The sequence below is a fragment of the Bombina bombina genome, chromosome 8 (genome assembly GCF_027579735.1).
Source record: "Bombina bombina isolate aBomBom1 chromosome 8, aBomBom1.pri, whole genome shotgun sequence".
Taxonomy (NCBI): Eukaryota; Metazoa; Chordata; class Amphibia; order Anura; family Bombinatoridae; genus Bombina; species Bombina bombina.
In genome coordinates this window covers 209495553-209567641 of record NC_069506.1, presented here as the reverse complement: position 1 = coordinate 209567641, position 72089 = coordinate 209495553, and the positions used below count along the sequence as shown (strand labels likewise).

The 72089-nt window shown below is 36.3% G+C and overlaps 1 protein-coding gene across 1 annotated transcript; it reads left to right on the top strand.

The window, feature by feature from the left end:
* Positions 1 to 20445: 20445 nt before the first annotated feature.
* TOMM40 (translocase of outer mitochondrial membrane 40) lies at positions 20446 to 46790 on the top strand. The gene is made up of 10 exons (XM_053690863.1): positions 20446 to 20569; positions 30565 to 30761; positions 31020 to 31087; positions 31760 to 31852; positions 37342 to 37443; positions 37947 to 38052; positions 38413 to 38535; positions 44108 to 44184; positions 44557 to 44659; positions 44894 to 46790. Exons 2-10 carry the CDS (start codon positions 30572 to 30574, stop codon positions 45031 to 45033), a joined length of 1002 nt encoding a protein of 333 aa, XP_053546838.1. The 5' UTR covers positions 20446 to 20569; positions 30565 to 30571; the 3' UTR covers positions 45034 to 46790.
* The last annotated feature ends 25299 nt before the right edge of the window (positions 46791 to 72089 follow it).

Sequence of the window (72089 nt, the reverse complement as noted above, 5' to 3'; positions counted from 1 at the left end):
TCCCTTTTTTCAGTTACATCCCTTTGTTTATTTCCACCCCCACATTTTATTTTTATTTTGAGGGATATAGAATAGAGATAGTTAGGGTCTAGATAGGTTAGGTAGTTAGTTTTGGGGCTATTTAATTTAGGGTTTAGTTAGGTGAATTAGTGTAGTTAGGTAAGCTAGGGACTTTAGTGCTAGGTTAGAGTTAGGGAGGAAGAAGAAAGGGATGGATAGGCCTAGTGGAGTTGGGAAGAGGGTGGCTAGGGGGAGGGCAGTGGAGAGAGTGGATAGAGGGAGGGGGAGGGGGGAAGTAGGGAGTAGTATGGGCAGGACTAGGGGCCGAGGTTTGGGTGGAGGATTTGTCCTTCCTCAAACCCTGGCAGAGGAGGGAAGGAGAGAGGGTGGAAGAGGAGTGGAGGTGGGAGGAGTGAGGAGGAGTCAGCCTCAATTAGGCACACAAAGAAGAGGGAGAGTGGGGCAGACTGTAGCAAGTGGGGGTGGGGCTGGTGGTAGACTGTCACAGCCTGCAGGGATAGAGGAGGTAGAGACGGCTGGTCCCCAGTCACAGGAGGGAGAGTCTGTGTCTGCTGGCCCTTCAGGTGTGAAGGGCAGGCTTAGAGAGGAGAGGTACTCTGAGGAGGAGAAGGAGGCACTTGTTGAGGCCTACTTGGAGAGGGCACCTCAGCTGGAGAACCCTAACCTGAGGGCAGGTGTCCGGAATAAGCTGTGGGATGAGATTTGAGTGGCAGTCAGCTGCTTAGGACGTAATCGTTCGACTGCCAGCATTAAACACTGCTATCATGACTGCAGGAGGGAAACCAAAGCGAAGCTGGCACAGCAGTCCAAATATGCACGTGGGACAGGTGGTGGTCCTAGCAAGAGAATTCACCTAAAGTCATGGGAGGAGATGCTGGCCAATGTCATCTCAGATGAATCTGTCCTAGGATGTAAGGGGACAATGGACACATCAGTGCCAGCTGAAGAGGTCCATGAAGGTGAATATTAAATATCATATGTAATAAATGTTTTATTTCTAACAAATATATGTTAACATCAGAAATATATATCGGCTTTGTTTTTTAAAATATAAATGTAATCATACACATGCGTAATACAGAATATAGAATGTTCATATATTATATATGTTTAGCAATCAATTGTGTTCAAGCATCAGTGGAAAACATACCTAGGTAGGATTAGTACAAGTAATGTACATGGTTCAAAGTCTAATTTGCACATTAACTTAAAGTGATAGTAAACCCAATGTTTTTATTTCATGATTCAGATAGAGCAGCAATTTTAAGCAACTTTCTAATGTACTACTATTATCAATATTTCTTTGTTCTCTTTGTATCTTTATTTGAAAAAGTAGGAATGTAAGCTATGGAGACTTTGCATTTTTGGTTCAGAACCCTGGCTAGCGCTCGTGATTGGTGGCTACATTTAGCCACCCAATAAGCAACAGCAACCCAGGTTCTGAAACAAAAATTGTCTGGCTCTTAAGCTTTACATTCTTGCTTCTCAAATAAAGATACCAAGAGAAGGAAGAAAATATGATAATAGGAGTAAAATATAAAAAGTTGACTAAATTTGCATGCTCTGTCTGAATCATGAAAGTTTAATTTGTACTTCATTGCCCCTTTAATTGCATCTTAACATAGTTGTAGTGGATATATTCATCCTGATTTCTGGAGTGGCTATCTGCTCAAACAAGCAAGGGTATAGATTTAAATTCTTTCAATCTATATCATATATATGGACTATGTGTAATACAAAGAGTCGCTTGGAGGCACAATCTTTAAATATACACCTCTGGTTAAATATGTTTAAGTTTATACAGAAATAATATATATATATATATATATATATATAAAACTATATCTATATCTATATATTTGATTTTCAAATGTTAGATGTTTCATCAGATTAATTTATAATTACAATTTATTTTTCAGAATCGGAACATGAGTATGAGTCCAGTGATGTTCCGGAATTCAGTGAGGAGGAGGAGGGGGATGTTATTGAAGCTGGATACTCCTACCTCAGCATACTTGAAGGAGATGAGCAAAAGCCACTGGCCTATGAGGTTGAAAATGTTCCTGGCCCATCCCCATATTCATCTGGGAGGACATATCATCAGATGCAGCCTCCACCACCACAGCATTATCAGATGTATCCTCCACCACCACAGCATTATCAGATGCATCCTCCACCACCACAGCATTATCAGATGCATCCTCCACCACCACAGCATTATCAGATGCATCCTCCACCACCACAGCATTATCAGATGCATCCTCCAACACCACAGCATCAGCAGATGCCTCCTTCATCACCACAGCATCAGCAGATGCCTCCTTCATCACCACAGCATCAGCAGATGCCTCCTTCATCACCACAGCATCAGCAGATGCCTCCTTCACCACCACAGCATCAGCAGATGCATCCTCCACCGCAGCATATGTACTATATGCCACCTCAACAACAGATTCAGCACCCTCCCATGGCACAACAAATGCCGCCACCACTACCACCACAACAACAATCACCACCACCCCCCACCAATGTCTGTCCTCAATTGGATATTGAGCCACCCACACAGTCCCCAAGACTGAGTGACGACAACCTCACACAGAGCCAGGAATATGTGCCGGAGACACCTATACAGCCACAAGTGCCCCCCATGGAATCCAATATCCCCGCACAGTCCCAACAGGATGCTCTACTGAGGCTCATTCACAGGGAGCTTAGACTTACTAGGCTCCAGCAGCAGCATGATTTCCGGGGGCTACAGAGCCAGATGCACATACATAATGCCTCACTCGTCCGCCTGGCAGAGGCAGTGGAGAGGCTTGCAGATAGGCCGCAAACTCCCTCCTCACTCGTATCCTCCGTTATCTCCCTGCAGGACCCTGAATCATATGTTTTAGCCTCCCAGTCAGCTGGTGTGCATCGCCCAAGACGCCACACTTCCATCCCAAGTACCTCTCCTCCAAAGGCCAAATCCCGCCGCAAGCATTAATAAGTATTTTTCTTTTTAAATTATTTCCAGATATATACAGGGAGTGCAGAATTATTAGGCAAATGAGTATTTTGACCACATCATCCTCTTTATGCATGTTGTCTTACTCCAAGCTGTATAGGCTCGAAAGCCTACTACCAATTAAGCATATTAGGTGATGTGCATCTCTGTAATGAGAAGGGGTGTGGTCTAATGACATCAACACCCTATATCAGGTGTGCATAATTATTAGGCAACTTCCTTTCCTTTGGCAAAATGGGTCAAAAGAAGGACTTGACAGGCTCAGAAAAGTCAAAAATAGTGAGATATCTTGCAGAGGGATGCAGCACTCTTAAAATTGCAAAGCTTCTGAAGCGTGATCATCGATCAATCAAGCATTTCATTCAAAATAGTCAACAGGGTCGCAAGAAGCATGTGGAAAAACCAAGGCGCAAAATAACTGCCCATGAACTGAGAAAAGTCAAGTGTGCAGCTGCCAAGATGCCACTTGCCACCAGTTTGGCCATATTTCAGAGCTGCAACATCACTGGAGTGCCCAAAAGCACAAGGTGTGCAATACTCAGAGACATGGCCAAGGTAAGAAAGGCTGAAAGACGACCACCACTGAACAAGACACACAAGCTGAAACGTCAAGACTGGGCCAAGAAATATCTCAAGACTGATTTTTCTAAGGTGTTATGGACTGATGAAATGAGAGTGAGTCTTGATGGGCCAGATGGATGGGACCGTGGCTGGATTGGTAAAGGGCAGAGAGCTCCAGTCCGACTCAGACGCCAGCAAGGTGGAGGTGGAGTACTGGTTTGGGCTGGTATCATCAAAGATGAGCTTGTGGGGCCTTTTCGGGTTGAGGATGGAGTCAAGCTCAACTCCCAGTCCTACTGCCAGTTTCTGGAAGACACCTTCTTCAAGCAGTGGTACAGGAAGAAGTCTGCATCCTTCAAGAAAAACATGATTTTCATGCAGGACAATGCTCCATCACACGCGTCCAAGTACTCCACAGCGTGGCTGGCAAGAAAGGGTATAAAAGAAGAAAATCTAATGACATGGCCTCCTTGTTCACCTGATCTGAATCCCAATTGAGAACCTGTGGTCCATCATCAAATGTGAGATTTACAAGGAGGGAAAACAGTACACCTCTCTGAACAGTGTCTGGGAGGCTGTGGTTGCTGCTGCACGCAATGTTGATGGTGAACAGATCAAAACACTGACAGAATCCATGGATGGCAGGCTTTTGAGTGTCCTTGCAAAGAAAGGTGGCTATATTGGTCACTGATTTGTTTTTGTTTTGTTTTTGAATGTCAGAAATGTATATTTGTGAATGTTGAGATGTTATATTGGTTTCACTGGTAAAAATAAATAATTGAAATGGGTATATATTTGTTTTTTGTTAAGTTGCCTAATAATTATGCACAGTAATAGTCACCTGCACACACAGATATCCCCCTAAAATAGCTATAACTAAAAACAAACTAAAAACTACTTCCAAAACTATTCAGCTTTGATATTAATGAGTTTTTTGGGTTCATTGAGAACATGGTTGTTGTTCAATAATAAAATTAATCCTCAAAAATACAACTTGCCTAATAATTCTGCACTCCCTGTAATATCTAATTTTTTGGTATGAAGCACTTTCTTAAGTGTGATTTCCATCTCATAAATATGCATATATTTTTCTAATCAAAATTAGAAAATATATTTCAAAATTGTTTTAATAGCTGTTTATTTTCAAAACCTTAACAGCTTTATTCATTTTTATTTCACATGATGTCAATTAATATGCAGGTGTACATTGTTGATAAATGTATGTGTCCTTTTATTGAGGATATTATGCCGTTTAAGAATACTTGGGGATACGTGTCTGAAATTTATACAGTATATGCTATCTAACATTAGTCAACGTGACATGTGTAAATGTTATGATTTATATTCCACAAGCATATGTTGTTTGCTCCTTCAGATGAAGCTAATAAGGCTTATACAGTTATAGAAGAGTTGAAAAGTAAATACTCCTTCCTGTTGATATGGCCAAACACATTGCATTCATTCTTATAGTCCTATGTGGAATGTAATATCTGAAATATATACCTATCATGACTAATACCTATCATGACTAATGCACTCCTTTTTGTCAAGATTATTATTCAATATTTAGAATAATTAGATAAATGTATCTTTATGATATTTAAGCACTGATGTATACACAACATATATGTGATTGCCATGATATAGAGGTGATTAATACATTTTAATTGACATCATATGAACAGACACAGACTCTCCCTGGGACCAATGCACAATGCACTTTTAAATTGTTTCAATAATTCCATGTTAAAGACAATACTTCATATCTCTTGAAGTATGGAATATTAAGCACTTATGTATTTTGGTTAATAGTCTAAATATTGCAAATGTATTATCTGCTTTAGCAGACATGACATTACATATATTTTATAAATATTAGTACTATGACACATTATAACTTTAATGTGTTATCGTTTTGTATTGAATAAATATGATTTTCACATTGAAAATTACATTTGAATGAGGGTAAATCTGTAATAATAAAACTCATCTTCATGATAAACAACTTATTTCCTTTGAATTATTTTTCTATATGTATTGAGATTATATATAGCATCCCTGGGCAAAGGTTTCATTTTGAATAGGTAGATATTTTATTTATTTTTATAATATTTTACCAGGAAAGATACATTGAGATTTCTATAGTTTTCAAGTATGTCCTGGGTACACAAAACATTGCATTGATACATTGGGTACAATAAAATAAAAAACAATAATACATATGCCCAAAAATTTAACATAGAACAGGTAGGAAATATATAATCAACAATGACAGGTGCATTTTGTTTTGAGATATGTAAAGAGGGATCTCTTAAAGAATATTAGGCATGGGGAAGGTTTGAAAGTGTGCGGGAGGTCGCATAATTGTGGTGCTTGCATATATTTTTATATGTACATACATATTGATATTTCTATGACAACATGGGTGCAAATATTCCTATACATAGGACCAATAAATGTAGCATATATAATGTTATTTGTACATTGAAACACTCATAATTTCTTTTGGATTTGCAATTTCAATGAGAAACAGGCCTCAAAAAAGCTCTTTTTCCTCCTTTACACCTAGTTGAGCTGGGGGTAATATGTCTCAATGTATCGACAGCCTCCGACAGTGTATTAACGGTTAGCGCTTTCATTGGAAACCTGGTATAATTTATCGATTAACGGCTTCTATTACTTTCTATGGGACGCGAAGATCTTTTCGGCAGCCGAAGTCCGGCTGCCGATATTGAGGTATAACGCGCCATTGGAAAGAGTCGATAAACGATATTGCTTTCGACAGCATATTTAACGGTTTGCGATTGCACACAAACTGAATTACAACTCAATGGAAGCGAGGCCTTAGTTGGCTGAGGATGTGTTTAAGCTCTGCAATTTTTTTTTCAAAGTCTGTACTTTTGATTAAAACACCATCAACATAAGATAAGGTCCCCCTTTCCAGTGCATCAGGCATAGCCTTATGCATGAATACAGCAAATTCATGTCCAGAATTTATGTATCCAAAAGGAAGTCTCTGAAATGCATACTGGACCTTTTGGAATGAGAATGCCAGTTTATACTGGTCCTCATGTACCTTTATGGTCCAATATCCCTGTGCACAATCAATGGCAGTGAACATTTTGGATCCCTGCATCTGCGCTAGGCATTGGTCAATATATGGCACAGGCCAGCAAGACATGTATACTCATTTGTTTAGATGTCTTAAGTCAGCACACAAACACCATTGTCCATTGGGCTTAAGAACACCTAGAATAGAATTATTATAAGAGCTGTGCACCTGTCGGATAATACCCCTTTCTTCCAAGTTCCTTATGATTTCTGCAAGAGAATCATATGAGGCTAAAGGAAGCATTGGGATCTGTTTGGATTCTTGCAATGTGCAAATCTGTAGTCCCACAGTCATAAGAGTCCCTAGCAAAAATATCTTTGTACTCCATCAGGAGTTCTCGCAGCAGTTGGCATTCATCATTGCTAGAACAGCCATTAGCTAAAGATATTTGCTCTTCGACTATTTGCTGAAATACTGGAAAGATTTCAGGCTGTCCTATTTCATAGGCTTCTTCCAATCTAGAGGTGAGGTCCCCTTGATTATAATTTACATTGCCCCCATGACTCTGGGTATTGGGGTAATCTTGCTGTTTGATCGGCTGATCGAACACCAAGGAGGCTTCTTCAATTTTACAGATGCCTTCCTCTGAGCTGAAGGGATAAATAGACTGAATAGTAAATAGACCCTCTGGCATAGATGCAAAGGATTTTTCTATTAATTGTTCTTCAGTTAAGTATCCTTCAGGTATTAGCCCAATTATATTATTCTGGAATCCAAAAGTGTAATAACTTGATTCCAGCGCATATCCTGTGGTAGTTCCCTTAGATAAGGTTATATCCTGTGGGGTCATGTTATGTACAATAACATGTATTGGAATAGTTCTAATATTTACCAAAGGAGTGTGGGCCATTGTGACACCCAGATTTTGTATTCTATGGGAGAGGCAAATTAGTGTTTCAGAAGTTTTTAGTTTCTGACCTGTTTTTACCTGTAAGGGTAAAAGAAATTTATCAGCCCCAGCAGGAATTATAACATCGTTAGACACCTGCATATTTACAGCATATGGAAATTTCTGGTTTGATTTCAGGGCTGCATTTTCATCCTGAAATACTTCAGGGTCCCCCTTTAACCTGCTCCAGAGGCAAGAGTTAATCAAATCTATTTGTATGGCATATCTATGTAAGATATCATTGCCAATGTATATTTGATTATGGGGAGTATTTAAAACTAAAAACAGGTGCTTCTCTGTAGCAGAAAATTTTCTGCTACAGAGAATGTCTGGATATTTTGTTGGTTTATAAATAAACATTTAAAAAAAAAAACAAAAAAAAAAAACAAACAAAAACAGGTGCTTCACTGACTTATTACATATAGAGATAGATAATAAGCACTTAGCTGTGATGTTATAGCTTTCAAACCTGTCATCTAGGCTGTTGACACAGTGGTCTTGGGGAGAAAGATATTTAATCACTTTAGGTCAGGTATTTGTGCTAATAAGCCTTCGCTTATATAGCTAGCTTCCTGTTTTAAGTTCAATTTAGCATACTTGGTTTTCCCAAGGTCATGCACTTGTATAGGGATAAATAGGTCCTCTTTAACTCTCTCAATCCCTGCGAGGTATTGAGCGTGGCCTTCCCCCTTAGGGATTCTATGATCCCCCTTGTGGAGAGATATGGTTCATACATTGCCGTCTAAAGAAATATTTGTGATCTTTCCAGGCGAAATTTTAAAAGTATTACCATCAGAGCCACTTAAAGGAGTCTGATCATCTATCTGGAGGATAGTGATTTCAGGTACAGAGTTATTCCTGAAATGAATCTCCACAGCATCTGGTTTCTCTTCCATCACATGACAGTTATGTCGGGTGCAAGATATAGCGGATTGCTCATAATTTATTGGCCGTTTTACTTGTGACCAAATTACATTATTTATGCAATCAATTATGGTGCTTAATTGCTTCAGGAGATCACTACCAATAATTAAACGATCAGTTGGCAGATCCACTATAATGACAGGGTGTCTTATGACCCTGTTCCCCAGTTTGAATTTTAACCATGCCGTACCATAGACTTTTAGAAAGTTACCCCCAACTCCTATTAGAGAACCATCAAATTCTTTTATTTTAGGTTTGTGGGGTGTTAGTTCATTTAGCTGTGTGTAGTACCCGTGGGATAAAATAGTTGCCTGAGATCCAGTATCAATTAATCCCATGATAGGGTTGGAGACTGAATCTTGCAGCTCATAATACATAATATCTCCCTGCAGTTTCTACCATTTCACACATAAAATTGGCATTATCATACATCTGTGGTCTTCGCCACGTGTTACCTGAATCCGCCATGTTTTCCGATGCAGAAGAAACTTCATACCTACGGGTCCCCCCTATAATAGGGTCGACTGGGTTCTTGTGTACTGCATCTGTGGAAATAAGGTTAAGAGAGTGATGCAAAGGAAGAGATTGGTTAATGCTTTCAGGCCGAGGTTGCTCGTCATCACAGCTAAATCGCTCGTTCCCGGTCTGTGGGGAGAGAACATGATTAGTACCATTAACATTTATCATTATATTTTGTATATATCTCCCCTCCCTTTCAGGTGATACTGCAGTATTTATGACTGTGCCTGTGGTCCACTGCTGACCACTGGCTGTACCCCTAAAAAAGTATTGTTCGGTTGCTGAGCCGTAAAAGGTTGACTCATATTAGCGAATTGTTCGCTCAACCGATTTAACTGGGTATAAAGCATATCTGATTAATTGTACAAGTTACCTCTACCCCTGGGCCTATCTCTTGATGCCCCATAATAATGATTCCTGGACCATTGGGTTCCCTCAGAATCAGGGCTGCTTTTTCTATTCTGGTGTGGTTGCCCCTGGGGTTCAACTTGTTCAGTGTTAGTATTTTGGGGAGCACTATTTACTTGGGGTGTTTGGTTACCCTGAGAATATCTTCGCCACTTATTGTATCTACCCTCACGGGGGTACCAATTATTTTGGAGGTATTCTCTTTGGGAGTAATTATTTACCTGAGTATGTCCCCCACTTTGGTTATAGTCTCTCTGCGCCTCAGCCCATGTTGGTGGAGGGGTAGAGTTAAACCTTTGTGGGGATGGCCTGTTTCCTTTGGCCACCTCCGCATAGGTTTTCTTTTTAGACTCCAAATTTAGGGGGCTAGGTGACACCCTAGTTTCTGCCACAATTTGGGGTTTTGATTCCTTTTTAACCCCCTCTTCACTGGACTGCTGAATAGAGTATAGCTTTGTACTCTCTTTGATCAGCCATTCCAATGAGCAGTCCTCATCAAAATCTCTAGCTAAATTAATGTTGATGGGTGCGGGCAGTGCTTCAAAAAAATAAACTCACAAATTCTGAGCATTCAAATATGGGATTATCTTCAGCCATACTGTACGCATTTTTCAGTATAGAAAGGAACTCTATGGGGCTTTGATTTGCACTACATTTTAAACCATATACAGCTATTTTCACTGCAGTTTTAGTGCGATGTTGCCCGAATTCTTTTCTGCACTGTTTTATTTCACTCCAGGAATGAATATTCATATCCTTTAGTGAAGCAAAGAATTTGTGATGTTTACCTTCAAATACCCAGGGCAGAAATTTAATTTTTAATTTCTCACTTGTAACATTCATTATAGCTAAAGCGTTTTCAAAGGCCTCTAAGTGATCAATTACAGAGTTTGTTCCCTTGCTGGAGAATATAGGTACTGCACCCTTTATGAAAGTAATTATTTTATAGGAGTCATATACCTTATTAGACTTATTTTGGAATTCTCTAGGAGCCTTATTTTTGGGGTTGGAGTGTTCCCTATTTTCACTATAGAGAGACCCCCTACGTATATTAGTACTACGTGGGCTATTTGGGCAGTTAGCTCCACCCCCTGACTCTCTATTAGAATTCCCCTCCCCCTCATCAGCTGAGTTACAGCAGCTCCCTAAATTTACATCATGAAGTGCATGTCTATTTGGGAAATCTATTTCGGACCCAACAGGGGTCATTTGTCTACACTCTTCCATATATTTCTGCATTTCGTCCCTGACGCATTCTCTAAGGGAATTAGCATTATCTGCATTATTCTCACTGTTAATATAGGGGTTTTCATTATGGAGATATGACCTTTTTAAATCACTTAATTCTCTCTGGCTTTGTGCGAGCTGTTTATTTAACTCTTGTATCTTTGCTATTAAGTCTATGTTATGCTTATCTAGGGTGGTTAGGTTTTTGGCACACTCATCAATTTTATTTTCGGCTATTTTTAAATTCTCTTTGAATCTGCGTGAGGAGCAAATACTACTCTCTAGCTCCTGTATTTGCAATTCTTTCTGTATGAGATATAGCGACATTTCGTCAATAATGCATATCACAAGGGGCCAAGATTTTAGTATTAGTTCGTCTCGCTTTTTGAGAACCTTGCATTGATTAATCATTAATAATTCTTGGAATAATTCACTTTTTTCATTTCACCTACTATCATCAATGGCAAGATTTTTAGCCTTAAAGGGATATTCCAGCCAAAATTGGAAACCACATGGGTGCATTTCGGTATTAAACAGAAGCAATTTTGTAATATACATATATTAGCAAAAATGCTTCTAATAAAAACTATAGCTGTTTTAAAAGTGTATTTAAGTATGCACCGTGCACCAGCATTTAAAACACAGCACTTGTTTAGAGAGCCTAAGGTGATTGTACCATCTGGTAATGACTCAATGTGTTAATTACTGGCGTGATACAAGCCCCACTGATTATCTGTGCAGCTGCATTGTTTAAAATGTGGGTGCAGTGACAATATTTAGCTATGCTTCACGTGCATGTGCAGAGAAATATGTTAACACTAAAACAGTGATAACTCTTACTAGAAGCATTTTTGCTAATACATATATATTGCAAATATGTTTCTATTCAACGATGTAATAAATCTATGTACATTTAAATTTTGACTGGAATGTCCCTTTAATTTCAAGCATATTCATGTAATCATTGAATTCACCCGCAATATTAAACCTCTCTTTAATGTGGCCTATAATGTCCCTCTTAAGGACCTGACCTCGAGTAAGGGGTATTGTCAGGGGACCATTTTCAACGCTATGTACAGACTCACTTCTGGTAACAGACATTATTATATTAGTTTAGTATTTAGTTAAATTAAAACGCTAATACAATTTTTACCAATAAGAGAAAGAAAAAAAAAATTATATTTAAAAAAAATATATTAATATTAATTTTGAAATATGAAAAATGTATATGTTTTATTAATTTTGAAATATGAAATATCAATATTTTTTATTAATTTTGAAATATGAAAAATTAATTTTTATTAATTTTGGAATATGAAAAATTTATATTTTTTATTAATTTTTCAAAAATTAATTTTTAATAATATTTCAAGATATTAATATTAATCTTGAAATATGAAAATCAATATTTCAATTTTCAAAAAAAATTATATTTTCAAAATATTAATTTCGAAATATGAAGTTTTTTCTCTTTTCTTATAATAATTTCTATTTACTACAAATATATTATATCAATATGATAAATATTAATAATATCTCATGCAATGCCTCCAAATAATATGTCAGTATATTTAATATTTATCCTTTAAACTGAACCCTCAATCTATATGCATATACTAGACCATAAATTAATATAAATTCCTAAATTCTTTATTATTAGTTAATATCTATGAACACATTGAAATATATTTGTAGGAACAAGAATATGAATAAATACTATACACGTATATGAATTATCAAAATATGATATACTTTTTACAAAGCAACCCAAATTGTAGCTTTTAACTAGCCTTATTGACAATAGAATTTCATTCAATTAACACAATGAGATTCCAAGATATTTAGCTGCTAACATTCAGCAATACAATTTTAACAGTGCTTAGTTAAACAATAGGACAACATATATACTCTAATTGGAATACCAGGAGTTATATATATATATATATATATATATATATATATTCTATATTTTGCACAGATACATTACTTAGCATACAAGATACAAATATGGCTTCATACATAAACAACTTCTTTTGTCTTATTATATATATATATATATATATATGTATGTCATTCACCTGTACCCTGACAACCCCTAATCTGCCCCCCACCGACATCGCCGCAACCTACCCACAGTTATTAACCCCTAATTTGCCGCTCCCGATATCGTCGCCACCTAAATAATGTTATTAACCCCTAATCTGCCACTCCCGATATCGCTGCCACTATATTAAAGGACCAAGATAACAAGTCAATTCAAAAGCACTTAGTCTGAACTTCAAATGAGCAGTAGATTTTTTTATAACAAATTTCAAAGTTATGTATATTTCCACTCCCCTTGTACCATGTGATAGCAATCAGCCAATCACAAATGCATATACGTATAGTCTGTGAATTCTTGCACATGCTCAGTAGGATCTGGTGACTCAAAAATTGTAAATATAAAAGACTGTGCACATTTTTTTAATGGAAGTAAATTGGAAAGTTGTTTAAAATTACATGCTGTATCTGAATCATGAAAATTCAATTTAACCTGAGTGTCCCTTTAAAGTTATTAACTCCTATTTCGCCGCACCCCAACATCGCTGCCACTATATTAAAGTTATTAAGCCCTATTCTGCCACACCCCAACATCGCTGTCAATAAATAAAGGTATTAACCCCTAAACCTCTGGCCTCCCACATCACTACCACTAAATAAACCTAATAACCCCTAAACCGCTAACCCCCCACATCGCAGCAACCTAAATTAAACTATATTAACCCCTAAACCTAACCCTAACGTAACCCTAAACCTAACACCCCCTAACTTTAACATAATTAAAATAGAGCTAAACTAAAGTTACAATTATTAACTAAATAATACCTATTTAAAACTAAATACTTACTTACCTGTAAAATAAAACCTAAGCTAGCTACAATATAACTAATAGTTATAACTTAGGTTTTATTTTAATTTCACAGGTAAGTTTGTATTTATTTTAACTAGGTCGAATAGTTAGTAAATAGGTATTAACTACCACCTAGTTAAAATAAATATAACCTTACCTGTGAAATAAAACCTCACCTGCCTTACACTAAAACCTAAAATTACAAAAAAATAGAAAAACCTACCATTACAAAAAATAATAAACAAAATTATCCAAAAAAATAAAAATGATTCATATTCTAATACCCTTTAAAAAAAAACACCCCAAAATAAAAAAGGCTAATCTAGAATAGATTAAAAGGGCCTTTTGTAGGGCATTGCCCTAAAGTTAGCAGCTCTTTTGCTACAAAAGAAAACAAACACCCCTAACAGTATACAAACCCCCACCCCCCCCAAAATAAAAATAAAGTAAAACCTAATCTACTCATTGCCCTGAAAAGGGCATTTATATGGGCATTGCCCTTAAAAGGGCATTTAGCGCTTTTGGTACACAGGAACACAAATCCAACGAGATCAGGATAGAGAGAGAGATATATATATATAACGTTAAAATTTCACTTTATTTAATGTCCTGTGTATCAATTGTTTTATCGTACTTGAGGGTCAAGGAGAGCCCTAGCAGCTCCAACATCGGGACAGCCCACAACAGAGGTACTTACCTGTTGTGTATACAGAGGACGGAACGCCGGAATTGCTCCGAAGTATGCATTTGTTGGTGCAAGGATAAAGGTGTGCTACTATTGCAACAGTAACGGGAGTAGTGATTCCCACGATTGACCATTACAACTACAGGTCGTCACTGGAGTGGTAAGCCCTCTGTTTTCTTACTACAAATCTTGAACTTTAAGATGGTTACTAAACCTTAAACTTTGTGATATCTGCATATAGTGGGACCCTTGCCAAGGGTAGATTTTTCACAAAGGATTTTTTGTAACAAATTTTATACACCCTGTCTTAGTCTGAAACAAGTTTTGGGATATATGCATTTAGCACTTTTGCTGCGCAAGCCCTAATCTAAAAATAAAAACCCACCCCAAAACGAAAAAAAAAAAACATTACACAAAATAACAAACAAATTATCAAAAATAATAAAAAAAACACCCCAAAATAAAAAACCTAATCTAGAATAAACTACCAATAGCCCTTAAACAGTGCCTTTTGTAGGGCATTGCCATAAGTTATATGGACATAAGTTAAGTATTTCAATTCTCTCTGCTACTGCAAGGTTGTCGGGCTAAGGTCTGAGAAGACCAGCAATTCAATGCTGGCATGCATGGTAGTATGTTTTGCCCTGCAACACTGCAAGATTTTCCTCTTTTTTCTTAAAGTTTAAGAATTTAAGGATGATATCTCTGGGAGCAGATTTTTGTTTGGGTCATGGGCGGAGTGCTCTATGGGCTCTTTCTCTCACAATATATACACAGGAGGCGCAGAACAAAGCCTGTAGCTATCTCATTAAAGATGATGGGGTGATTGACTCTGTGCCCCTCTAATCCTGAGATTATTCCTCCTGCTACGATTTTCCAAATCTTCAAATCTATCCATTAGTGTATGAATCATCACAAAGTGATGCTGGAATTCTTAGAAAGATTGTTGGACTTCTGCATAGAGTCCTTCTTCCTTGGATTCAATTTGTACAATTTTTTGGTCTAGGGCATTTAAGTCCTTGTGTAGCTCCCCAAATACATTTTTGACTTCTTGTATAACTTCTTTGATATCGTCTTTGGAGGAAAGTGTTTTAAGATATTCTTTAGTGATATAAGAAAGGGGTGAGGTAGGATCTTCATGGACTTCAGCTGAAATAGTAAGCCTGCTATACTCCGGAAGCTGCTGCAGGTGGAGTGTCAGTAGACCAGAGATATTAATTCATATTTTTGGACTGGGAACTCTTATAGACCATGTTAAAAATTTTTTTAGCATCAACCAGATCGGTCTGCTGTTCAATACATAAGCAAATAAATATCAGAATAAGAAATAGAGGAGTAAAAATAAGGGTCAAGGAATAAGTAACAGATATTTTCGAAGGGTTAATAACCATTGGGCCACTGATTTCAATATGAATATATACAGAGTACATCCCTCTCCATGACATGAAATTGTTTTTAGCCTGGCCCAATGGTGTTTTGGGCACATAAATTGATGCCAACACTGGCATGGGTGCTGTAATTACCATTTTTTAATTAGTAACAGATATTTTCGAAGGGTTAATAACCATTGGGCCACTGATTTCACTCTAAATATATACAGGGTAGATCTCCCTCCATGACGTGCAATTGTTTTTAGCCTGGTCCAATGGTGTTTTGGGCACAGAAATTGATGCCAACACTGGCATTGGTGCTGTAATTACCATTTTTGAATAAGTAACATATATTTTCAAAGGGTTAATAACCATTGGGCCACTGATTTCACTATGAATATATACAGGGTAGACCCCCCCTCCATGACATGCATTTGTTTTTAGCCTGGCCCAATGGTGTTTTGGGCACAGAAATTGATGTCAACACTGGCATTGATGCTGTAATTATCATTTTTGAATAAGTAACATATTTTCAAAATTCATAGTGAAATCAGTAGCCCAATGGTTATTAACTAGTAATGGGCGAATGTTTTGCAACATTCGAAAAATGAAACGAATTTTAACACATTCGTTCTAATCAAATTTCGAATGATTACATAACATTCTAACATTCGATTTTCGAATGTTCGGTTTCAAATTTTACGATTACATTTGAAAATATTTGTTTAGAAAAATTTGAATTTATATTTGTAACAGTATTTCTAATGCTTTCTTTAAATGTAATATTGGAATTATGCAATATTCTATATAGAAACATTCTAAATGATATATTTGTATTTATAATGTATCAATTTACTAGATTCCCTCCCTACCACATGAACTATTGAACTTCTGAATAGTATTTGTTAAATTCGAAATTTTGAATGTGGACATTCGATATAATTATACACATTCAAATTCAAAAGTGACATTCGAAAACTGTAAATAGCATTTGATTATAGAATTTTTAAGAATATTCGTTCTTATCAACATTCAGATTTATAATTCGAATTTCGGTAATAACATTCGTTCTAACATTTGAATTCGGAAATTTACACATTCGCCCATCCCTATTATTAACCCTTTGAAAATATCAGTTACTTATTCAAAAATGAGAATTAGAGCACCTATGCCAGGGTTGACATTAGAGCTGCAACAACTAATCGATTATGAAAATAGTTGTCAACGAATCTCATAATCGATTAGTTGGTCTACGATCAGTTGGTTTGCACACAGCACCAGATGCTTCACTCTGATGAACTCCTGAACATGGTATTGTGTTTTATGTTTGTGTCCTTATCTTAAATTACGGCTACAGACATTTACTTTTCACTTTTTCAGGATAGTATAAGTTTCCTTTTAAGTATACAACTACTCCTGGCTTATGTGCAACCCAGAAATAATAGGAGTCATCATTTGGATTGTTTATATTAAATCAGGGTTTTGGGGACTATGCTTTGCATGATATAGTGCTGAGCTTGTTGTTTTTTTATTTTTAATAAATTGTGATTTGTACCAGATTCAACCTCTAAGTATATATTTGTTATTTTAAGAGCAGACTAGATATTGTTTTCCCTAACCTTATAGCTGGTTATTTACCATAGCATATAGAAGTTTAAGATGTTTTATGTTAGAATGAAGTCCAGGTTTACATTATTGAGAGGCCCCATGCAAGGAAGAAATCACTTTGCATTGGTAAATATCCCACCTTGGCAAAACCCTTCTTATGCATCTCAGACACCTCAACACCATCTGAGCGCATCTTCTCTGCTGCAGGCAAAATAGCTTGCAAAAAAAGTATGCCAGCCTCAGCCAGGAGCATGTCGGTATGTTTGACATTTTTGCATTTCAATGCAAAAGTTCCTAACAGAATAGTATAGTCAGTGATAGTCTATATCTTTCTAGCTTTACCTCTTTTCCAAAAGTTTGTGGTTTTGTTTTGCTTAATTATAAAAATGTGCCCTGCTGCTTACAAATTGGACCAACAGTTGTGTTAATATAAAGTTTGAAGTTTTATCATTTGTAACACTCTGTATGTGGAATCTATTTTAAATACAGGAATAAAATAAAAAATGTTTTTATCCGATTAGTCGATTCATCGAAAAAATAATCGTCCGATTAATCAATTATGAAAATAATCGCTAGGTGCAGCCCTAGTTGGCATCATTATCTGTGCCCAAAACGCCTTGGGCCAGGCTAAAAACAATTGCATGTCATGGAGGGGGATCTACCCTGTATATATTCATAGTGAAATCAGTGCCCAATGGTTATTAACCCTTCGAAAATATCTGCATTTTATAAGGAGGGTAGCTAGCATTCCCTACCTTATGGTTCTTTTGTTTTTATATACATTTTGAATTTTAATAAATCTTTTTTATATCATTTTATTTAACATTGGGACCAAACTTGCCTTACTCGCCTATCTACTATCTACCACTCCCCAAGGGAGCCCTTGGCTGCATATACTGCAGCATCTACTTAGCACTTTTTAGTATTCATCACCACAGAAACTCAAGCGTATCTGGGTTCCTGCTATCGATAGGTCCAGTGAACTGTTGAATATCAAGTCTGCCTCTGATAGCACTGTCTGAGCGCTCTTCATAAATGTGAGTACCCTGACTAGGGATATATACAATGACCATACCTGGTTATACTACTGATACACACAGGAGCTCTGTCTGTTTTCTCTCTCCAGACTCTGATGATATCTTGTTCCTATATCCAGGCTAATCAGTGAGCTGGTTCCCTGTTAAATATCCAGTCTGTTCCTAATAGCACTGTCTGGGTGCTCTTCACAAATGTGAGCACCCTGATTAGGGATCATAGATGGTGAACATATTATATTATTACCGATACACACAGGCGCCTCTCTTGTTCTTTTCAAATTTTCAGTTATTCAAAAATGGTAATTACAGCACTTATGCCAGTGTTGGCATCAATTTCTGTGCCTAAAACACGATTGGGCCAGGCTAAAAACAATTGCATGTCATGGAGGGGGATCTTCCCTGTATATATTCAAAGTTAAATCAGTGGCCGAATGGTTATTAACCCTTCAAAAATATCTGTTACTTATTCAAAAATTGAAATTACAGCACCAATGCCAATGTTGGCATCAATTTTTGTGCCCAACACACCATTGAGCCAGGCTAAAAACAATTGCATGTCATGGAGGGGGATCTACCCTGTATATATTCATAGTGAAATCAGTGGCCCAATTGTCATTAACCCTTTGAAAATATCAGTTACTTATTCAAAAATGAGAATTAGAGCACCTATGCCAGGGTTGGCATCAATTTCTGTGCCCAAAACACCATTGGACCAGGCTAAAAACTATTTCATGTCATGGAGTGGGATCTACCCTGTATATATTCATAGTGAAATCAGTGGCCCAATGGTTATTAACCCTTTGAAAATATCAGTTACTTATTCTAATATAAAAATTAGAGCACCTATGCCAGGGTTGGCATCAATTTCTGTGCCCAAAACACCATTGGGCCAGGCTAAAAACAATTGCATGTCATAAGGGAGATATAACATGTATATATTCATAGTGACTTCAGTGGCCCAATGGTTATTAACCCTTTAAAAATATCAGTTACTTATTCAAAAATGAGAATTACAATACCTATGCCAGGGTTGGCATCAATTTCTGTGCCCAAAACGCCATTGGGCCAGGCTAAAAACATTTGCATGTCATAAAGGGGAATCTACCCTGTATAGATTTATAGTGAAATCAGTGGCCCAATGGATACTAACCCTTTGAAAATATCAGTTACTTATTCTAATATAAGAATTAGAGAACCTACGCCTGGGTTGGCCTCAATTTCTGTGCCCAAAACACCATTGGGCCAGGCTAAAAACAATTGCATGTCATGGAGGGGGATATACCCTGTATATTCATAGTGAAATCCGTGGCCCAATGGTTATTAACCCTTCGAAAATATCAGTTACTTATTCAAAAATGAGAATTACAGCAACTATGCCAGGGTTGGCATCAATTTATGTGCCCAAAACGCCATTGGGCCAGGCTAAAAACAATTGCATGTCATGAAGGGGAATCTACCCTGTATATATTCATAGTGAAATCAGTGGCCCAATGGTCATTAACCCTTTGAAAATATCAGTTACTTATTCAAAATAGTAATATTTGTGGTGCCAACATATGCCCTTTTTTCCCAGTGTGTATATCCATTGTTGTAACATTATATGAATCATATTATTATTTAAAGAAAACCTATTTTTTTTATTTTATTTTAAAGCAGTCTGACAAAAAAAATTGAATAAGAAACAGAATTTCACGAATAAGAAACAGCTTAAATAAGAAACCAACTTCCTTGTCGTCGAAAACGCTACTATTCAGAGACCAAACCTGCCCTGCCTTTTGAGCGCCCTAAAGAACCGCAATTTGCACATTGGGAGTTTAAATTGCTATAGTTTTGAGCGTTATATACGCATAAACATATATTTTACGGTATTGTATTGTCTTTAATAATAACGCTTAGTAAAAATGTAGTTTGTACGTCATTTTTCTGAGCCGTAATAGCTTGGTGACGTTAAAGGTACCATGACAACCAATTTCAAGATGGCTACTGAGGTCACACAGCGCGTGGAACTGTGGGGTGGTTCGTATGCCCTTGCCCTGCGACCTCAATGCCGGTTCTAGCCAATGGCAGCACGGAATTGTAGAGCGAGAACCAATGTGAGCATAGTTTTTAGCAAGTTAGGAAGCGCTGTACTGTGCCGGTTTAATGACAGGACTTATCTCCAATCATTATTCGGCTAGGAGGTGTGGTATTTTATTTTAACCAATAGTTAGAGAGATTGGGCGGGTGTTTCTAAACCAGTGGGTTAGGTTGATCTTATCGTGGTTAAGTGAGTGAGGTTCATAGAGACTGCTGGGGAGAGCGGAGGAAAGAGGTGAGAAGGATTTTTTGGGCTTATTAATATATATAAAATATGATGCGCAAGGAAATGTAAAGAATGTAGGGCAGGGCCTGTGTCATGGCTCGACTGTCCGGGTTCTAGAGCCTGAGAGCTATGAATTTGATTGAATTGAATGTCAGCTCTGATTTCAGGAGGTGGCACATTTTAGTGTAATTATAAATCATTAAAACACAATGTATCATCACCGCTGTGATGATATAGTATTGAAGTTATACATATGTACTTAGCACATAATACAATATAAGGTATATAGTTTAATAATCTGCAGATATTGCTCCATAGGCCTGCACTAATGCAAAAGTGACCGGCGACTTTATCTGTCAGGGTACAGGAAAATGTTAGGCCAGAGGTAAAAACATAAATATTATACTTTAGAGCCAGAAGGTTTATTCAGGATGCAGTCAAGGGTACTTGTGTAATATATTTACAGAATGGCTCAAACAGAAGTTGTGAGTAGAATTCTAGGACCACTGGTTTTACATTATTTGTCAAGTCCTATTCACTATACCTCTGCTTTTGTCAGGCTTCAGGATTTCTTAGATTGATGCCAATTTAGAACCTTTTTGTTATGTCATAAATCTCAGAATTTTGTGTGCAAGTAACTTTTTTCCCTTCCCATTACATTCTGTGGTCAGTCAATTTTGTAATTTATATGTATCATTTTGTATAACACTTAAAGGGATACTGAACCCAATTTTTTTCTTTCGTGATTCAGATGGAGCATGCAATTTTAAGCTACTTTCTAATTTACTCCCATTATCACATTTTCTTAATTCTCTTGGTATCGTTATTTGAAAAGCAAGAATGTAAGTTTAGATGCAAGCCCATTTTTGGTGAACAACCTGGGTTGTTCTTGCTGATTGGTAGATAAATTCACCCACCAATAAACAAGTGCTGTCCATTGTGCTGAACCAAAAAAATAGCTTAGATGCCTTTTTCAAATAAAGATAGCAAGAGAACGAAAAAAAATAATAGGAGTAAATTAAAAAGTTGCTTAAAATTGCATGCTCTATCTGAATCACGAAAGAAATTTTTTTGGGTTCAGTGTCCCTTTAATCTCTCTTAGAACCTGCTGTTCTGTACCTGTGAAAAGTTTCATGGTTTCCTTTGCATGACAGTTTTGATTTTCCCTCTTGTTAGTCTATTGGTATTCCTTTCTGTCATTCTTTCTTTCATTCCGTTTAGTACTTCCCCTTTATAGGGACCGAAAAAATACTCCTATGCAAACTAAAGGAAGCAGAGACTCGAGGATTTAGAAAAGTAGTTCTCGGTATTATTAAAGCACCAAACCACTGCCTGGCTGCATTTTTATTTAATTGAAAAATTACAGCTGTCTTTTTTTTTATTTTTTTTTATTTTCATTTTGTTTTTTATTTAAAGTGAATGTAAATTTTGATGCTAAAGTGCCCGTTTTTTAAAAATTCAATTAAAAACAGGGGCACTTTAATTCATTAAAATTTACATTTCACTCGTGTTGTGAAAAAAAAAACTTACCTTTTAATCTTGACAGCAGATCCAGCTTCCTCCACCCGTCTGAAAGCCTGGGTCTAAAATGAGGAATCCGGCTTCCTCCAATCACGGCATTGAATCAGACACTGATTCCCCCAGGGGGAAGCCGTGATTGGAAGATGACCCATCCATCATTTCTGACATTAGAAATGGCTTGTGACGACTGGAGGAAGCTGGATCAGCTGTCAAGTTTAAAAGGTAAGATGTTTTTTTTCACAACAGGAGTGAAATATAAATTTTGATGAATTAAAGTGCCCCTGTTTTTAATCAAATTTTTAAAAACCAGACACTTTAGCATCAAAATTTACATTCACTTTAAGTACATAAGGAAGAGATCGTGAATATGTTTACTTTGTGGGGATGCTATCCTATTATCTGCAACAAATTGGCTGCATTTTATTATTTCTATTTAATTTTCAGGGTAGGCAAACAGAGTGTGGTGTGAGAGCTACCTAGATGTGGTCAAAGGTAAAATCCCTAAATGATCACAATTATCTCCAAAAAGTGATCTATGACAAAGAATAAAAAAAAAGGGGGTGGGAAAAAGCGCTCTGTGAAAAGAGCTGACCACTAGATATTAGAAACCTAATTAGGTGTGTATATTTATGTGAAATTAAGTTACTTGTAATAAAGAAATAATTAAATAACAAATGTAATTAAATATGTATATAGATAAAAGTGAATATAGGATTGATATAGCAAAATTTAATAAAATTATAGGCAAATCAACAATGTTTGTAAAAAAACAAACTATAATATAAAACAATTGATAAAAATGATGTCGGCATCTATATAACAATGTAAAAAGGACTAATACTACATTATAAGCAAGGACCGATAAGTATGGTAATATTGCGATGGAACTTATATTGAAATAGATACCAATGAGAAAATTGATGTATATACACCAAACTAAAATAAATGCTAATCTAAACGGGTGGATATGTCAGTAAGCTAATAAAGCAAAGGAGGTGTACACAAATACGCATATGAATAAAAATGTGTTTTAACAAAAAAAATAGAACTCGGCACATATAAGTTGTGCTCATAAGTTTACATACCCTGGCAGAATTTATGATTTCTTGGCTATTTTTAAGAGAATATGAATGATAACACAAAAACTTTTCTTTCACTCATGGTTAGTGTTTGACTGAAACCATTTATTATCAATCAACTGTGTTTACTCTTTTTAAATCATAATGACTACAGAAACTACCCAAATGACCCTGATCAAAAGTTTACATACCCTGGTGATTTTGGCCTAATAACATGCACACACGTTGACACAAAGGGGTTTGAATGGCTATTAAAGGTAACCATCCTCAACTGTGATCTGTTTTCTTATTAGTGTGCGTGTATAAAAGGTCAATGAGTTTCTGGACTCCTGACAGACCCTTGCATCTTTCATCCAGTGCTGCACTGATGTTTCTGGATTCTGAGTCATAGGGAAAGAAAAAGAATTGTCAAAGGATCTGTGGTAAAAAGGTAGTTGAATTGTATAAAACAGGAAAGGGATATAAAAAGATATCCAAGGAATTGAGAATGCAAATCAGCAGTGTTCAAACTCTAATCAAGAAGTGGAAAATGAGGCATTCTGTTTGATAACATACTGCATTCATCTTGCCATTAATTCTGACCAAATTTCCTGTGCCTTTGTAGCTCACACATCCCCAAAACATGAGTGATCCACCTCCGTGTTTCACAGTAGGAATGGTGTACCTTTCATCATAGGCCTTGTTGACTCCTCTCCAAATGTAGCGTTTATGGTTGTGGCCAAAAAGCTAAATTTTGGTCTCATCACTCCAAATGACTTTGTGCCAGAAGGTTTGAGGCTTGTCTCTGTGCTGTTTGGCGTATTGTAAGTGGGATACTTTGTGGCATTTGCGTAGTAATGGCTTTCTTCTGTCCACTTGACCATGCAGCCCATCTTTCTTCAAGTGCCTCCTTATTGTGCATCTTGAAACAGCCACACCACATGTCCTGTATTTCACCTGAAGTTATTTGTGGGTTTGTATTTGCATCCCGAACAATTTTCCTGGCAGTTGTGGCTGAAATTTTAGTTGGTCTACCTGACAGTGGTTTGGTTTCAACAGAACTCCTCATTTTCCACCTCTTTATTAGAGTTTGAACACTTCTGATTTGCATTCTCAATTCCTTGGATATATTTTTTATATCCCTTTCCTGTTTTATACAGTTCAACTACCTTTTCCTGCAGATCCTTTGACAATTCTTTTGCTTTCCCCATGACTCAGAATCCAGAATCATCAGTGCAGCACTGGATGAAAGATGCAAGGGTCTGTCAGGAGTCCAGAAACTCACCGACCTTTTATACACACACACTAATTACAAGCAAACAGATCACAGGTGAGGATGGTTACCTTTAATAGCCATTCAAACCGCTTTGTGTCAACTTATGTACATGTTATCAGGCCCAAATCACCAGGGTATGTAAACTTTTGATCAGTGTCATGTGGGTAGTTTCTGATGTCATTATGATTTAAAAAGAGTAAACACAGTTGATTGATAATAAATGGCTTCAGCCAAACACTAACCATGAGTGAAAGAAAAGTTTTTGTGTTATCATTCATATTCTCTGAAAAATGGCCAAGAAATCATAAATTCTGCCAGGGTATGTAAACTTATGAGCACAACTGTAAATGATAGTGGGAGTAGTATGCTGATATAAGTCTGTGTGTAGAGAATGTGTCGGTATCTTCGGCTGTGCACAGCTTATCGGTGGAGTGGGATGTAAAAACTCACTGTTCCTAGAGTGTACAGATAGCATCCTGGTTCCGTAGTGAGATCCGAGAGAGTGATGGCGTCAAATCACGTGATCAGGATAGCGTGCTTCACTGATCTATCATCAACAGTAATCCTTTGACATCAACAGTAATCCAATGTCGAGTAGAAACAAAATTTGTTTTTTTTATGCTTAGATCCAGATTAGTTATGAGACAACTGGGGTTGCTCAATTGTGGCTCAATGTAGCTCTTTCCAGCAGGATGCATTAAGACAGTGTTTTACACAACAGGAATTATACATATAGTTTGTTCGTATAGCTTACAAAACCAACAATGAACCTGATAGGATCACGGTAGGGAATACAGGCTATAAACAGGGATTATTCATATGTCAATACTCTAATATTTAGAGATAGAGATGAACCTGTGTGAAGCAAGTATATTTCCCAATAGTGGTGCAAAATACAGAATATCAGTAAGCAAACTCTGTGTGTTTCGGCAGACCTAACTGCCTTTATCAAGATGCCTACTGAGACTAATAATCACCCTTATATAGGAAACATATGTGAAAAGATTGCGGGTAGGTCAGAAAATTGGTCCAATAGGACTAAAGTGGGAGTGGACATAGTGAAACCTATGCTCTGGTTTTTCCTTAAAAACGGCAATATTAATTGCACATACAAGTAACTTCATTTCACATTAATATACACACCTAATTAGGTTTCTAATATCTAGTGGTCAGCTCTTTTTCACAGAGCGCTTTTTCCTGCCCCCCCCCCCCTTTTTAATTTAATTTCCAGCACAGGAACAAATGTTTTTCAAAAACTGTATTACATTTCACAATGTCTTACTTTAAATGCAACACAAGAAATGGCTTTATTGTTCCTTTTGTACTAAGCGTTCCATCACTGCTCCCTGTTGCACTTGCAGGTGTGATAAATGGAGTGATGCTAATCTGACAAAGAATGCACTATATTATGTAAATTGTTAAAAATAAAATTAGAGGCGCCCTCAAATACTAGTAATAATCCGCCAGTATTGGTGTATAATGTGCTGTAAAATTGTCATAGAAAAGTTGTTACTATTGGCATTGATACAACAAGAACAGTATTGATAACCTACAAATAGATGTATAACTTGTTCAGTTAAGAGGATTTGAGTATGATATAGTTTGTTATAATGAATAAACTATCTCTCTAACAATGTATAATAAGATAGTCCACACTCTCAGAGGTGTTTGTAATCTCCAGGCAGCAATCTCATTCCAGAAAGGTGTTGGCCGTCACAGGTTCTGTTCAAAAAGAGAAGAGAGAGAAGAGGCGCCAAATGGTGTGTATCGTTTTGAATTCAGTAGGCCTTGCCCCCAAATAAAAACTACTTACAAAATTTCCAGCACTTGAGAAGTGCCACAAATGCCTTCTGAACTGTTAGCAGCCGTCCAGCTAGCTGATATGTATCAAAATTGCTTCTATACTGTGCTGTTCAAGACAAAAAACACAAAAGTGCCACAATAGTGTGTATCAGTGTGATCATTTGATATAGCGCAACAAATGAAATATACTCACAAGATGTAGGGCACTTGAGAAGTGCCACAAAAGCCTCCTGGACACTTGTCAGCTGTCCAGCTCACTGATGGAATCGATATCCCCTTGGTTCACTTGTTCAGCTCACAAACGAACTCTAATGTAGCACACTAGAATCTCCCTGCAGCTCAATATTCGGATGAGTGCAAGTATGGCTACCAGTGTTGGATGTGCAAAGTTGCTAAAGATTGCCGTGCTACTAGTACTGGTTAGTTAAAAATAGAAATTTATTAAAAACAATGTTACACTACGCGTTTCCCGGTTACTCAGACCGCTTCCTCAGGTGTAATTCCAGATACAAAGTAGCAAAATTTTATAGCCCATTATCGGCGTCTAACCCGACCCAGGGCGCATGCGTGAGCAACTAAAGAAACATTAGCCAATCAGTGCCTTAGTTGAGTTCCTCTCTAATATAATTGGTTCTCTCTTAGGGGCTTGGCCAATGACGTGCCGGTTATGGGCCTAGAATCTTATATTAAAGATACCCCAGATCTTATATCGAAGATCTCTAAAATTGAAAAAGCAGGGCGAGATCTTATTTGGTGTACATGTGATGTATCCTCTTTATATTCAAATATCTGTCACAGTCTGGGCTTAGAAGCAATTGATGAGTTTTTAAAAAGGGATCAATATCTACCATCCAAACAAAGACAATTTTTATTAGAAGCCATATCTTTTGTGTTAAAACACAATTATTTTGTGTACCAGGAGAGGTTCTTTTTACAAATCAAGGGAACGGCCATGGGCACCAGGTTTGCCCCCAGCTTTGCTAATTTGTTTATGGGGATATTTGAGGAGAAATATATTTACAAGTCTCCTCTGGGGGCGGGCCTGGTGTACTATGGCCGTTTCATTGATGACCTATTACTGGTATGGGATGGCACAGAAGACTCTGTTAAGAAATTTATCACATCTTTAAACAATAATAATATGGGCCTCAAATTAACATCAAATATCAATAGGAACTCCATAGAATTTCTGGATTTAGTATTGAGCTGGGATGTGTATGGACGAGTAACCACAAAAACATATTTCAAATCAGTTGACACTAATAGTTATTTAAACTATAAAAGTAATCATTACAAAGCCTGGGTAAAAAATATACCATACAACCAGTTTTCAAGGATCCGCAGAAATTGTACAACTTTAAATAGTTTTGATGATCAGGCAGAGACTCTTAGATCAAGATTTCTAGAAAAGGGATACCCAAGAGACCTAATTGAAGAAGGCTATAGAAAAGCAAGGATCAAAGATAGAGAGGAATTTTTTAAAAAGAAACATGAAGGCATTAATGAAAATAGTGGTAATGAATCCAAAAATACACAGTCCAAATCTAACAATTTAAGATTTATCACCAAATTTAATAGCAACCACCACAAAATTAAACACATTTTGTGCAAACACTGGTATATTTTAAAAAATGATTGCATTCTGAAAAATATTTTAGAAGAGTTCCCCATCTGCACTTTTAAGAGAGCTCCTACTTTAAAAAATAAATTAGCACCGAGCAAGGTGGTAATGAAGAAATATACCAAAGGTAGCAACATAAGAACCATCAAAAATAGTTGGCCGATGGGTAAAAGGGGTTTTTATAGATGCAATCGACCAAATTGTGGTCTTTGTAAGTACACTTCAGGGAATAGGACAAAATTTCAATCTGCTTCCACTAAGGAAGAATTTGAAATAAATTCTAGATTCACTTGTGATTCAAGTTATGTGGTATATCTCCTTGAGTGTCAATGTGGAATTCAGTATATTGGTAGGTCCTCAAGACCCCTAAAGAAGAGATGGGGGGAACACAATAGAAATATAAAAAATGGGGTGGCCAATCATAGTGTCCCAAGACACAGTAAAAACTGTCATGATGGACAAACTGATTTATTTAACATTTTTCCTTTAGAACAGATTGCTCCCAAATGGGGTAGGAATAGGTTAACCCATCTAAGGCAGAGAGAGACATTTTGGATTTGGAAGCTCAAGACTCTCCAACCCTATGGCTTAAACGAAAATATAGACATGGCTGCTTTCAATTAAGATATAGGACCTATACATCAACAGCTGCAGTATAGGTCATTCGCAATAACAGTCAAGTTATAACTTATTCGTTATATATCATTTGTATTTGGATCATATTTGAGATTAATATACATTTAAGTTATATATTATTATCAATATTTTATATATACATTTTTCTTCAAGATTAATGCCAATTTTTAAGAGTATCACCAATATCAACCTATCATCAGTTTAGTCACAAGTATATGTGGATCTGTCCGATTACAGCGACATTAAAATCAGATAATACATATAGAGGTTTATAAATGAGTCACAACACAAACATATGCATGGTGATATTGTTTCTATATATTATTATTATAAAATATTTTATATTATTTGTAAATGCTTGATCAACTAACTTTAGTAAATTGGTGCCAAAGTAGGCAATATTATAATAAAAATGTACCACTCTGGTATTGTAATACCTACGATAAGTTTAACTGTCAGTTTAAAAACTGACACGAGTGCCGATGACAAACATTACACATCAGATAGCGGGCACGTCATTGGCCAAGCCCCTAAGAGAGAACCAATTATATTAGAGAGGAACTCAACTAAGGCACTGATTGGCTAATGTTTCTTTAGTTGCTCACGCATGCGCCCTGGGTCGGGTTAGACGCCGATAATGGGCTATAAAATTTTGCTACTTTGTATCTGGAATTACACCTGAGGAAGCGGTCTGAGTAACCGGGAAACGCGTAGTGTAACATTGTTTTTAATAAATTTCTATTTTTAACTAACCAGTACTAGTAGCACGGCAATCTTTAGCAACTTTGCACATCCAACACTGGTAGCCATACTTGCACTCATCCGAATATTGAGCTGCAGGGAGATTCTAGTGTGCTACATTAGAGTTCGTTTGTGAGCTGAACAAGTGAACCAAGGGGATATCGATTCCATCAGTGAGCTGGACAGCTGACAAGTGTCCAGGAGGCTTTTGTGGCACTTCTCAAGTGCCCTACATCTTGTGAGTATATTTCATTTGTTGCGCTATATCAAATGATCACACTGATACACACTATTGTGGCACTTTTGTGTTTTTTGTCTTGAACAGCACAGTATAGAAGCAATTTTGATACATATCAGCTAGCTGGACGGCTGCTAACAGTTCAGAAGGCATTTGTGGCACTTCTCAAGTGCTGGAAATTTTGTAAGTAGTTTTTATTTGGGGGCAAGGCCTACTGAATTCAAAACGATACACACCATTTGGCGCCTCTTCTCTCTCTTCTCTTTTTGAACAGAACTATATTATGTACCTGCATCACGATCAATATAACTTTTTTTTCTTTTTCATTTGGCAGATTAGTGTCCCGGTATTATAATATTCATCCTCAGGCGGGAGTTACCCCAGGTTTTAGTGTCTGGGTTGACAAATATATATAAACATCCATGCTAAGGAGCCAGAACTGACATTTTAGGAGCCATGGGTTATGGGATTTGACAGATTTTATGGATATCCCCTTGTGGGCATTTGTGTGCAAATAGTTAGCCCTTGATACGCACTGGATAGTCTTGCTCTGAGACTAAGTAGATGGTAGTCATGCGTCTACTGTCATGATCTCAGATGAAACCAGTTGGAATTTTAGCTTTATGTTTTCAGCTTACAGGAGACAATTTGAATGATTTTTTTATTTTTGTTAGATTTGGATTGTGCCTTCTCTGTGATCCTTTGACTGTATCTTCTATTTTGTCTTATTAGCACAATTACTAACAGTCAACAGTGATAACCAAATGTCTGGAATCCAGGCTCATACAATTTTACTTTCTTCTTTTATTTTTTAAATCTGAATGTTTCTCTGATTCTAAAGTCATATCAGTTTTTGTCCATCCCACTAAGTTATTGCATGTGTAAAAAGGGTATTGACTTTGTGTTCCTAGAAGCTGTTGGCATTGCTAGTAGCATCTATATATTTATCCTTATGCTGCCAATTTGTCATAACCTGTCCAGAGTTTGTGAGTTATGTGCTTAATTATAGTCCTTGACTAGATTCTGGGTAATCTTTTTATACCTTCTAATAGAGTGCTGGAAGGGGTTTATTTTCCATAGTAAAATATATGTTTTCTGTTTAAATTCTAGGGTCAAGATGGGTAATGTTTTTGCTGCAAGTTCTCCTTCCCCTCCTCCAGCTCCAGGCCCAGGGTTGGTGTCTGTTCCTCCAGGTTTTACTATGCCACCTGTAACTGGCCTTAGCGCAACTACAGACAAGAAAGAAACGGAAGAAGATCGCTTACCCAACCCTGGTACCTTTGAGGAATGTCATCGCAAGTGTAAAGGTGAATTTTGTGGTGTTACTATATTATTTAATTTATTTTCATAGGATTTGACATTCATTGCTACTTAACATACCTAATAATCTAACAGACAATGAGTCATTATTGTATCAATTGTATTATTGAAAAAGGATACAAAGTGCTTATTGCAATTTTGGCCACTAAGTGGGACATTGGTAAAAATGTTTTGTTATAAACTAATATTATTTTCTATGGACTATCTTTAAAAGGTAATAACTTGACATCACTTCTGTCTCACAGAATTATTTCCTGCCCAGATGGAGGGTGTAAAACTGATTGTAAATAAAGGTCTGAGCAACTATTTCCAGGTATGATATATGCTGATTAATATAACGGAGAATGTATTTGCTATTAAGTTTGTGCATGGAATTGTCTTATGCAGATAATGGAAACATAAACACAAAGCTAATCAAGCTATACAGGATGCAAGCAGATTTAAAAAAAAAAATATATATTTCATTGTTTGAAGAACAAGCCTGTGCTTCAATTAGTTGCATATTGATTGCTCATTAGCAGCATTAAAGGCACAGTAAAGTCAGAATGAAGGTTTCATTCATTTCAGATGGGAGTATGCAAATGTAAACAACTTTTTCAATTTGCTTCTATTTAATTTTCTTCATTTTGTTTTTGTATACTTTGTTAAAGAGTATACCTAGGTAGGCTAAGGAGCAGTAAAGCTGATTGGTGGCTTCTTATATATGCCTCTTGTTATTGGCTCAACCATTGTGTTCATCTAGCTCAGTACTGCTGTTCCTTCAACAAACGATACCACGAATGAAGCATATTTGATAATGGAAGTAAATTGGAAAGTTGTTTACAATTGTATGCACTCTCAATCATTAAAGGAAATTATTTGGTTTCATGTCCTTTTTAATTGTGTGGAAGATGGCACTGCAGAGAGAGATTTGTACATTAGTGTGAAAGGAAAACGGGATAGAGGTCCTTAGCTGATATAAACTTTTGTCTTTGCTCTCTCTCAGGTGAATCATACAGTTTCTCTCAGTACTCTTGGGGACTCCAACTATCACTTTGGGGCCACATATGTTGGAACAAAGCAGCTGAGCCCATCAGAGGTAACATTTAATGCATTTATTTTTTTCTATACGTCTATCTAGATCTTGTAAGCGAGGGATATTAAGCAGCAGACAATGAGGAACCTACTGTGGATATCTTATTTATAGAAAATGTTTTAATCTTCCCTTAAAAATGTTTTCTATGTTGGAAAACGTCAAACACCCCAAGCCTTCTTGAGTGGAAAAGATATGTCACCAACCCTTTGCATTAAAGGGATACTAACCCCAATTTTTTTTCTTTCATTATTCAGATAGAGCATGCAATTTTAAGCAACTTTCTAATTTACTCCTATTATCAATTTTCCTTTGTTCTCATGTTATCTTGATTTGAAAAAGCAGTAATGAAAGATTAGGAGCTGGCCCATTTTTAGTTCAGCACCTGGGTAGCGCTTGCTAATTGGTTTGCTACATTTAGCCACAAATCAGCAAGTGCTACCCAGGTGCTGAACAAAAAAAGCTTACAGTACTGCTTTTTCAAATCAAGAAAGCATGAGAACAAAGAAAAATTGATAATAGGAGTAAATTGGAAAGTTGCTTAAAATCTCATGCTCTATCTGAATCATGCAAGAAAAAAGTTGGGTTTAGTATCCCTTTAAGAAAGATATCTCTATCTCAAAATAGGCTAACATGATTTTCACAATGATGTGGGAAGGTTTACCAATATAATTCTGTTGTAAAATGTGACCCACCCAATGACACCAGTGCATTGTGTCCATCCTTGCCCCTGGATACTCTTCCTTCTTTTTTTTTTTTTTTTTTCCTCCTTTTTTATCTCTCACTTGACTTCTAATTTTCTCTCTGGGCAATTTCAGCTTGGCTGTTTTATACTTCACAAATCAGATAACAATTGATTTATAGTTGATTATAATTTTATTAAGGTAAATAAGTTGCACAGTTTATTCTTGCACAAAACTGTTAAAAACAAATGCAAGCAGAATGCGAGGTATTTGTGCTGGATTCTTTTCTTTACCGTCTTTGGGTGAGCTTAGCAAGCTACTTTTACTGGCCATACCAGAGATGAGCATCCATCTGGCTTCCTTTATTTCCCATGTCTCCTCGTTTATGGAATGTCTCATAATTTGTTTGTATTTTGTCATTGTTCCAATTGTCTTGTCATATAAACTCAAGTATACACGTAAATAATTATATTGTGCTGCTCCAACTAGTAAAATGATCCTTAGATTCCTTGCAAATATGTTCATTCCATACCAATATTATCAAACTAAACAATATCATGAATTGAAAAATGTATATAAAAAGCAATCTAAATGTTTAGAACTTTAAACTGCATGGACACACAATAACTTGGGTAAACATTGGAAACAACATTAAAATAGTATCACACTGGTATCTAACGATGCATAGATTGCATGAGCTCTAGCCAACAGTAACAAACAGATGCTAGAGGGATGTGAGGAGAGAGGAATCCTATTACATATCTGTTGGAGACGTCTGTTCATCGACAATAACTGGGACTCTATATTATCGGTTATTTGTAAAGCGCCAACAGATTCCGCATCGCTATAAACAAAGGGGAGTACAACAATATAATTAAAGGGATCAAATGGGTAGAGGGCCCTGCCAAGAGTTGCACTGTTGTAATCCACTCTTAAGAGGGTGATCTACAAACAGCTGGACTCTTAGGCTTACATTCTAAAGGGGTTCAGGGGATAGCAATGGAGGAATGGAACTGGTATAAAGTAAGGTTAGCATAGGTTGTATGCATCCTTGAACAGTAGAGTCTTTAGGAAGCACTTGAAGCTTTCAAAACTAGGGTCTTGTGGGGCGACGCAGAGAGTTCCGCAAGATGGGAGCCAGTCTGGAGAAGTCCTGTAGACGGGAGTGCGATGAGGTAACCAGAGAGGAGGAGAGTAGGAGGTCATGAGCAGAGCGAAGGGGACGGGAGGGAGAGTATCTGGAGACAAGGTCTGAGATATAGGGGGGAGCAGTGCAGTTGAGGGCTTTGTATGTCTGAGTGAGAATTTTGTGTTTGATCCTAGAGGCAAGAGGAAGCCAGTGAAGGGATTGGCAGAGAGGAGCAGCAGATGAAGAGCGACGTGTAAGGAAGATGAGTCTGGCAGAGGCGTTCATTATGGATTGTAAGGGAGCTAGGCGGCAGGTGGGGAGACCAGAGAGGACAGAGTTGCAGTAATCAAGGCGGGAAAGAATGAGAGAGTGGATTAAAATCTTAGTTGTGTCTTGTGTAAGGAAGTGTCTAATTTTGGAGATGTTTTTAAGGTGGAAGTGGCAGGCTTTAGCCAATGACTGAATGTGAGGAGTGAAGGAAAGATCTGAGTCAAATGTGACCCAGAGACATTGGGCTTGCGGGGTAGGGGTAATGATGGAGTTGTCGACAGTTATAGAGATATTGGGGGTGGAGATTTTGGAAGAAGGGGGGAAAATGAGGAGCTCAGTTTTGGAGAAATTTAGCTTGAGGTAGTAGGAGGACATCCAGAAAGAGATGTGAGAAAGACAGTTAGTGACACGGGTTGGCAAGGAAGGAGAATAGGTCTGGTGCAGAGAAGTAGATTTTGGGTGTCATCGGCATACAAATGATATTGGATACTCTATACAACTGATAATTAAACAGCTCCTTTTTTTTTTTTTTTTTTTTAATTTTTAAAAGAGCTTTATTGAGAAAAATAAACTTTCATAATACAATTGATACATTTGCAATGACAGACACCATTTTACACCATTAAGAAAGTAAAATAAAAGAAAAATTCTGATGTTAATAATATGTAACAGTCTAAGAGACCCCTATTACATGGGTCTCATTATGTAAAATAGAAGAAAACATCAGTCTGCTACTAGCGAGGTGTCAAACAAGATGTCGGTAAATGATTAGCTCTTTACATACATTTTCAAGAATTTTCTAGCAACTAATGACATGTCTTTTTAAGGTAAAGACACGATGCTTAAGTAACAAATATAAACACAAACAATTCAGGTCTAAAAGAAGAAAGATATACAGATATGCGAGGTGTTACCCGGGTCACAGCACAGCTCACTAGTCTAAGTACTCCAATCCCCCTAGTATATACACAGTCAGGGGGGACTAGAGGGAACCGGGGGCAGGTCAGTGGCTGTATGAGAAGCAGGGGAAAAGGAAAGAAGGGGAAGAAACTAGGAGGGGTAAAGAGAAGGTGAAGGGGAAAGAGATATCAGGAAGGGTAAGGAGAGGATGAGAGAGAAAAAAAAAAAAAAAAAAAAAAAAAATTAGGGCACAGGACATCCATCACCCAAGGATCACCTCCCAACCCAAGTTCCAGAACTCTCACTCATCTCTCTGTTCCGGGGCCCTCCCATAGCAGCAACATTTCCGTGTATGCATCCATTGTCGCGGTCTTCACATAATGATATTTCTCCAAGAGGAGTGTATTTTGCACATTTTGTCTCCAGTCCGCAAGGGTAGGTATCTGGGGGGACTTCCATCATTGAGGTATCAGGTTCTTAGCCCCCGATAACATCAGCATCAGGAGGCTCCTTTTAAGCTTATTTTCTATTTTGTCAGGGAAATGAAATAGCAAAATTTCTGGGATTTTTGGAATTTCAAGGTCAAGTAGTTTCTGCATCTCCCGCCAGACAGAGGACCAGAAGTCCAGCAGGAGCGGACAGTCCCACCAGATATGCAAGATCGTACCAGTGCCACCGCACCCCCTCCAGCACTTCTCTGAAGCTCTCGGGTAGATTGCTCTGAGTCTAGACGGTGTGAGATACCACCGGCTTAGGAATTTATAGTGCGATTCTTGCACACGAGCAGAGACTGACAATGTCTTTACGGCACGGAAAATCCGCAGCCATGCCTCTCTAGAGAGCTCAGAGTCCAGCTCCCGATGCCAAGCTCTTGTGTAGTTTGGAAGGGGGCTCTTGTGTAGTTTGGAAGGGGGCTTAAACAGCTCCTTTATTCTAATCTCCAGTGATGTCTTTTAAATGGCAAAGTTAAAATATCTTGTAAATTTTAACACTTTAAGATCCTGGTTATTTGTGAAGAGACATTAGTTCCTAGTATTGGGAAAAATCCCAAATCCAATCCTTGTTAAATCCTTGTTAGAATGGGTCAACCTGGTCACAAACAAATTTCACTCTGCGTATCTCAAGGGAAATGTGATTTATAGATAGAGAGAAAGAAAACAAGCTAACAATGGTATTGAGCCGGTCGTTACTGTGTGTGTGTAATCATGGAATCTTAACACACCCACTGTTAGTTTTCAGCCACACATTAGTCTTGGATAATTCACCTGTCGTCACTGAATTTCACACTCCCTTATACCAATATAACTGACAACCTTATGGCAATCTAATATTACCATTGGGATTATTTGGAAAGCTTTATTGCCACTGGGGCCCAGTCTGTCATGCTGACATTCTGGTTGTACAGATATTTAGAATACCATTAGACTTGCTAAACAAACGGTGAATACAGCTTACAACATTATGTTTGATACTTGTAATGCAAAAATAGTCGTCCATTTAAATGTTAGTATTTGTAAGCTTTACTCATTGGAATAAGCAATGTATAACTGGTTTGCTTTTTTGGACTTAACTTTGATTTATCTTATTGTTTGTGTAATCTGTTTATACCTTTTAATAAAAATAATATAACAGAAAAAACAAACTTTTGTGCCATCCTTTTGGTACTTAATACACCCAATTGTTCACTCTAAGACATCCCAAACTCTCTATAATATTAAACAGCATGAAGAAATTCCCTGTTATGGAGATGCTTTGTTGTTTTGGAGTAATGCTGGTTTCTGGTAACGTACACTGTATATAACAAAAGCTCTATACCTTTAGCACAAGCCATTAACTCCCTACACCAGAAAACCATGGCCTCCATTATGTGCAGAATTATATAATATTAGTTTACTGGCAGATTTTAAGGGCCAGTCAAGTCAAAATTAAACTTTCATGATTCAGTTAGAGCACACAATTTTAAATAACTTTCCTATTCACTTTCATTATCTAAATGTACACTATTTTTATATGCACACTTTCTGAAGCACTAGCTCCTGAGCATGTGCAAGATTCACAGGATAAACGTCGCTGTCCATGATGCACTAGGAAGGAAAATGTAACTGACATTTGTTAGAAAAAAATTACTACTCATGTGAAATTCAAACTAAGTGATTTTGTATTGTCTTTTTATTATGCAGTTATTAATTATGCAGTTCTACTGTGTTTAGTTGTCCTTTAACAAATGGCTGAAGAAACAAAATAATTAGGTTAGGAATCAGGTCCCTTACCCCTGACAAATAAAGGAATAAGTATATGATTGTAATCTTCCTGATCTCTCTTTTGTTTGTTTCCTAATAGAATTGGAGGTTATAGGTAGTACAGTAACTGTAGATGTACAGAAACGTATAAAAAGTTATTTATTTGAAAAGGTAGGCTCCAATTGTTCACTTTTGTTTTACATTAACACCCCTTATCTCCTTAATGAAAATGATTGATGTTGAGGGTAACAGGCTGTGCCTTTTTGCTTTCAGGCATTTCCTGTTTTGGTTGGGGATCTGGATAATAGTGGCAGCCTAAACGCACAGATCATTCATCAGCTCACAAATCACATACGGTCAAAGATTGCTTTGCAGGTAACATTTTCCTGTTTTGTTTTTTTTCTACTTGTGAATAATGTTAACCCTTTCGAGTCTCGGCTAAAGTGCCTACATCGGAACAACTGTTCCGATGTAGACAAATTGAAACCACGCGATTGTGCACATGAGTGCGAGATTTCAATTATTGGATCGTGTCTGGGGGGCGTCCCTACAGCCCTAGGAACGCCCCCAAGACCGCGATCAAGTCCTGACTGCACAGAAGGCTTCAGGACAGCCGTTATGACTTTCTATTCCGTCATAACGGCTTTAAAGCTCAGTCTAATTATGATGGAATAGAACGTCATAACGGCTTTAAAAGGTTAAATAAATGTGTTTATTATTCTGTCCCCTTGAATCATTTTGGTTTTTACTGAATGTACTACATTCTACAGTATACATCTCTGCTCTTCTCTTGCTCTTTCTGATTCTTCTATCGTTTTCTCCTATTATGCAAGTCCATTTAACTTACTAATTTTCTCTAACTACCATATTTTCCTTAGACACAACAATCCAAATTTGTAAATTGGCAGATGGACACAGAATTCAGGGGCGAGGATTTCACAGCTGCAGTTACACTAGGAAATCCAGACATAGTAGTTGGATCTGGTAAGGATAGTTTATTTCTGGCATTTATTAAAGTTCTGTACTAGAAAACAAAACATTCTTATCAAGGAATTTAAAATATACATAATCACTGTTTAGATCACCTGACGTGTGGCCAGTTAATAGATACATTTCCACTATACAGAGCATGTAAATGCCATGTTTGTGTCTGCTGCTGGAGCTGCTTTGCAGATTGTCTAGTAGTTGAGTGGGCCTTCACATATTTGCTTGGGAGAGTTCAGTTCTCCAGTGTTAGACACACTTGAAAGTAAGTTATGTCACACCACTGACAAAGCAGTTCTATAGGTTTGCAATATGGGTCTCTGTTCAACTGTAACTGACTCTGTTATGGATTCTTTCAAGGAATCATAGTTGCTCATTATCTTCAGAGCATTACTCCAAGCCTGGCACTCGGTGGGGAACTGGTATATCACCGAAGACCTGGAGAGGAAGGAACGGTTATGTCCTTAGCTGGTCGATACACAGGTAACCGGTTTTTTTTTTTGTTTTTTTTATTTTTTTATATGAAGTTCTCTGGGCATTGATTGTCTTTGTGTGTTACTTTTACGGGTTTGAAGAAAAAATAATCCACTCTCTGTCTGTGCCAAGAAAACTTAGTAATACCCCAAAAGTTAAAGCTGATAATAAAGCTACAAAACCCAAATTAACTTTTGAATTGATTTATTTATTTTGGTGTATAGAAAAGGAAACCAATTGTACAATATATTGCATTAAAATATGTCAACGTCAGACTACTTTTAAATAAGAATATTTTTCTTACAAACTATTAGTAAGCCTAGTGTTCTATTAAAAAGTAGTGATACAGTATGTTGCAATCAATTTTTATACTTGTCATATTCAAGAATACATTTATTTTACACTGAGACCAACATTTTGTATCCTTTTGTTAAATCTTTGTGATATTTCAATGTATATGAATGTTCTTTACACTTTATTTGTTTATACATTTTCAAAACTGTACTGATACTATATAGTTAAATGGTAACCTCCTGGTGCATATGTGACTTCTATTTGTTTAATAATTAACATCTGTTATTAATTCTATCACAATGGTCCTGCTAGTTCTCCTATAAGTGCTTTTGTGAGGGCCTTTGAAAATGGACAATGCACACGGATTATTTTCAGCCATAACATGACTAGGTAGACCTGAAATGAACACATCATCAGAAACCAGTTTGTCAAGCTACCAACAGCATCTGCATCCACAATTCAAGCACAGTTGAACCATGAGTGCCCTACCCCCAAATCACTATCAAACGATGATTGGCATAGTTAGGTCATCATGGGAGAGTAGCAGGCTCTAAGCCACGTCTTCATCAAAACAAGTCTGAACGTTTATCTTGTGCCAAACAATATAAATACATACAAAAAGACAAGCGCTCTCTCAGGAACGAACAGCAGCTCAATAGCTTGTTCTATGATGATTTACCACCTGGGAGCAGCCTATTTTAGCTGAACATAATAAACATGACACAGCAGAAGACTGGAAAAGCACCCTCTTTATTGACAAATTAGAGTTGTAACTTTTTGGGTGCAATCACTAAGTTCATTTGAGGAGCTATGATAGAGGAAATATTCAGGTGTGGCAATGTTTGCTTATCCTAGACTTGGTGAACTGCACAAGATAACTACACTCTGACAAAAGAGAAATACCTCTGTATTTCTGCAAATATATGCTATGAAAGAGGGTTCATTTTCCAGCAGGATAACAATCCTAAACACACATTGAAGCTGTGTCAGGTTATGTTAGAAATCCAAGGAAGAGTAATGAGTGCAAATTTGATGGCTTTCCTTCCCTCCATGATAACATACCCCCACCCCATAGAACATATTTGGGATTATTTGAAAAGCCAAAACAGACTGGGACATATCTTGGCACACTCTGGGATGCTCTAAATGAGTAATGTGGATTCTGCACAAACTTATTGAATCCATGCCAGACCGTAAAGCAGTCATTAAGGTGAATGGTGGCCATTCCAAATATTGGTAATTTTTTTATTGTCAGTATGAACTGCATTTTTTTATTTATTTTATTGGAAGTTTTTAAGCAGAACCATACAAAGACACAAACATGCCTTGCAAAATGACATAAATTACCGGCATATGGGTAATCCTACACAAATAAAGAAATAGAGGCTTAATAATATGAATGCTACATACAAATATCGTAACTAGGTTATAAGTGTAAGAAACTAATATGGGGTGAACATTCTTTGTATAGGTTAAGTGTAACTGTGAACCGCTTGGATAGAAAAACAATAATATGGGAGAGAAACATTGTAATCCAAACATGATATGGAATAAGGCAACCATAAAAAAGAAAGGAAAAAAAAAAAACCAACTAAAGAGTGATAAGATTAAGGTTAATCATGAGGCACTTAAAATAGGATGTGTCCAACTGCTCCATTGTAAATACAAAAGCTAACTCATCATATATGAAATACTGAAATGGTGTCAGTAGTTAAAAACTCTTGAACAATGAAGGACAATAGTCATTTAGTAAAAAACTTTAACGCACTGTCATACCTAGAGAATATAGAAACTGACAATTTTGTCAGGTCAGTGCACTTGTTAATTTATGGAGCATCCAATGTCCTTCGGCTGTATAAACACCTTCAACAAAACATAATATCCCATAAATATCAATATACTTAATAATATAAAGATTATTGGTACATTAAAACATAGTTTCCAAACTTCAGACTTGCAAGTACATCTTGAGACTAGGCTATGACAAGCTTCAACTATTTTAGTCTCTGGTGGAATATATAATTCTCATCCCACTCCCAAGTGAAGAAAACAGATCTGAAAATGTCTGTTAAGCAAAATATACCTGACATCCCAGCCAGTTATACAAGTAAAAAGTGACTTGACCGACATAGTTTCAGCTTCTGCACCAAAGACTGCAGAAAAAGATAGTCCAGCCAACCAACATCACCTTCTGTCAGCACATCAACTAGAGACTGCCATTTTACCAGCTGCTCCCACTTCTCTGATGAGCCAGGCACTGTAATCTCCAGGTTGTCCGCCCGGTATCTGATCGGCTTAGTCCACCTCCCTCACCAGCTTTGGAGATACGCTTGACATCTGCCTTGATCAGTATGGCGTCACAAGGCTCCAAAGGAATGGATATTTCTAAAGTCTCAATCACTGCAGCAACTTTGGTCTCCAGAGGAACTACCACTACTGGGTCTCGAGGAGAACAAAACATGGTGAGTAAAGGTGGTAGGATGGACTTCTGAAATACATAGGGATAGGAGATTCTTCTGACACCTTGCTATCTGCACCAGGAACTTCAACAGGAGCCTGTCTTTACACTCAAGGGCTAAATATTTCAGCCAAATGTTCTTCAAAAACAACTAGGTGGGCAGCCAGTAAGTTTTGAAGCACCACCATAGTAAATGTATTTTTTTCTGAAATCCTAATTTAGAACATAACCTGTACATAACATAGAGGAACAAAGATATTTAAAAGGTGAATCTAGTGGCTGGAGAAGCTCTCAACATTGTCACGAAACATGGCTGCCACCCAGAAGTTCCCCCTATTTTTGCTTTTATTAGTGGAAATAATGTATTTTTGTTTGACAAATACTGAATATCTAAGCAAACAGATTTATTTTTCCAGAAATGCTGAAATATAGGCAAATTGTGGTTAAAAACAAGGGTTGTATATGCTGTTCGTATTCCTTTAGAGTATAAAATAAATGTTCAAATAATATAGTAATTCTGTGAATTTCCCTTTTTCCCCCGATTTTTAACTGATAAACGGACTTAGCCGTTATAACGCAAAAAAAAGTCATATAGTGTCGTATATCAAGAGTATTCATTTTAATAAGGCAGAGTGAATTAGTAGAGTTGCAATCTCATTAAAGGGACATAATACTCATATGCTAAATCACTTGAAACTGATGCAGTATAACTAAAAAGCTGACAGGAAAATATCACCTGAGCATCTCTATGTAAAAAAGGAAGATATTTTACCTCACAATCTCCTCAGCTCAGCAGAGTAAGTTCTGTGTAAAAAGTTATACTCAGCTGCTCCCAGCTGCAGGTAAACAAATTTAAAAAATGAAGAAATGAACAGCAGCCAATCAGCATCAGCAGTGCTGAGGTCATGAACTCTTACTGTGATCTCATGAGATTTGACTTAACTCTCATGAGATTTCATAGTGAGCTTCCTTTACCTGATTGGTGAAATAATATGAGAGTGCACGATGCTAGTCCCTTCAGATGTCCCAGGACAGACATACTAAAATGCTGCTTAGAAATCCTTTACAATGGGAGGTGGCTACTGAGGAACTTTTGAGGTAAAATATCTTTCTTTTTTACATAGAGATGTTCAGGTGATATTTTCTAATCAGCCTTTTACAGCTATGCTGCATCACTTTCAAGTGTTTAAACATTTGGGTATTATGGCCCTTTAATAAACCTCAATAACGCTATGAGGTAATATAAAAGCAAAGTAAAAATTGGAGTAGTCATCCACAATGTTTATTTCGATCAAAATGTGCAATAGCATGTATGGCCTCCAAAAAGTCTGTTCTAAATTCTTTTAATGTGCTTCCTTCCTCATAGATAAGTGTTCTGCAAATATTAGGTAAGATTTAAAGGGGCATTAAAACCCAAAAATTGTCTTTTATGATTCAGATATAAACAATTTAAAAAAAGTTTATAATGCACTTCTATTATCAACTTTATTTAATACTAATGTTAATCTTTATTGAATAGATACCTAGGAAGTTAGCCTGCACATGCCTGAAGCACTACATGACAGGAAATAGTGCTCCTTGTTGCAAAACTGCTGCCAAATAGTGCTGCAGACACGTGCACACTCTTGAGCTTACATTTCTGTTTTTAAAATAAGGTTAACAAGAAAATTAAGAAAATATGATAATATAGAAGTAAATTAGAAAGTTGTTTAAAAAATGTTATGTTTTATCTAAATCATGAAATAAAATAAAATTGGGTTTTATGTCCCTTTAAAGATCGGGCCTGCCACCTTCCAGGAGAGTGTAAAATCCGATTTGTCCTTCAATGGTCAGGTGGCCATTACATCATTATGACTCAGTAGCAAGTCCCTGTTTAGGCATTTACGTGTGCATTAGCTTTTTAAGAAAACGAAATCCAGAAAATCCCTAAGGCTGTATAACACAACTTGTACATACACTTAAAAAAAACACATATCTCAGATCTGAAAATACTGTACCTTCTTGGTTGACGTATGAAAACCTGATGGATAATTGGGAAGTCAAAACGCCACAGACAAAAAGTAATATGTAAAATAATTGTAGATTAAATATAACAGTGGAAATAGTGTATTTTTGTTTGATTTACAAAATCTACAATGCTATTCAAATTCTATTTTCCCAGAAATGCTGAAATAAACACAGATTATAGTAGTGGACTCAGACTTTTGGACCTTACTGTTATATACATTTGTACACAGTTGCATAGATCTACAGTCACTGTATTTATTGGAATGTGTTTAATAGTTGACGTTTTGGTGAACAAATTCCCCTTCCTCAGAGGTCTGAGAAAACATCTCCTATTAAACATGTTAAATGTTAATCCAGTTACAGCAGATTCTAATAAATATATTCTGCTTTCTTTCTAATTCATTTAATCAATATTGTAGGCCTACTCGATTGTTGGTTGAAGTTCTATGATACTGTACTATACAGTGTTTGTATATTTACATTGGTCAGCACTATAAAACCTTTTTGTTCTTTATAATAATATTTTAAGAGGCTTGTATCACCCAATCCCTTCTTCCCAGAATATCATGTTAACGTTTGTTCATGATGCAAAAATTAATAAAATATTTAAGATCCCTTCATAGGTATAAGCTGTATTTAAAACCCTTTACAGCTGTACACCTGGAAGGTATAGTTAGATATTGTCACTAAAAATTATCTGAATATTTTAATGAAGTGTAATCTAAAAAAGATCCATGTGTATAGGGTTCTGTATTTTCACTTATGATTATGAACATGTTGCTAGTACAGAACTATTTACTATTTTTTTTCTCTTTCTCAAAGCTCCAAACTGGACTGCAACACTAACTGTCGGACAGGCTGGTGCACATGCTACCTACTACCATAAAGCCAACAAACAGGTATTCTGCCATTACCCATTTACATAGAGATCATCATTGGGAAACTTGCCAGATACTGTTGAACTGGTGGTGTGAAGTAAATGGTTACAAGAGTGAGAGAAGAGTAAGGATGGAGAATAAGACTGAGAATAAAACTAAGAGCAAATTGCACAAATGTTTTTCATCCTATGTAGTTTGTATGAATATGACACATGGATTAGTGAGTCTTTGTAAACTGGAAGAATAGGGGAACCTCTCCTATTTTTTTTCTCATCCCACATCATTATTTTTCTTCTGGTTTGCATTGTTGTTGTTTTTATAATTACTTTCTGTTTTCCTAGTTCCCCCCCCCCCTCCTATTTTTTATTACTTGTATATTTATTAATTCTCCAGCTGCAAGTGGGAGTAGAGTTTGAAGCCAGTGCTCGACTGCAGGATACAAGCGCCTCTTTTGGTTATCAGCTGGACATTCCTGAAGCTCACCTGCTTTTTAAAGGTACATAAAATAATAGTCTCATTGCAAACAGAGGGCACTTCATGACTGTCTTATATCTCTACACAATGTACATGCTTCCATGTCTCTAGTGTACAGCCTCTAATGATTGTGCTTTTATTTACATACTGTAGTGTCTTCTGTGCACACCTTGGTTGTATTGGCCTCTTTCCTCTATAGGCTGCACTCTTGAGTATTGCCACTACATGATAATTATGTTTCTTCTCTTCTCTGCAGGATCTGTGGATAGTAACTGGGTTGTTGGTGCCACACTAGAGAAGAAACTTCCACCTCTCCCCCTCACACTTGCTATGGGAGCATTCCTTAATCACAAGAAAAATAAGTTCCAGTGTGGCTTTGGTTTGACCATTGGTTAAAATAACCTCTCAGAATAGCCATTGGCCTCATATTTCCTCACAGACTTGTGGTCTCTTTCTCTGCCTATTGACTGCCCACTCCCAGTATCCTGACTTGCTCTTTCTCCCTCATCTCCTGCCATGCTACATTTTTAAACTTAATTGTATCTTAAGGGGGAGAGAAAGCGACAGGATAGGAATACAAAATGACATCCCTGTCAAAAGAAGACATATTGCATCTCTTTGGGCCTATATTTATATCTCCACATTACTATAATCTTGATTTAGTGTGTGTGGGGGTCATTGTTACTGCTTCCATTTGTCATCCATGTTCCTTTTTCTGCCTTTTTTTTTTCTTTCTTTTTTTCTCTCTCTTCATTGTCACATGCTATGTTTGCTTGTTTCTAACCTAGGATCTATAGGTGTTTCAAGTCTTGTTTTATGAGCCATGAAAACTACAAGATAAAGACCCCTACCATTTTCTCTGTCATATGTACTGGGTCTCCTATCTTCCCCATTCTTTTTAAGTCATCATTCAGGTACATAGGAGGGTGAAGAGGTCAGATTTAGAAGTCCTTATTCTATAATCTTCTTGAACCTGTTTCCTCACTGACCTTGTGCTCCTGCTGAGGTGGCCTAAGTCCCCTCTTCAGGAGCATAGATGTAAATCATGTTTATAAGTTATAAAAACATTGATCTTTTACTAAAAAAAAAAAAAGAAATTCCGAAGTGGAGTACCATAAATAAAAGTGGCTTCTACAAAGGGTTCTGACTGGACTGTTGCTATGTAATTGCATTTAATGGCACATTTCTTGTCTGGTTCTGAGCTAATTAATACAATATTCAGCAGCACCAGACAAACTGTGCAGTAAGCAGTGGTATCCACAAGATGTCAGTGTGTTCTGAAAACACCATACTTTACATTGAAGAAAAAACAAAAGCACGGAGCTGTAAACCTCACAGATAAGCACAGCAGTAAAGGTTTACTTGTCAATGTCACATGAAAGTAGTATTAAACTTTTCAGAAAGTATGAAACTGGTCTAAAAGGTTTACAAAACCATTTAGTGTGTAATTTGTCTTTGTCTCATGTAAGGATTATAATTTTCAAAAAGTATGGAACTTGTCTAAAGTTTTACAACATTTTAGTGTTTAATTGGGGGGAAAAAAGCCTACTAGATAATTCTGTTAAATATATACTAAAAGTTGATTACACATATTCCAATCCATTAGAATGTCAATGCAAAGTGCTTTGCATGGCTTTGTGTGAAGTTTTGAAATTAGAAAAAAAACGCATACAAACCCATTTATCCCAAGGTGTTAAAAAAACAAACAATTTTCAAAATCCTGTATGAAGACAATCCAGCATTATTCAAATCCATAAGAAATTATGTTTCCTGCAGCTTTTTTCAGGGTCTTGGGACTTTCCAAATTCTGTACCTTGGCCCTTTTTTAAAAACCTGTTATATACATCTTTGAGTGGCATTTGTTTCTTAGCGGTTTACTTTTTTAAGTTAAAAACATAACTCAAATCACATGTTTAAATTATGAAACTCATACAGAAAATAAACACAATACCCAGGTGGTTAATTTATTATTGTAACGAAGTGTATGGACATTTTAACTTGTTTATGGGTTTATTCTAAAATGTAGGGAAAATTATTTTTAAATTGTTGCATGCTTGACATGTTCTGGTATTGATAACAGTTAAGTGGATAAAAAAAAAGCTCTATCCTGTGAAAATTCTTCGAAGAACAAATTTAAAAAAAACTGAACTACCTTCTTGTGCGTTTGTTTAAATTTATATATTTTTATTGTTCAATTGTCTGCTTTTCTTATGGATTGTAGTGGCTTAGAAAATGATGTGAACACCCAAGCTTGATGTATAATGTTTTATTTAGAAGTAATTCTGACTTATGGGAGTCTAATTCCAATGTAAGTGAATATAGGAAACAAATATAGTTTATTTCAAATTAGTTCCAAGGTTCATGCAGCATTAAAGGTACAGCACCTTGAGGTTTTTATATAAAATGTTTAGTTGTTAAGTAATGAAACAACTTTGCAACATATTTCATTATTTAGTTTGCTCCTGTTTCATGTGATCTAGTTTTAAAATTGAGCAATTTCTAACCCTCAGACTTTGAGCCCTGCTGACTTCTCAAGGCTAACTCTGCTACTATTAGTCCCTACAACTGCAAAACAATTACATTTTTACTAACTTTACAACAGTTGCTAGCTATGTTGTCTGTACACTAAAGCCAGATTGGCTCCCCCAAATAAGGGGAATGGTTGGTGTAGTTTGGCTATTAAAAAATCTGGCTGATCTGTTATTCTAAAAGCAACATTACAGAAATGTCTTGTAATTACAAGGTACTTACTGTCCCTTTAAATGGACATAGGTAACAGAGGTCACAGTGAAAAGCTTTTGTACTTTTACTATTTTTAGGGACATAAAACACAAAACATTTCTTGATTCAGATAGAACATACAATTTTAAACAACTTTCCAATTTACTTCTAATGTCAAATTTTTCTATGTTTTTTTTCATCCTTTGTTAAAAAGCAGGGATGTAAGCTAAGGAGTGTGCACGTGTCTACAGCACTATATGGCAGCAGTTTTGAAAAAAAGGTTATACGTTATCAATAGCACTAGATGGCAGCACTATTTCCTGTGATGCAGTGTTTCAGGCATGTGCACACTACCTACCTAAGTATCTCTTCAGCAAATAACAACATGAGAACTAAGCAAATTTGATAATAGAAGTATATTGGAAACTTTTTTTTAAATTGTATTCTCTACCCGAATAAAGAGAACATTTTTAGGTTTTATGTCCCTTTAACTCATGGTATTACCTCCGAGAAGCACTAGTTTACAGTTTGTAAACCTAATAGCAACAAAAAAATTTCCTAGACTTTTATTGACACTAGGTTGTTTACAGCTGGCATGTTAACTAGCCATGCAAAACCCCAAGCATGCATATAGACTCTAATATAGATACACTGCATAATATGAGCAACGCTGGGGTTTATTTAGGAACTTTACAGTCCCTTTTGAGAATTTTGAACAGCAGGATTTTCTATTTTTAAAGAAAAATGGTTTTATGGAATATGGACCACATCTTTCACTGTCAGACATGACATTGATTTGTTCTTACATACATGTTCCTTTGCATTTCTTCAGCCTTTATGTAGAAGTAATCAGGGAAGTCTGGTTTATGTTTCCAGGACACTAATGACAACGTTGTTAAAAATAATTTAATCTGTGGTCCCCACATAAGGAAATATGTGAATTTCTAAACATTATCACAATTAAAATATATTTATTGGAACAAGACCTATTATATAGGTTATTTTGATTACAGTATTTTCATAATATATAAATTAACGTCCTAAAACCATAATTGCAGTCCTCCATAATTTATTATTTATAGTTATTGATGAACAAGTTTATCTATAAAATAATTAATTTCAGTAGTTTTGACCATTTGTTTATTGGTAAAGACAACAAATTTAAAAATGTGTAAGTTTACATTTTCATTTACTTTAGCTTAATCCAAATGGTCAAAAAAAGTTTTTTTAAAGCATCTTTTGCTTGCTTATATCTATAGGATTCTTTCCATCTTTTAAAAGGAAAATATGTTTGTATAGGACAGAAACAGTCCTATCCAATGCAATTTTTTTATTTTTTTTTTAAAGATTTATGGACTTTTTTTTAAAAAAAAATAAAGAAAAATGAAGAGCTAAAATAACTGGTTAGCTTTAAAGGGACAGTCTAGTCAAAATTCAACTTTTCATTTTACTTTTATCATCAAATTTGCTTTGTTCTCTTGATGGTATTAGTTGAACGGAAAACCTAGGTAGGTTCATATGCTAATTACTAAGCCCTTGAAGGCCGCCTCTTATCTGGGCATTAGTTTGTGTGCCCTATAGATAACATTGTGCTCATGCCTGTTTAGTTACTTATGAGAGGGCACTGATTGGCTAAAATGCAAGTCTGTCAAAAGAACTGAGATAAGGGGGCAGCCTGGAGAGGCTTAGATACAAGGTAATCACAGGGATAAAAAATAGAACCGTGTTGGTTATGCAAAACTGGTAAATAGATAATAAAGGGATTATCTATCTTTCTAAACAATAAACATTCTGGAGTAGACTGTCCCTTTAAGCCATTTTCCTAAAATTGATTTGATACTGAACAGACAGAACAAAGTCTTTTACCATAGTGTTGTCGTTGAAATTGTTTTCAATGATGTTAACATATTCAATAGGCTCTAATGTCAAGAGAGCCTCTTAAAGGGATACTTAACTCCAAAAATGTATTTCATGATTCAGATAGAGCATGCAGTTTTAAGCAACTTTCTATTTTACTCCTATTAATTTTTCTTCGTTCTCTTGCTATCTTTATTTGAAAAAGGCATCTAAGCTAAGGAGCCAGTCATTTTTTGGTTCATTACCCTGGACAGTATTTGTTTATTGGTACTGTCCAATCGGCAAGCACAACCCAGGTTGTGAAACAAAAATGGGCCGGCTTCTAAACTTACATTTTTGCTTTTCAAATAAAGGTAACAAGAGAATGAAGAAAAAATGATAATAGGAGTAAATTATAAAGTTGCTTAAAATTGCATGCTCTATCTGAATCATGAAGAAAAAATTTGAGTGTTCCTTTAAGCAATCTCTTATTGCAGGGTCACAAGGTGTATGGAAACCTTGGATATTTATATATGTGAGTATACTTTACTTTTGCAGGAGAACTAGAAGATGGACAAACATCATCTGAACAAATCGATCTCACCAGGGAGGTTTCATTAAATAATTTAGGACTCTTGTACATTAACAGACAGTAGTGAAATGTATATTTGAAACCAAATCAGGATTTAAGTCTGTAGCCTTAAACAATATGTATTAACCATATTCTTTCCTTGCACATTTCTGACAGAGCATAGCATTTTAAACAACTTTCCAGTATACTCATATTGCCAAATGTGCTTCATTGTCTTGTTATGCTTAGTTAAAGAAGCAGCAATGCACTACTGGGAACTAGCTAAACACTTCAGGTAAGCCAATGATGAGCCGTATATGTGTAGCCACCAATCAGCAGCTAGCTCCCAGCAGTGCATTGCTGTTCCTGAGCTACCTAGATATGCTTTTGTTCAAAGGATACCAAGAGAATGATGCAAATTAGATCATAGAAGTAAACTGTGAAGTAAATTGCATGTTCTATGTGAATCATGAATGTTTAATTACTGTTAAATTTGCTATATCAATACTTTGTGTGTGCATGTGTTTTTAACATTATTAAAATACCTCCTGGGCATATGCCCATTTCTGCTATGGGAACACTTATGTTTCTGTTCAAACCTTTTTATTATACCTAAAGGAAGTGTATTTTTTAAGATTTGTTTTTATTTCACAATGGAATCGCTTTTAGTTTGTATTATTATACATTTTTATTGATTTTAACATAATCATTACATCTTATCTTATATCATACAGAGAAAAGATAAAAAAACATCCTAGAAGTTAAAGGGACACTGAACCCAAATTTTTTTCTTTTGTGATTCAGATAGAACATGCACTTTTAGGCAACTTTCCAATTTACTCCTATTATCAATTTTTCTTTGGTCTCTTGCTATCTTTATTTGAAAAAGAAGGCATCTAAGCTATTTTTAAGTTCAGAACCATGGACAACACTTGCTTATTGGTCGGTTATATTAATCCACCAATCCGCAAGAACAACCCAGGTTGTTCACCAAAAATGGTCCGACGTCTAAACTTATATTCTTGCTTTTCAAATAAAGATAGCAAGAGAATGAAGAAAATTTGATAATAGGAGTAAATTAGAAAGTTGCTTAAAATTGCATGCTCTATCTGAATCACGAAAGTAATTTCTTATCACTCCATTATTAAAGGACCAGTCAACACATTAGATTTGCATAATCAACAAATGCAAGATAACAAGATAATGCAATAGCACTTAGTCTGAACTTCAAATGAGTAGTATATTTTTTTAATAACACATTTCAAAGTTATGTATATTTCCACTCCCCTTGTACCATGTGACAGCCATCAGCCAATCACAAAGGCATAAACGTATAATCTGTGAATTCTTGCACATGCTCAGTAGGATCTGGTGACTCAAAAATTGTAAATATAAAAGATTGTGCACATTTTTTTTTAATTGAAGTAAATTAAAAAGTTGTTTAAAATTACATGCTGTATCTGAATCATGAAAATGAAATTTAGCCTGAGCATCCCTTTAAAACATTTTAAACCATGTTATAACCAATCAAATTGATCTAGTTTCTTTTCTAGAACATATCTTGCTATTTCAAGCAGTACATTTACAAAAATTGTTACTTAACATAGATTATGAATTCTATCAAATCTACCAATTCAACCTTAAAGGGACAGTCAAGTCCAAAAAAAACTTTCATGATTTAAATAGGGAATGTAATTTTAAACAACTTTCCAATTTTACTTTTATCACCAATTTTACTCTGTTCGCTTGGTATTCTTAGTTGAAAGCTAAACCTAGGAGGTTCATATGCTAATGTCTTAGACCTTGAAGACTGCCTCTAATCTGAAAGAATTTTGACCACTAGAGGGCATTAGTTCATGGGTTTCATATAGATAACATTGAGCTCATGCATATGAAGTTACCCTGAAGTGAGAACTGATTGGCTAAAATGCGAGTCTGTCAAAAGAACTGAAATAAGGGGGCAGTCTGCAGAGGCTTAGATACAAGGTAATCACAGTTAAAAAGTTATTTCTATAACAGTGTTGGTTATGCAAAACTGGGGAATGGGTAATAAAGGGATTATCTTTCCTTTTTAAACAACAAAAATTCTGGTGTTGACTGTCCCTTCAATTCTTTCCATCAATTTTATTCCTACCTAGTTTTCTTAAAGGGACAGTCTACTCCAGAATTTTGATTGTTTAAAAAGATAGATAATTCCTTTATTACCCATTCCCCAGTTTTGCATAACCAATAGTTATTTATATTAATATACTTTTTACCTCTTTGATTACCTTGTATCTAAGCCTCTGCAGATTGCCCCCTTATCACAGTTTTTTTTTACAAACTTGTGTTTTAGCCAATCAGCACTGACTTGTAAATTGCTTCATGGGTGTGAGCACTATGTTATTTATATGGCACATGAAAAAATGTAACTGCACTGAGATAAGGGCTTAGAAATTAGCACATAAGCTACCTAGGTTTAGCTTTCAACAAAGAATACCAAGAGAACAAAGTAAATTTGATGATATAAGTAAATTGGAAAGTTGTTTATAATTGCATGTCGGGCCTATCTGAATCATGAAAGTTTTCATTTTGACTTGACTGTCCCTTTTAACTGGGGAAGAAAAATTGGGTTGAATTCCTTCCTCTGTCTCTCTCCTGCATTGTTACTAATACAAAAACACACAACTGCCTCTTAATCAGGCTTTCAATTTTCTACAATTAGAAAAGAGTTGTATAATATGCTTTTAACCCTTTAAGGACACAGCTTTCAGTTGGCTCAATTGTTTTATGACGGAAAAATTCCGTCATATGTCCTTAAGAGGTTAAAAACCTTCTTGTAATAGAATAACATTTTCCCATTTTTGTAAGAATCAATTTGTCCTTAATCCGAATCTAATCTTTGATAATTTGATTGCATAATTCTTCAAATATCTCAACATTGGTTCTCTCATGAATTTCCATAATTTAAGTATTATTTTCCTTCCGACCATTATTACCATATTTATAAATCTAGTTTCTTCTTTATGTACAGAATCGTCAACTAAAAAAAAAAATCTTTCAATAATTAGCCTTGTTTTATATCATTACAAAGCCAATAATGCACTTTAATCCAAAATTCCTTAAAGGACCAGTAAATACAGTATATTTGCATAATCAACAAATGCATGAATGCAATAGCACTTAGTCTGAATTTAAAATGAATAATAGATTTTTTTCTGACAAATGTCAGTTATGTCTATTTCCTCTCCCCTGTATCATGTGGTAGCCAATCACAAAAGCATATATCTCCTGGAAATCCTCTCTTCACATGTCAGCAATGACTAATCAGGCTTCCTCCAATCACAGCATGGCCTCAGGCAATGACTTCCCTGGGGGGAAAGCTTTGATTGGAGGAAGCCAGATTAGTCATTGCTGACTTGTGAAGAGAGGATTTCCAGGAGGGGGAAGCTGCTCTAGCTGTGAAAAGAAAAAAGGTACGTTTTTAATCAAAATGGCTGCTTTGTAAACTTTGATGAATGAAAGTGCCCCTGTTTTTAATAGTATTTTTTAAAAACGGGCTTTCATTTTACCTTCACTTTAAATGTGATGCCTGATAATATGAGGGTAAAGTAACATTTTGCACTCATATTCCCACCTACTTTACTTTAATTTAGAATGTCTAGTTCTCCTTTTAGATTCAATATTGATCTATGTAGGTAGGAAAAAAGAATATACATACATTTTAAATAAATGGAATGATTCTCTCTGTATTTGCTCAAATGCTTTAATACATGTATTTTCCTTATTCAATAATTGTTTTAAGGAGTTATGTTGTTAATCTTATCTTACTATAAATTGTGGGTGTCCCTGTATTGGGAAATAATCAGATCTAGAATAGTTAATTCCAATTATTTTACACTAGTTGATAAGCCTGCCCAGAGGGCAGTCTATGTGTTAAAATAATACAATTAAACCTAAACTAATACTCCTATAAAAAATCCCCCCCAAAATAAAAACACCCCCTATTATAAAACTGAACTACCAATAGCCCTTAAAATGGCTTTTTGTAGGGCATTGCCCTAAAGAAATCAGCTCTTTTACATTAAAATGAAACAAAGTACCCCCCTAACAGTAAAACCCCCCAAAATAAAATAAAAAACTAACAATAATAAACCTAATCTATCCATTGCCCCTTAAGGGGCATTTGTATGGACATTGCCCTTAAAAGGGCATTCAGCTATTTTCACTGCCCTTAAAAGGGCATTCAGCTCTTTCATGTAATTGGCAAGAGTCCATGAGCTAGTGACGTATGGGATATACAATCCTACCAGGAGGGGCAAAGTTTCCCAAACCTCAAAATGCCTATAAATACACCCCTCACCACACCCACAATTCAGTTTTACAAACTTTGCCTCCTATGGAGGTGGTGAAGTAAGTTTGTGCTAAGATTTCTATGTTGATATGTGCTTCTCAGCATTGTTGAAGCCCGATTCCTCTCGGAGTACAGTGAATGTCAGAGAGACGTGAAGGGTGTATCACTTATGAATATGATGATTTCCCTAACGGGGGTCTATTTCATAGGTTCTCTGTTATCGGTCGTAGAGATTCATCTCCTACCTCCCTTTTCAGATCGACGATATACTCTCAATTTACCATTACCTCTACTAACTGTTTTAGTACTGGTTTGGCTATCTGGTATATGTGTATGGGTGTCATTTCGTAAGTATGTTTTTTATTATTTAAGACACCTCAACTATGGTTTGGCACTTTATGCATTTATATAAAGTTCTAAATATATGTATTGTACTTATATTTGCCATGAGTCGGGTTCATGTATTTCCTTCTGCAGACTGTCAGTTTCATATTTAGGGAAAATGAACATTTTTGAAGAATTTTTTTCTTACCTGGGGTTTAGTTTTTTTTTTTCAATTGACTACTTCTTGCAAATTGCGGGCGGTATTAAGCCCGCGGGCGCGTCAAATGCTAGACTTTATTGCGTCATTTTTGGGCGAGAATTTTTTTGGCACAAAAAATACGTCTATGACGCAACTTCGTCATTTTCGGCGTCATAGTTGACGCCGGAGCCTTACACACGGTTGCGTCATTAGTGACGCGAGTGTGTCATTTCCAGTTATTGGCGCCAATAAAGTTTTCAGTTACGTTGTGCATCATACTTCGCGCCAAACTTTTTCATTTGTTTAATACATTGATGTTTGCCTCTTGCCTTTTTCTCTATCAGAGGGCTATGCTTTTTGCATTTTTCCCCATTCCTGAAACTGTCATATAAGGAAATTGATAATTTTGCTTTATTTGTTGTTTTTTCTTTTACATTTTGCAAGATGTCTCAATCTGATCCTGCCTCAGAAGTTTCTGCTGGAACATTGCTACCTGACATTGGGTCTACCAAAGCTAAGTGCATTTGTTGTAAGATTGTGGAAATTATTTCGCCGAATGTCATTTGTAATAGTTGTCATGATAAACTTTTACATGCAGATAGTGTGTCCATCAGTAATAGTATATTGCCAGTTGCAGTTCCTTCTACTTCTAATGTACATGATATACCTATGAATTTTAAAGAATTTGTTTCTGATTCTATCCAGAAGGCTTTGTCTGCATTTCCACCTTCTAATAAACGTAAAAGGTTTTTAAAACTTCTCATTCAGTTGATGAAATTTCAAATGACCAACAACATAATAATTTATCCTCCTCTGATGAGGATCTATCTGATTCAGAAGATCCTTCCTCAGACATTGACACAGACAAATCTACTTATTTATTTAAAATAGAGTAGATTAAAAGAAGTGTTAATTACTTTGGATATTGAGGTAACCAGTCCTCTTGACGTTCAGTCTAATAAACGTTAAAATGCTGTTTTTAAACCTCCTGTGGTTTCTCCAGGGGTTTTTCCTATTCCTGAGGCTATTTCTGATATGATTTCTAAGGAATGGAATAAGCCAGGTACTTCTTTTATTCCTTCTTCAAGGTTTAAAAAATTGTATCCTTTACCAGCAAATTCTATAGAGTTTTGGGAAAAAATCCCCAAAGTTGATGGGGCTATTTCTACTCTTGCTAAACGTACCACTATTCCTATGCAAGATAGTACTTCCTTTAAGGATCCTTTAGATAGGAAGCTTGAATCCTATCTAAGGAAGGCCTATTTATATTCAGGTCATCTTCTCAGACCTGCAATTTCTTTGACTGATGTTGCGGCTGCATCAACTTTCTGGTTGGAGAATTTAGCGCAACAAGAATTGGATTCTGACATATCTAGCATTATTCGCTTACTGCAATATGCTAATCATTTTATTTGTGATGCCATTTTTGATATTATCAAAATTGATGTTAGATCCATGTCTTTAGCTATATTAGCTAGAAGATCTTTGTGGCTTAAATCTTGGAATGCTGATATATCTAAATCTAGATTATTATCTCTTTCTTTCCAAGGTAATAATTTATTTGGTTCTCAGTTGGATTCTATTATTTCAACTGTCATTGGGGGTAAGGGAGTTTTCTTTCATGTAATTAGCAAGAGTCCATGAGCTAGTGACGTATGGGATATACATTCCTACCAGGAGGGGCAAAGTTTCCCAAACCTCAAAATGCCTATAAATACACCCCTCACCACACCCACAATTCAGTTTTTACAAACTTTGCCTCCTATGGAGGTGGTGAAGTAAGTTTGTGCTAGATTCTACGTTGATATGCGCTCCGCAGCAAGTTGGAGCCCGGTTTTCCTCTCAGCGTGCAGTGAATGTCAGAGGGATGTGAGGAGAGTATTGCCTATTTTGAATGCAGTGATCTCCTTCTACAGGGTCTATTTCATAGGTTCTCTGTTATCGGTCGTAGAGATTCATCTCTTACCTCCCTTTTCAGATCGACGATATACTCTTATTTATATACCATTACCTCTGCTGATTCTCGTTTCAGTACTGGTTTGGCTTTCTACAAACATGTAGATGAGTGTCCTGGGGTAAGTAAATCTTATTTTCTGTGACACTCTAAGCTATGGTTGGGCACTTTGTTTATAAAGTTCTAAATATATGTATTCAAACATTTATTTGCCTTGACTCAGAATGTTCAACATTCCTTATTTTCAGACAGTCAGTTTCATATTTGGGATAATGCATTTGAATCATTCATTTTTTCTTACCTTAAAAAATTTGACTCTTTTTTCCCTGTGGCCGGAAGTTGCGTCATTTTTGATGTCCTTTTGCGCCAAAAATGTCGGCGTTCCGGATGTGGCGTCATTTTTGGCGCCAAAAAGCATTTAGGCGCCAAATAATGTGGGCGTCTTATTTGGCGCTAAAAAATATGGGCGTCGCTTTTGTCTCCACATTATTTCAGTCTCATTTTTTCTTTGCTTCTGGTTACTAGAAGCTTGTTCTCTGGCATTTTTTTCCCATTCCTGAAACTGTCATTTAAGGAATTTGATCAATTTTGCTTTATATGTTGTTTTTTCTCTTACATATTGCAAGATGTCTCGCGTTGCATCTGAGTCAGAAGATACTTCAGGAAAATCGCTGTCTAGTGCTGGAACTACCAAAGCTAAGTGTATCTGCTGTAAACTTTTTGTAGCTATTCCTCCGGCTGTTGTTTGTATTAATTGTCATGACAAACTTGTTAATGCAGATAATATTTCCTTTAGTAATGTACCATTGCCTGTTGCAGTTCCTTCAACATCTAAGGTGCAGAATGTTCCTGATAACATAAGAGATTTTGTTTCTGAATCCATCAAGAAGGCTGTGTCTGTTATTTCTCCTTCTAGTAAACATAAAAAATCTTTTAAAACTTCTCTCTCTACAGATGAATTTTTAAATGAACATCATCATTCTGATTCTGATGACTCTTCTGGTTCAGAGGATTCTGTCTCAGAGATTGATGCTCATAAATCTTCATATTTATTTAAAATGGAATTTATTCGTTCTTTACTTAAAGAAGTACTAATTGCTTTAAAAATAGAGGATTCTGGTCCTCTTGATACTAATTCTAAACGTTTAGATAAGGTATTTAAATCTCCTGTGGTTATTCCAGAAGTTTTTCCTGTTCCTAATGCTATTTCTGAAGTAATTTCCAGAGAATGGGATAAATTGGGTAATTCATTTACTCCTTCTAAACGTTTTAAGCAATTATATCCTGTGCCGTCTGACAGATTAGAATTTTGGGACAAAATCCCTAAAGTTGATGGGGCTATTTCTACCCTTGCTAAACGTACTACTATTCCTACGGCAGATGGTACTTCGTTTAAGGATCCTTTAGATAGGAAAATTGAATCCTTTCTAAGAAAAGCTTATCTGTGTTCAGGTAATCTTCTTAGACCTGCTATATCATTGGCTGATGTTGTTGCAGCTTCAACTTTTTGGTTGGAAACTTTAGCGCAACAAGTAACAGATCATGATTCTCATAATATTATTATTCTTCTTCAGCATGCTAATAATTTTATCTGTGATGCCATTTTTGATATTATCAGAGTTGATGTCAGGTTTATGTCTCTAGCTATTTTAGCTAGAAGAGCTTTATGGCTTAAGACTTGGAATGCTGATATGGCTTCTAAATCAACTCTACTTTCCATTTCTTTCCAGGGTAACAAATTATTTGGTTCACAGTTGGATTCTATTATCTCAACTGTTACTGGTGGGAAAGGAACTTTTTTACCACAGGATAAAAAAATCTAAGGGTAAAAACAGGGCTAATATTCGTTTTCGTTCCTTTCGTTTCAACAAAGAACAAAAGCCTGATCCTTCATCTTCAGGAGCAGTTTCAGTTTGGAAACCATCTCCAGTCTGGAATAAATCCAAGCCTTCTAGAAAGGCAAAGCCTGCTTCTAAGTCCACATGAAGGTGCGGCCCTCATTCCAGCTCAGCTGGTAGGGGGCAGGTTACGTTTTTTTCAAAGAAATTTGGATCAATTCTGTTCACAATCTTTGGATTCAGAACATTGTTTCAGAAGGGTACAGAATTGGTTTCAAGATGAGACCACCTGCAAAGAGATTTTTTCTTTCCCGTGTCCCAGTAAATCCAGTGAAAGCTCAAGCATTTCTGAATTGTGTTTCAGATCTAGAGTTGGCTGGAGTAATTATGCCAGTTCCAGTTCCGGAACAGGGGATGGGGTTTTATTCAAATCTCTTCATTGTACCAAAGAAGGAGAATTCCTTCAGACCAGTTCTGGATCTAAAAATATTGAATCGTTATGTAAGGATACCAACGTTCAAAATGGTAACTGTAAGGACTATCTTGCCTTTTGTTCAGCAAGGGCATTATTTGTCCACAATAGATTTACAGGATGCATATCTGCATATTCCGATTCATCCAGATCATTATCAGTTCCTGAGATTCTCTTTTCTGGACAAGCATTACCAGTTTGTGGCTCTGCCGTTTGGCCTAGCTACAGCTCCAAGAATTTTTTCAAAGGTTCTCGGTGCCCTTCTGTCTGTAATCAGAGAACAGGGTATTGTGGTATTTCCTTATTTGGACGATATCTTGGTACTTGCTCAGTCTTTACATTTAGCAGAATCTCATAGGAATCGACTTGTGTTGTTTCTTCAAGATCATGGTTGGAGGATCAATTTACCAAAAAGTTCATTGATTCCTCAGACAAGGGTAACCTTTCTGGGTTTCCAGATAGATTCAGTGTCCATGACTCTGTCTTTAACAGACAAGAGACGTCTAAAATTGATTTCAGCTTGTCGAAACCTTCAGTCACAATCATTCCCTTCGGTAGCCTTATGCATGGAAATTCTAGGTCTTATGACTGCTGCATCGGACGCGATCCCCTTTGCTCGTTTTCACATGCGACCTCTTCAGCTCTGTATGCTGAATCAATGGTGCAAGGATTACACAAAGATATCTCAATTAATATCTTTAAAACCGATTGTACGACACTCTCTAACGTGGTGGACAGATCACCATCGTTTAATTCAGGGGGCTTCTTTTGTGCTTCCGACCTGGACTGTAATTTCAACAGATGCAAGTCTCACAGGTTGGGGAGCTGTGTGGGGATCTCTGACGGCACAAGGAGTTTGGGAATCTCAGGAGGTGAGATTACCGATCAATATTTTGGAACTCCGTGCAATTTTCAGAGCTCTTCAGTTTTGGCCTCTTCTGAAGAGAGAATCGTTCATTTGTTTTCATCATCAAGGAGGGACTCACAGTCCTCTGGCTGTGAAAGAAGTATCTCGAATTTTGGTTTGGGCGGAATCCAGCTCCTGTCTAATCTCTGCGGTTCATATCCCAGGTATAGACAATTGGGAAGCGGATTATCTCAGTCGCCAAACGTTGCATCCGGGCGAATGGTCTCTTCACCCAGAGGTATTTCTTCAGATTGTTCAAATGTGGGAACTTCCAGAAATAGATCTGATGGCGTCTCATCTAAACAAGAAACTTCCCAGGTATCTGTCCAGATCCCGGGATCCTCAGGCGGAGGCAGTGGATGCATTATCACTTCCTTGGAAGTATCATCCTGCCTATATCTTTCTGCCTCTGGTTCTTCTTCCAAGAGTAATCTCCAAGATTCTGAAGGAATGCTCGTTTGTTCTGCTGGTAGCTCCGGCATGGCCTCACAGGTTTTGGTATGCGGATCTTGTCCGGATGGCCTCTTGCCAACCGTGGACTCTTCCGTTAAGACCAGACCTTCTGTCGCAAGGTCCTTTTTTCCATCAGGATCTGAAATCCTTAAATTTAAAGGTATGGAGATTGAACGCTTGATTCTTGGTCAAAGAGGTTTCTCTGACTCTGTGATTAATACTATGTTACAGGCTCGTAAATCTGTATCTAGAGAGATATATTATAGAGTCTGGAAGACTTATATTTCTTGGTGTCTTTCTCATCATTTTTCTTGGCATTCTTTTAGAATACCGAGAATTTTACAGTTTCTTCAGGATGGTTTAGATAAGGGTTTGTCCGCAAGTTCCTTGAAAGGACAAATCTCTGCTCTTTCTGTTCTTTTTCACAGAAAGATTGCTATTCTTCCTGATATTCATTGTTTTGTACAAGCTTTGGTTTGTATAAAACCTGTCATTAAGTCAATTTCTCCTCCTTGGAGTTTGAATTTGGTTCTGGGGGCTCTTCAAGCTCCTCCGTTTGAACCTATGCATTCATTGGACATTAAATTACTTTCTTGGAAAGTTTTGTTCCTTTTGGCAATCTCTTCTGCCAGAAGAGTTTCTGAATTATCTGCTCTTTCTTGTGAGTCTCCTTTTCTGATTTTTCATCAGGATAAGGCGGTGTTGCGAACTTCTTTTGAATTTTTACCTAAAGTTGTGAATTCCAACAACATTAGTAGAGAAATTGTGGTTCCTTCATTATGTCCTAATCCTAAGAATTCTAAGGAGAAATCGTTGCATTCTTTGGATGTTGTTAGAGCTTTGAAATATTATGTTGAAGCTACTAAGTCTTTCCGAAAGACTTCTAGTTTATTTGTTATCTTTTCCGGTTCTAGAAAAGGCCAGAAAGCTTCTGCAATTTCTTTGGCATCTTGGTTGAAATCTTTAATTCATCTTGCCTATGTTGAGTCGGGTAAAACTCCGCCTCAGAGGATTACAGCTCATTCTACTAGGTCAGTTTCTACTTCCTGGGCGTTTAGGAATGAAGCTTCGATTGATCAGATTTGCAAAGCAGCAACTTGGTCCTCTTTGCATACTTTTACTAAATTCTATCATTTTGATGTATTTTCTTCTTCTGAAGCAGTTTTTGGTAGAAAAGTACTTCAGGCAGCGGTTTCAGTTTGAATCTTCTGCTTATGTTTTTCATTAAACTTTATTTTGGGTGTGGATTATTTTCAGCAGGAATTGGCTGTCTTTATTTTATCCCTCCCTCTCTAGTGACTCTTGCGTGGAAAGATCCACATCTTGGGTAATCATTATCCCATACGTCACTAGCTCATGGACTCTTGCTAATTACATGAAAGAAAACATAATTTATGTAAGAACTTACCTGATAAATTCATTTCTTTCATATTAGCAAGAGTCCATGAGGCCCACCCTTTTTTTGTGGTGGTTATGATTTTTGTATAAAGCACAATTATTCCAATTCCTTATTTTATATGCTTTCGCACTTTTTTTATCACCCCACTTCTTGGCTATTCGTTAAACTGAATTGTGGGTGTGGTGAGGGGTGTATTTATAGGCATTTTGAGGTTTGGGAAACTTTGCCCCTCCTGGTAGGAATGTATATCCCATACGTCACTAGCTCATGGACTCTTGCTAATATGAAAGAAATGAATTTATCAGGTAAGTTCTTACATAAATTATGTTTTTCTGCCTCAGGATAAAAAACCTAAGGGTAAATCTAAGGCTTCTAACCGTTTTCGTTCCTTTCGTCAAAATAAGGAACAAAAAATCAATCCTTCCCCCAAGGAATCTGTTTCCAATTGGAAGTCTTCCTCAAATTGGAATAAATCCAAGCCATTTAAGAAACCAAATTCAGCCCCTAAGTCCGCATGAATGTGCGGCCCTCATTCCAGCTCAGCTGGTAGGGGGGCAGATTAAGGTTTTTCAAGGATATTTGGATAAATTCTGTCCAAAATCAATGGATTCAGAGCATTGTCTCTCAAGGGTATCAAATAGGATTCAGAGTAAGACCTCCTGTGAGAAGATTTTTTTCTCTCATGTATCCCAGCAAATCCAGTAAAAGCTAAGGCTTTCCAGAAGTGTGTTTCAGACCTGGAGTCTTCAGGGGTAATCATGCCAGTTCCTTTTCAGGAACAAGGTTTGGGGTTTTATTCACATCTATTCATTGTCCCAAAGAAGGAAAATTTATTCAGACCAGTTCTGGATCTGAAAATTTTTAATAGTTATGTAAGAGTACCAACTTTCAAGATGGTGACTATAAGGACTATTCTGCCTTTTGTTCAGCAAGGACATTATATGTCCACAATAGACTTGCAGGATGCATACCTTCATATTCCGATTCATCCAGAACATTATCAGTTCCTGAGATTCTCTTTTCTAGACAAGCAGTACCAATTTGTTGCTCTTCCATTTGGCCTAGCAACAGCTTCAAGAATCTTGGATGTCCAGTTGCCCGCCTTGGCCACTTCCGTTATGGCCGGACCTACTATCTCAAGGTCCGTTTTTCCATCAGGATCTCAAATCATTAAATTTGAAGGTGTGGAAATTGAACGCTTAGTTCTAAGTCATAGAGGTTTCTCTGACTCAGTGATTAATACTATGTTACAAGCTCGTAAATCTGTCTCTAGAAAGATTTATTATAGAGTTTGGAAGACTTACATTTCATGGTGTTCTTCTCATAAATTCTCCTGGCATTCTTTTAGAATTCCTAGAATTTTACAGTTTCTTCAGGATGGTTTGGATAAGGGTTTGTCTTCAAGTTCCTTGAAAGGACAAATCTCCGCTCTTTCTGTCTTATTTCATAGAAAGATTGCTATACTTCCTGATATTCACTGTTTTGTACAGGCTTTAGTTCGTATTAAGCCTGTCATTAAATCAATTTCTCCTCCTTGGAGTCTTAATTTGGTTCTGAAGGCGTTACAGGCTCCTCCATTTGAGCCTATGCATTCTTTGGACATTAAACTACTTTCTTGGAAAGTGTTGTTCCTTTTGGCTATCTCTTCTGCTAGAAGAGTTTCTGAGCTATCTGCTCTTTCTTGTGAGTCTCCTTTTCTGATTTTTCATCAGGATAAGGCAGTTTTGCAGACTTCTTTTTAATTTTTACCTAAGGTTGTGATTTCTAACAACATTAGTAGAGAAATTGTTGTCCCTTCCTTATGTCCTAATCCTAAGAATTCTTTGGAGAGATCCTTACATTCTTTGGATGTGGTAAGAGCTTTGAAATATTATGTGGAAGCTACTAAAGATTTCAGGAAGACTTCTACTCTATTTGTTTTATTTTCTGGTCCTAGGAAAGGTCAGAAGGCTTCTGCTAGTTCCTTGGCTTCTTGGTTGAAACTTTTGATTCATCAAGCTTATTTGGAGTCGGGTCAGGCCCCACCTCAGAGAATTACAGCTCATTCTACTAGATCAGTTTCCACTTCGTGGGCTTTTAAGAATGAAGCTTCAGTTGATCAGATTTGCAAAGCGGCGACTCGGTCCTCTTTGCATACATTTACTAAATTCTACCGTTTTGATGTATTTGCTTCTTCGGAAGCAGTTTTTGGTAGAAAAGTTCTTCAGGCAGCTGTTTCAGTTTGATTCTTCTGCTTTTGATTTAAGTTTTTTTCTTTCAAAGATGAAATAAACTTATTTTTGTTTTGGGTTGTGGATTAATTTTTTCAGCAGAATATGGCTGTTTATTTTTATTCCCTCCCTCTCTAGTGACTCTTGAGTGGAAGACTCCACATCTTGGGTATTGATATCCCATATGTCACTAGCTCATGGACTCTTGCCAATTACATGAAAGAAAACATAATTTATGTAAGAACTTACCTGATAAATTAATTTCTTTCATATTGGCAAGAGTCCATGAGGCCCACCCTTTTTATGGTGGTTATGATTTTTTGTATAAGCACAATTATTTCCAAATTTCCTTTGTTGATGCTTTCTACTCCTTTCTTTATCACCCCACTGCTTGGCTATTCGTTAAACTGAATTGTGGGTGTGGTGAGGGGTGTATTTATAGGCATTTTGAAGTTTGGGAAACTTTGCCCCTCCAGGTAGGATTGTATATCCCATATGTCACTAGCTCATGGACTCTTGCCAATTCGAAAGAAATGAATTTATCTGGTAAGTTCTTACATAAATCATGTTTTTTGGTATCCAATGACAAAATTACTGAATCTTCTAACTTCGTTCACTGATTTTTATTTGCCAGAAGATATAATAATTCCAACAGTTTTCTTTAATTAGTCACTGATGATCTGCCACTTATAAATCCTGTTTGATCTTCGTGTATAATAGTTTGTAACCTATAGCTAATAATAACTGTTAGAAATCAGAATTAAGCCAGGCTGTTGGGCTATAGGCATTCTTATCCTTAGATTCTTTATCTGGTTTTAAAATGAGGTATAGGATTATAAAAGCCTTTTGGATGGCTCTTCTTGCTCTATAAAATATTTACTGTATACGGCTGTCAAAACTGGCACAACTTGATCCTTCAAGATTTTATAGAATTCATTAGGCAGGCTATCAGGCCCTGCAGCCTTTTTTAATGAGGCCTTTTTGATGACTAATTCAACTTCCTCTGGAGAGAATGGAGTATTTTATCTAGCTGTTCCTGATTTATCCTTGGTAACTCCAATTGATCCCAAAATTGTATTATTTTTAATCTATGCTTGATATAGAATAAATCTTTTGATGTGCAAGGAACTTCTTATTATTTTTAGTTGAAGTAATCCTCTTTCCCCCAGCTTTTATTGCTATTATGAAGCTTTTCAATTTCTGAACTTCAGATAGATTAGCAAAACACTTTACAGATGTTTTCCCTAAACACGAAGAAGAAACTTTTATGTTTTCTTTATGCTTGTAATATCTAATAAAAAAAAGCATCCCTTTCTCCTTTTAGCATTTCATATTTTTCCCATCTCTTAAATATTTGTTTTTTGTGTTTGTTAATTGGTTTACTAATTGATCTCCTCTTTGCATTTTTGCAAGTTTCTTCTTAACATTAATGGGATACACTATTATTTCCCCCTTATACCTGATTTGAATGCTTCCCAGAATATTTAGACATTTTTCCAAATAAGGCTACTTGAATCTAAAGGGCATGCAATTTTAAACAACTTTCCAATTTACTTTTATCATCAAATTTGCTTTGTTCTCTTGGCATTCTTAGTTGAAAGCTAAACCTAGGTAGGTTAATATGCTAATTTGTAAGCCCTTGAAGGCCGCCTCTTATCTGAATGCATTTGGCCGATATGGTGAAAATTGCTTTATTAAAATATAACTTTTATTAATTATTTTTACTAAAAAAATAAAGGGAAAACTTTACTTAACACACATAATTAACTGATTATAATCAGATTGTAGTGTCCATATATAGGGAATGAAGTATGCTAATAATCCATGCATTTGACAGATTTTCATAGCTAGAGGGCGTAAGTTCATGTGTGCCATATAGATAACATTGTGCTCATGTCCATGGAGTTACTTATGAGAGGGACTGAATGGCTGGCTAAAATGCAAGTCTGTCAAAAGAACTGATAAGGGACAGTCTGCAGAGGCTTAGAAACAAGGTAATCACAGAGGTAAAAAGTGTATTAATTCCTTAACGACCAGCACGTACCCTCTCTTCTGCAATCTTGCTAGAATTAGCAAAATTTCGTTATTTCTGCATGCCCCACGAGTGGGGCAGTGCAGAAATAGATGGGCAGAGGAACAGATGCACTCTGTGGCCCTCTCTGCATCAGGCAGTGGTGGTGCAGATCGTTGGTGGTGTGGGAGGGTTAGGAGGGAGGAGTGTGGGCGGCCAACCGCTGGAGGGGGGTTGGGAGCAAGTGGGACCGCAACACTACAGAACTTTTTTTTTTTTAGAGTGGCAGTGAGTGGGAAGGAGGGAGGGGGGGAGAGGGGGCTCTTATAGTTGAGGGGGGATTAGAGGGTGGAAACGCGATTTGGGAGGGTAATGAGGGGGTGGCACCTACACTACAGAAAAAAATGTTTGGTTATTTCCAACAACAACAAAAAAATTGATAACTGGTTACTGGCAGACAGCTGCCAGTACCTAAAATGGCAGGAATTAGTTAGAAGGGGGAGGGTTAGACAGCTTTTTGGAAAGGGATCAGGGAGGTGGATAGGTAATGGGATAATCATACACTAGGGAAAATAATAATAGTTAAAAAAATAAATTAAAAAAATGGTATAAAACTGCATACTGGCAGACTGTCTGCCAGAACTTAAGATGGGGGTGACCATTGGAGGGTGGGGGAGGGAAGAGAGCTGTTTGAGAGGGATCATGGGGTGGGAAGTGTCAGGTGGAAAGCAAACCTCTACAGTAAAGCTAAAATTAACCTTACATGCTACCTAATTAACCCCTTCACTGCTGGGAATAATAAGTGTGGTGCGCATCTGCAATTAGCGGCCTTCTAATTACCAAAAAGCAATGGAAAAGCCATATAATTCTACTATTTCTGAACAAAGGGGATCATTAGTGCCATGATTGCACAAGCAGTATGTAAATCATTTTAGTGAGAAACCCAAATTTTGTGAAAAAGTTTAGTTTTTTTTTTTTATTTGATTGCATTTGGTTGTGAATTGGTTGCATGAAATATATCAAAATGGGCCTAGATCAATACTTTGGGTTCTCTACTAAAAAAAAATATAAAGTTTTGATAGGTAAATAAAAAAAAAAAGGCTTTATTTCTGTTTAAATGTAGTGACCGCAAAAATGCTCTGCTCTTTTGGGGAAGTCTTAGTCTGAACTGCTCGGTCCTTAAGGGTTAATATAACCATGTTGGTTATGAAAAACTGGGGAATGGGTAATAAAGGGATTATATATATTTTCTAACAATAAATTGCATCTTTAAATAGAAACATATACATGTATATTACAAAAATGCTTGTATTCAGAACTGAAATGCATCCACGTGGATTCCAATAATTTTGGCTGGAATGTCCCTTTAAGGATGTGCGCTCAGTCATGAACTTTGGGAGCTGCACAAACCACCCTTACTCAAAGCCTCCCTTTGTGTTCCCTGACCTTAAGATACCCTACGCTACACAATTCCTTCCCCACAGTAACACCCCTAAATTAAAAATACTGTAACAAAAACAATAAACTCAAAATTCTCTTTACTTTTAGCTGAGGATTTTGTTTTTCTTCATCCTCACTGTCGTGTTAGCCTCTTGTGCGTCTCCTCACATGAACTCTGACATTTTGTGACATTTTTGGTTATAATTACAAAGTTTGAATTGTCAGTGAAAAGAAAAAATTTTTCAGTCTTCAACTATGAAAATTCTGTATTGTTTGGTCCATGCTAAATGAAGGAGCGGCTTAGAGACTGTTACTCTCTGATTGAGACGACTGTTTTTCAGTCTTTGGACTGCAGTGTTTTTTTTACTGAAGTAGGGTGTCATGTTGTAGATGTAAATGCTGTTCTATTCTGTAATGATGTAAGCTTGAAATACTGGTCTTCTAATCATGTGGTCACTTTAGGTTTTGCTTTAGATGAAAATAATTTTGGTTTTAGAAAATCTCTTCAGTGTGTGTTGTACTCCCCGAGAAACCATCAATTTAGCTCCAGTTTGGCACTAGGAAAGTTTTTCATCGTTTAGGAGAGCAAGTTTTCCTTGGAGCTCCTTTGATATAATTACAATTTTTTTTTTAATTAAAGGGCTACTGAATAGATTATAATTGAATAATTGATAAATACAAAATAAAAAGATAAAGCAATAACGTTTACTTTGAATTTGAAATGAGCAGTAGAATTTTTTTCGCAAATTTCAGTTAATCAATTTTCCCCTTCACCTGTATCATGTGGCAGCCATTAGCCAATCACAAAATGCATATACGTATATACTATTCCCTTTTGTACATACTCAGTAGGAGCTGGAGTCTCAGAAAGTATGCATATAAAAATAATGTACACATTTTAATAATGGAAGTTTATTGGAAAGTTATTTTTTTAAATTGCATGCTTTATCTGAATCATTCAACTTTCATTTTGACTTTAGTGGCCCCAAAGGAGCCCCTATCCCCTACAGACAGCATACATCACATATATACACAATAACCCTTGCATGAAAAAGGGGATTATCCATTCTCAAATGAGGGGCCTCATACCCCATTAGGTAGTAAATGTCAATCATCTGTCTACTCTGTGCCATTTACAGTGCTCTGGGTTTTAAAATTGACCTTTGCACTGCAAAATAAGTGGCATAAAAAAAACTTATGTTGAAAGAAGAGAGGCCAAAGGAGGGGTCACATGCCCATGTAGTTATCTGCTGACCACTGTGTTAACAGTGCTCACCTGTCAGAATCATAAGCATATGAAGCTACATCAGGAGCATAGGGTATACCCTATGTTGCCCCCAACAATACATAAACTTGAGACCTGTTATTTAAAAGCAGCAAGCATGCTCTTTCAAATTAACGGTCCTGTGTCTCTCTGCTGCCAGCTGACATAGTAATGACAAATATATTATCCTGGTTTGATAAAGGCCCGTGTACAGACCAAAACGTGTCACCTTGATCCCTATTGTATTTTTGGTGTCCTTCTTACCTGTTGGAGGTGTGTGAGTTGTGCCCCCACCCGACGCTGACGTATCCTGCTATCGACCGGAAATCTTGGGGGCACATATCTCAGACTTCTCCAGCAGTTTGTATATCAGCCCCGCTGGAACTTCTCTGGGTCCTGGTCACAGGCATCCTCCTAAACAATGCCTTTTTGCCACTTGGAGGTGAGAAGTCTTTTCTTATTTTGTTAAATGACAAATACCTCTCAGAATTGGTTCTATTTTGGGATTTACAGCACTTTTTAAGAGGAGTTAAGCCCCTCTCTATAATAATATACCCTAAGAGCCCACATTTGAAAAAGTGAGGTTTCATGATTCAAATAAGCGGTTTCATATCCTTATAGCTATGAAATGATCGCCATAGTAAGAATGATAACCTGTAATGTTGACGTTAGGGCTCATAGGTCAATGTTTCACTGAACCAATAAAACATTTTAGGAATAAAAATAAATTGGAAAACCAGGTGAATGGAAAAATAGGTGATATTTTGTGAAATTCTACCATAGAATGACTTTCGGCAGAGCTTTGTTTAATATTTTTTTCTGACGATATAGTTTGGTTTTGAAATATTTAGAAAATAATTACTCCTGTGCTGCTTTTGCTATGTAAAGTCATAAAAAAACTGGCACAATTTTTTTTGCACTTCATATGTAGGGTAGTGTTTTCCTATATTATGACAATTCTGCAAACTAATGTTATTTCCTAAAAATGCTTTTATATATATATATATATATATATATATATATATATATATATATATATATATATATATATATATATACACACACACAGTATATAGCTCTTCTTACTGAAATTATTACATTGCTATTTACAAAGTTAAAGTTTTACCAAAACTACTTTCTGTGTTAATGATTTTCTAAGTTGAAAGCAGAAAAGTTTGCAGCCAAAAATATATCTAAATATATGAATTTATATTATATATATATATATACACCAAAATTCATTAAAATTATGGGGGGGGGGGGGAGATAAAAAACTGAAATTAAAATCCTCCATGTCTCAAAATTAAATCAATGTAAATATTTGCATAGGAAATTAGTACATCTAAGCAAGTATCCCCGCTTGCCCCCAGAAATTCTTAATATGCAATGTTTCCAATGCACAAGAGAATTGTGGCTAAGATATGCAAATTAGATATGCAAATTCTCAGTTTTTTTGCTTCAAAATACTGTTTTAACACAGCGATCCTTTTAAACAGGAATATGACAGCAAACCAGAAATCACTCACTGTACAAGCCTGTTTCGTTCTTTTTAGAACTCATCAGTAGGAGATAGATTTCTGATTGCTGCATTGGAAAAGCTATTTTCATGGTTAAACCAAAATTCATTAAAATTATGGGGGGGAGATAAAAAACTGAAATTAAAATCCTCCATGTCTCAAAATTAAATCAATGTAAATATTTACATAGGAAATTAGTACATCTAAGCAAGTATCCCTGCTTGCCCCCAGAAATTCTTAATATGCAATGTTTCCAATGCACAAGAGAATTGTGGGTAAGATGTGCAAATTAGGTATGCAAATTCTCAGTTTTTTTGCTTCAAAATACTGTTTTAACACAGCGATCCTTTTAAACAGGATTATGACAGCAAACCAGAAATCACTCACTATACAAGCCTATTTCGTTCTTTTTAGAACTCATCAGTAGGAGATAGATTTCTGAATGCTGCATTGGAAAAGCTATTTTCATGGTTAAACCAAAATTCATTAAAATTATGGGGGGGGGAGATAAAAAACTGAAATTAAAATCCTCCATGTCTCAAAATTAAATCAATGTAAATATTTGCATAGGAAATTAGTACATCTAAGCAAGTATCCCCGCTTGCCCCCAGAAATTCTTAATATGCAATGTTTCCAATGCACAAGAGAATTGTGGGTAAGATATGCAAATTAGGTATGCAAATTCTCAGTTTTTTTGCTTCAAAATACTGTTTTAACACAGCGATCATTTTAAACAGGAATATGACAGCAAACCAGAAATCACTCACTATACAAGCCTGTTTCGTTCTTTTTAGAACTCATCAGTAGGAGATAGATTTCTGATTGCTGCATTGGAAAAGCTATTTTCATGGTTAAACCAAAATTCATTAAAATTATGGGGGGGGGGGGGGATAAAAAACTGAAATTAAAATCCTCCATGTCTCAAAATTAAATCAATGTAAATATTTGCATAGGAAATTAGTACATCTAAGCAAGTATCCCCGCTTGCCCCCAGAAATTCTTAATATGCAATGTTTCCAATGCACAAGAGAATTGTGGGAAAGATATGCAAATTAGGTATGCAAATTCTCAGTTTTTTTGCTTCAAAATACTGTTTTAACACAGCGATCCTTTTAAACAGGAATATGACAGCAAACCAGAAATCACTCACTATACAAGCCTGTTTCATTCTTTATAGAACTCATCAGTAGGAGATAGATTTCTGGTTGCTGCATTGGAAAAGCTATTTTCATGGTTAAACCAAAATTCATTAAAATTATGGGGGGGGGAGATAAAAAACTGAAATTAAAATCCTCCATGTCTCAAAATTAAATCAATGTAAATATTTACATAGGAAATTAGTACATCTAAGCAAGTATCCCCGCTTGCCCCCAGAAATTCTTAATATGCAATGTTTCCAATGCACAAGAGAATTGTGGGTAAGATATGCAAATTAGGTATACTTGCTTAGATGTACTAATTTCCTATGCAAATATTTACATTGATTTATATATATATATATATATATATATATATATATATATATTTAATATGAAAAAGTAAAATGTCTTGAACTGCACCAAAAACATATATTCTTAATATGAGTCAGAAGATGGCACCATTTCATATGTCTGTATATGTTGAACATTGACTTCAACTGCACGGTAATACAGTATATGCAATGCATGAGAATAGTCAGAAGATGGCGCCATTTCATATGTCTATACGTTTTAATATTTTCAACCATTAACTAAGCAGAACATTGACTTCAACTGCAGGGTAATACAGTATATGCAATGCATGAGAATAGTCAGAAGATGGCGCCATTTGCTATATATATATATTATATATTTATTTTTTACTTTTTTTAGTTCCTTCTTTTTTTTTTACCCAATTGTTTGATACAATAACAAAGTCCAGAAAATGATTCACTGTAAGTAAACAGAGACTTAGTCACAAAAACATCTGTAATAAGTAACTTATTAATGTTAAAATAACAGCAAAAACACCCTTATATCACAATT

What these genes read in the sequence shown, in the direction of transcription:
- TOMM40 (XM_053690863.1), top strand. Translation starts at nt 30,572, where the DNA reads ATGGGTAATGTTTTTGCTGCAAGTTCTCCTTCCCCTCCTCCAGCTCCA. An exon ending in GGTCAAAGATTGCTTTGCAG is followed by an intron (nt 37,444 to 37,946) that starts GTAACATTTTCC and finishes TATTTTCCTTAG; the next exon opens with ACACAACAATCCAAATTTGT. An exon ending in AGCTCACCTGCTTTTTAAAG is followed by an intron (nt 44,660 to 44,893) that starts GTACATAAAATA and finishes TCTTCTCTGCAG; the next exon opens with GATCTGTGGATAGTAACTGG.